The sequence below is a fragment of the Apium graveolens genome, chromosome 11 (assembly GCF_009905375.1).
Source record: "Apium graveolens cultivar Ventura chromosome 11, ASM990537v1, whole genome shotgun sequence".
Lineage (NCBI taxonomy): Eukaryota > Viridiplantae > Streptophyta > Magnoliopsida > Apiales > Apiaceae > Apium > Apium graveolens.
Window position 1 is genome coordinate 3,145,023 of NC_133657.1, and position 72,089 is coordinate 3,217,111.

At 34.8% G+C, this 72,089-nt stretch overlaps 3 protein-coding genes across 4 annotated transcripts; 2 read left to right on the forward strand and 1 right to left on the reverse strand.

Annotated features, from left to right (window-relative positions):
* Positions 1-12,011: 12,011 nt before the first annotated feature.
* LOC141696699 (sodium/calcium exchanger NCL2-like) lies at positions 12,012-16,391 on the forward strand. Of its 2 annotated transcripts, none has more exons than XM_074500815.1 (10): positions 12,012-12,028; positions 12,149-12,561; positions 13,506-13,721; positions 13,891-14,075; positions 14,224-14,369; positions 14,456-14,720; positions 14,831-14,976; positions 15,151-15,403; positions 15,479-15,763; positions 16,026-16,391. In XM_074500815.1, exons 2-10 carry the CDS (start codon positions 12,159-12,161, stop codon positions 16,257-16,259), a joined length of 2,133 nt encoding a protein of 710 aa, XP_074356916.1. In that variant the 5' UTR covers positions 12,012-12,028; positions 12,149-12,158; the 3' UTR covers positions 16,260-16,391. The 2 variants fall into 2 exon arrangements, with proteins under 2 accessions (XP_074356916.1, XP_074356917.1); XM_074500816.1 differs by lacking the exon at positions 12,012-12,028 and having other exon boundaries at positions 12,256-12,364; positions 12,466-12,561.
* Positions 16,392-19,151: 2,760 nt separating this feature from the next.
* LOC141698496 (sodium/calcium exchanger NCL-like) lies at positions 19,152-24,595 on the forward strand. Its single transcript, XM_074503201.1, has 7 exons — positions 19,152-19,718; positions 21,257-21,442; positions 22,115-22,296; positions 22,926-23,071; positions 23,174-23,453; positions 23,637-23,939; positions 24,061-24,595. Exons 1-7 carry the CDS (start codon positions 19,334-19,336, stop codon positions 24,307-24,309), a joined length of 1,731 nt encoding a protein of 576 aa, XP_074359302.1. The 5' UTR covers positions 19,152-19,333; the 3' UTR covers positions 24,310-24,595.
* Positions 24,596-24,983: 388 nt separating this feature from the next.
* Positions 24,984-26,997, reverse strand: LOC141697632 (uncharacterized). The gene is made up of 5 exons (XM_074502119.1): positions 26,470-26,997; positions 26,248-26,364; positions 25,775-25,944; positions 25,515-25,689; positions 24,984-25,400 (listed from the first exon to the last, which is right to left on the reverse strand). The coding sequence occupies exons 1-5, from the start codon at positions 26,995-26,997 to the stop codon at positions 25,242-25,244; spliced, it is 1,149 nt and encodes a 382-aa protein (XP_074358220.1). The 3' UTR covers positions 24,984-25,241.
* Between the last annotated feature and the right edge of the window lie 45,092 nt (positions 26,998-72,089).

The window sequence follows — 72,089 nt, forward strand, 5'->3', positions numbered from 1 at the left end:
CATCTAAAAAAAAGCATTGAACGCCACAGTAATTTTCATTATTCATATGGAGTGTTAGTGTGTGCATTAAGCTAAATATCAGACAAAGAGTAAGGTCTGATTCACTTCAGTACATCTTAGAAATAAGGCATAACTAAAACTGTACTTAAAATATGTCATTATTCTGAAGCCTACTATTGAATGAGTTCATGCATGAGTCCACCTCAACTGTTTTGTGCTTATTTTATGCATCTTTTGAAATTCCATTTTACAGTGACTTCTCAGTGTAAGCGAGTCACGACTGCTTATCAGAATTTATGCTATTAACAGAGTATTTCTCCAGTAATCATAGAGTGTGAAAAGTCACCAAGAAAAATAATTATTTGCTTTTCTGAAAAATAATTATTTGCTTTTCTGATGCATATTACTTAATACCAGCAATGCACTTGGGTCGTCCCTTCCACATTTGTACTCTAGACCTCAAAGGAGTACATGATTTTTATTTCTTTTTCATTTACTTTTTCTTTTGATGAGTGAGGTTTATCAGCACTTAGTACATTCATCAGATTTACTAACATCAGAACTTAACAGATGAGAAGCATTATTCTAGTTTTTGACTTAGTAATAAGATAGACAAAGTAAACGTGACTAAACTCAATATCAGAATTTGCTTGTGTCAATAGATTTCCACATAAATAATTACTGCTAACATGGGATCTCTAGTATGTTAAAGACTACTAGGTCAGCATCTAGCACAGTTATCCTCATAGGATTGAATAGGCACATAAACAGTCATATCACTATTAGAGTTTAGAAATACACATCAGACAACAATCAGTACTTAGGCAATTTTCAATTAAGCACAGAATACACAAAGAGAGTAATTTCTGTAAATACTGATCATAAAGTCTGATGCATCAGAACAAAAACTAAGCAGATTTAGAGAAAGAACCTGAAACCATTCCAAGTTCATTTACCAATCTTGTAAAAGTAGCTTCACACAGTGGTTTTGTGAAGATATGTGCTAGTTGTTGATCTGTTGGAACAAAATGCAATTCCACTGTACCTTCATCCACATGTTCCCTTATGAAGTGGTACCTAATGCTGATGTGCTTTGTCATTGAGTGTTGAACTGGATTACCTGTCATAGCAATAGCACTTTGATTATCACAGTATATAGGGATTTTAAAATATGTTAACCCTTAATCCAGTAACTGATTCTTCATCCAAAGAATTTGTGCACAACAGCTTCCTGCTGCAATGTACTCCGCTTTTGCAGTTGATGTGGAAATTGACTTTTGTTTCTTGCTAAACCAAGAAACCAATCTGCCTCCAAGAAATTGGCAGCTTCCACTTGTGCTTTTCCTGTCAATTTTGCAACCTGCAAAATCTGCATCTGAGTAACCTATTAGTTTAAAATCTGATTCTCGGGAATACCACAATCCCAGATCAGCTGTTCCCTTAAGATATTTGAAAATTCTTTTCACAGCTGTTAAGTGAGGTTCTCTTGGATCTGCTTGAAATCTTGCACAAAGACAGGTAGCATACATAATATCAGGTCTACTAGCAGTTAGATAGAGTAGAGAGCCAATCATACCTCTGTAATCAGTAATATCTACTGATGTACCAGTATCCTTATCTAGTTTTGTTGCAGTGGCCATGGGAGTGGATGCACTTGAACAATCTTGCATTCCAAATTTCTTCAAGTGCCTTCTTCAAATAAAAGTACTTGGTTTGACAAATAAAAGTGCCTTCTTCATTCGGCTTGACTTGAAGGCCCAGAAAATAGCTAAGTTCCCCCATCACACTCATTTGATATCTTGACTGCATCAGTTTGGAAAACTTCTTGCAAAGTCTGTCATTTGTAGAACCAAAAATGATATCATCAACATATATCTGGACCATAAGTAAGTCATTTCCATGGTTGAGGTAAAACAGTGTTTTGTCTATAGTTCCTCTGTTAAATCCACTTTCCAGAAGAAACTGAGCTAAAGTCTCATACCATGCTCTTGGAGCTTGCTTAAGGCCATAAAGTGCTTTATCAAGCCTGTAGACATGATTAGGATATTTGGGATCTACAAAGCCTGGAGGTTGTTCAACATATACTTCCTCCTCCAATTCTCCATTGAGAAAAGCACTTTTCACATCCATTTGAAAGACAGTAAACTTTTTGTGAGCAGCATAAGCCAAAAATATCCTTATGACTTCCAATCTAGCAACTCATGCAAATGTTTCATCATAATCAATTTCCTCCTGTTGAGAATATCCTTTTGCAACCAACCTTGCCTTATTCCTTGTAATTATGCCATCACTATCAGTTTTGTTTCTGAATACCCACTTTGTACCAACAACAAATCTGTTATTTGGCCTTGGCACTAGGGTCCAGACTTTGTTTCTTTCAAATTCATTTAACTCTTCCTGCACTGCTTGCACCCAATCAGCATCTTGAAGAGCTTCTTCCACTTTCTTTGGTCCAGTCTGAGAAAGAAAAGAATTGTAAAGACATTCACTTGAAGTAGTTGTTCTAGTTCTGACACCTGCATCAATATTTCCAATAATTAAGTCAGGTGTATGTGATTTAATCCACTTCCTTGCAGATGGAAGATTTTCTCTAGAACTGGATGCTCCCCCATGATCCATGCTATCTTCATCAACATTTTCTGATGCTCCCCCTGAAACTATGCTCTCTGAGTTGGATTCTTCAGAATTTAAGTTTTTAGAACTATCAGAACTTGACGAATTAGAACTTGAAGAGCCAGATGTATGTTCTGATGCTTCTTGAGATGTGGTTGTATCTTGAGTATGCTTCCCCTGCATAGGTGCATCTTCCTTTGGCGTAGTCACCACAGTTTCAATAACATCAGAGTTTAATCCATCAGAGTTTGCAGTATCAGGATTTAGACTGTCAGGATTTTCAGTATCAGAATTTAAGTCTTCATTTTCAAATCTCAGCTGATCATGATCAATAAAATCTTCAAGTCTAGTAATCTTCTTATCATCAAAAGAGACATTGATAGATTCCTAAGTCATTGATAGATTCCATGACCACTCTTGTTCTCAAGTTATAGACTCTGAAGGCTTTTATGGAAAGTGGATATCCAACAAAGATTCCTTCATCAGCTTTTAGATCAAATTTGGATAGTTGTTCAGGATGAGTCTTAAGAACAAAACACTTGCATCCAAATACGTGAAAATACTTCAGATTTAGCTTTTTTTTCTTTACCATCTCATATGGTGTCTTTCCATGCTTGTTAATTAGTGTTGCATTCTGAGTAAAACAAGCAGTCTGCACAGCTTCAGCCCAGAAATATGTTGGAAGCTCTGCTTCATCAAGCATTGTACGTGCAACTTCAATGAGAGTTATATTCTTTCTTTCAACAACTCCATTTTGCTGTGGAGTTCCAGGAGCAGAAAATTCCTGCTTGATTCCATGGTTTTTACAGAACTCTTCCATTAAATTCTTGAACTCAGTACCATTATCACTTCTTATTATTTTCACAAAATCTTTGACCAATTTATCCAGTTTCCTGACATGATCAATCAAGATAGATGCAGTTTCACTTTTTGTGTGCAAGAAATACACCAATGTGTATCTGGTGAACTCATCCACTATGACCATAGCATATTTCTTCTTTGCAATAGACATGACATTTACTGGACCAAATAGATCAACAAGTAGAAGGTGATAAGGCTCAAGAATTGATGATTCAGTCTTGCTCTTGAATGAGGATTTCCTTTGTTTAGCCTTCTGACAAGAATCACAAAGGCCATCAGGAGCAAATACTGACTTTGGCAGTCCTCTCACAAGATCTTTCTTGACTAGTTCATTTATATTGTTGAAATTTAAATGAGAGAGTTTCTTGTGCCAATTCCAGCTTTCTTCAATTGATGCTCTACTCATCAGACAGATTGCAGAACCATCAGTACTTGTTGAAAGCTTGGCTTCATAAATGTTACCACTCCTGTATCCTTTCAGAACAACTTTGCCTGTAGATTTACTTACAACTTCACAGTGTTCTTCAAAGAAATCCACATGATAACCTCTGTCACAGATTTGACTGACACTCGGCAGATTGTGTTTAAGTCTTGAGACCAGAGCTACTTCTTTAATGATGATATTCCCGAGATTGATATTGCCATATCCCAATATTTTTCCAATGTTGCCATCTTCATAAGAAACACTTGGGTCAGCCTTCTCCACAAAGTCTGATAGCAGGGCTTTATTTCCAGTCATATGTCCTGAACATCCACTGTCCAGAACTAGGATGTTTTTCCTGTTGCCCTTTAACTCAGCAGCTTCAGAACTGCTTTCAACACTTGCCATATCAGCATTTGCCATCAAGGCATAATTTTCCTCACTTTCAGAATCTGAGGTGTATGTCCAGCTTTTGTTCTTTGTGACAAGAGCCTTACCTTTGTCACTATTCACTTTCTTGCAATCAGGAGATATGTGGCCTTTTTTACCACAGTTGTAGCATTTGACATTTGTATAATCTCCTCTGTCAGACTTTCCTCCTCTGCCCTCAGATTTTCTGAAATTCTTCTTATCAGAACTTGCGCCTTTCCTGAAAAACTTCTTTCCCTTCCTGAACTTCCTGTATGCAATTTTTGTGATTCCTTTCACCATAAGAGCACACAGCTTCATCATCTCTTCATCAGCATCCATCTCAGGCAAGCTTTCAGATTTTGAGTCATCATCACTTTCAGAATTTGATGAGTATCAGACTTTGTGAAGAGAGCTTTACCCTTGCCTTTCCTTGAGGTAGCTGCCTTGGGGGATTCTTCTTCAGCCTAAGAGCAACTGTCCTTGACTTTCCTCCTTTCCTCTTGCTTCTTTGTTCCATCTCAAGTTCACGAGTCTTGAGCATCCCATAAATTTCATCAAGACTTGTTTCATCAAGATTATAGTTGTCTCTTATTGTTGTTGCCTTCAAATCCCAGATTTCAGGAAGAGCCAACAGGAATTGAAGGTTTGAATCTTCAAGATCATACTCCTTATCAACCAGTGACAAATCATTCAAGAGTTTGACAAATCTATCATATAAATCAGTCAATGACTCATTAGCCTTTGAGTCAAAGTGTTCATACTCTTGAGTGAGTATTGTCTCCCTGTTCTTCTTAATCGTATCAGTTCCCTGACATCTTGTTTCCAAGGCATCCCATATCTCCTTTGCAGTGTTGCAGTTTATTACCCTGTTTGACATTACATTATCAATGGCACTATGCAGTAAGTGTCGTACCTTAGCATCCTTAGCAATTGATGTGATATCTTCAACAGTGTAGTCACTCTTTTCCTTTGGTACTGACTTTGCTGCTTCACCTGCAACTGCAACTGCGAGCTTGGTTAGTTTGTGAGGCCCTTCCTTGATTCTATCAAGATATTCTGGATCTGTAGCTTCCAGAAACATGGTCATCATCACCTTCCATATGGGATATTCAGATGGTCTCAATATGGGAAATCTAATAGTCTCATATCGGCTTTGGATTTGTGTCTTTGGAGTTTCTTCAGTTTTGGTGGGCTTAGTTGGAGTTTCTACTTTAAACATGATTATTTTTGGATCTTAAACTGTTTGTGTGTTAACAGATAGGCTCTGATACCACTTGTTAGGTCACACACTGTAGAGGGGGTGAATACAGTGTATAGCACAATCAAATCGAACTTTAATAACTCAAGTAACATAAAATAAACTTAATTCAAAACAATAAACTCTGTTACAGTATGGAACTGTCCTCTCTCAGTGATGAATAAATATCACGAGAGCTGCTAGGGTTATAATGAATAATCTTCTCGATAATGATAACACTTATAGTGTAAACCCTATGTCTGTGTTTATATACTACACAGTTACAAGATAATCACTAATTGATATGGAATATAATTCTGCTTCCTAAAATATATCAATCAGATATCTTTTCTTCCAAGTATTCTATTCTTCATAAAATTCCTTCTTCAGGCATATCTCTTCTTATGTTTGTCTCGATATTCTCTTCCTGTAAATCAGCTGCCTTCCTTATCTGAACATTTCCTTTAAGTCCTGATATTAACTTCTGATAAATATCTCCTGATACTTAAGTACTGACGACTTAAGTTCTGACTTCAGTATAAGTGCTGATTTCAGTTAAGTACTGATTTGTCCTGTTTAAGTAAGATATGAAAACTAAACATAAATCATATTAGACATGACATTATCAAATATATCTAACATAGTCTACTTATCCTACTAAACTACAATCACGACTTATCCTATATTAAAAAAAATAAAAGAATAATGTTATATATTTACTGAACTACTAAATTATTAAACTATTATATACTGTATACTTATCCTACTAAACTACGACCACAGGTTATCCTATTATTTTTTATAAATTTATTATTATTATTATATATTTATATAAATAATTTTAAAATTATAATATGACGAGATAAATAAAAAATTTAAATATTAACTTGAACCCGTGCATCGCACGGGTTTTAAACTAGTTATTATTCTATAATAACCGGAATGAGGTTATAATTTGATTCAACAGTTATTCCCTAATTTTGGTTATTAAAAAAATAAATAAATAATGTTATATACGATAAACTACTAAATTATTAAACTACTACTCACATAGTTTACTTATCATACTAAACTACAAACAAACACGGCTTATCATATTATTAAAAAAATAAAAAAAATAGTGTTATATATCCGCTAAACTATTGAATTGTTAAAATATTGGATATAGTATACTTATCCTATTAAATTATGACCACATGTTATCCTACTATTTTTTTTATAAATTTATTATTATTATATATTTAGATAAATAATTTTAAAATTATAATATGACGGGATAAACAAAAAATTTAAATATTAACGTAAACCCGTGCATCGCACGTGATTTAAACTATTATATATAAATTTTGTGTTTTGGTTCAAACTTAAACTGGACCGAAATCGGTGGTTCAAATTTAATTTTCAACCTTTGAATTTCGTTACGTTCAGTTCATTATATCCTTATTATATAATATGCATAAGAGTGATCTTATGTAAATATTTGATAGTTGTGGTCCTGTACCGCCAAATAATTTCAACCGTTGAATCATAAAAGATAACATCTGAGCCGTTAGATTATAAAATTAGATATGAAAATAAAATTGTAAATATATTATGACTCCTAATCCATCACGAATCCTTCTATAATCAACAGTATTCTAAATTGAATAGAATATAAGATTTAAACCAAAAATGAATAGGCATCCTAAATTAAATAAATAATAAAGAATATCTTAATATATTTTACATTATTTTAAATTGAATAGAACATAATATTTAAACCAAAAAGAAGTAGAAATCTTAAACTGAATAGAATAATAATAAAATATCTTAAAAAATAAAATTTCTAAAATCAATTAAAAAAATTCTTAATATAGTCATGAATAGAAAATAATCACATTGTTCTAATATTATTCAAACACGAGAATACGATATAATTTCCAAATATGATTCTAGATAAAATATGATTAAAGGTTCAATCAATTATAAATAAAAAGGATTGTTCTACTAATCCCCAAATACTAAAATATAATGCAATGATATAATCGTAATATAATGCAATGATATAACCGTAATAGCTATATAATATACATGACAAAAAAGTAATTAAATTTAACATTCGTATATCTTTCATATTTGTTAAAACAATATTGCAACAAACTGTAAAAGATAATAACAATATAAATACAAACATCAAGAGTAATAATATAGCTACATTAAAATTTTTTAAAATAAATTTATATAATTTTAAAAAATAAAATAAATAAATTTTAAAAAACCATGCATTACACTGGTTATAAAGTAGTATAAAAAAAATGGTATCTCAAACACAAAACACATGATTTGTCAAAAAGAATAGCAAGTCCAAATGGCTCAAGCTAATCCAATACGGGTTTGATTTTGGAAAAATGAAATTGTTAGCTTAAAAGAAAAAAAGATACTACCTAGCCCACCCAGTTCAGGAGAATAGCATGTCCAACTGGCCCAAGCTAATCCAATCCCAAATGGTGTGTACAAAGCCCAGTGGCCCAAACTATGGACCTGGGACATTTTATAATATATATTCGAATACTATCCAAAATTAGTATAAAACAGAAATTCACATGGATTAATTATTTTTTCTACTTCAACTAACTTTTATATCCATTAATATTTGTATTAATTTTTCTTTAAAAATATAGTTATTGGCAAAAATTATTGTTAGTTGAATGACATTCTAATAAAAAATAGTTTAACTGATTAGTAGTTAATATTTTTGAGACAAAAAAATAATTTATTCTCGTTATTCATAATTTTTAATTTGATTATATTAGTTAAATTTTACATTTATATAATTTTAAATTAAGTTTAATTACGCTATTATGTACATATAGTAAAATTAGAATTGTTTTATATACAATCAAAAGATTGCAAACGCGCTATCAAAACCTTTTAACTTTATATCATCAAATGAAATATGGTGAAAATTAAATAAAGAATTCAGATCGGAAAATTAATTTTAAAAGTATGCCGCTATATTTTAATTAACCTCACCTTTTATACTTGTACATAATGAGATTGCTTTTCACTTGGAAGCAATATTCTTGTGCTTTTTTTTGACAAATATGCGCTTATAGTCTTGTAATACAAATGAGTATCGATTTTAATAAATTTTCGGTCGTGAGCGAGAATCCAACCCATAACTTGAGACGACAAAGGATAAACTCTTAAACAGTTATCTATCCAATTATGCTCAACTTTTACATTTTTTAATTTTGAAAATAGTTACAAATAAAATTTTAAATATTAAATTAAATAGAAACATAAATTTTTTGAAATGTGGCGTTTAAGAAGATAAAACAAGACAATAATTAGCCTTTAGGAAAGCTGATACAAGCAAGAAGTGTCATTTTGTTTAAGTGTTTGTTTAACAAAAACAGGGAAGTTGCACTTTTCAAATTCCTATCAAATATAAAAGTTACACACCAACCTTTCATTGCAAGTCAAAGACTGCACTAAATTGTTTTTCTAAATTACTCCTTCAATCCCTTCCAATTGTTTACATTTCTGGGGAAATGTCCGACACGCATTTTAAGATACATAAAAAGTATAGTTATGTAATTTATTTTTACAATTTTCTTTTTCTGAATAAAAGTTGAATGTTTTAATTTTTATTCAGAAAAATAAAATTATAAAACAAAATTACAGAACTATACTTTATATGCACCTTAAAATGCGTGTCGAACACTCTCTACAAAATGTAAACAATTGAAAGGGACGGAGGAAATATAATTTAAGACATTTTTGACAAATAAATGGTGGAATAATAAAGTAATGTGTTAAAACACTAGCACATACCAAATCCCTCGCATTCCTCGTTTTAAATATTTTACTATGCATGCCTCATATTATTTTTTTCAATAAATTATTTTCCTTTTAATTATAATTCAAATATATTAATATTTAATAATGAGATACAAATATAAAAATGTTGGAGAAAAATTATCTTAAATTACTATGTACCGTCCGTACGCTTTACCTTATTTTGGAGATAACAACTTTAGTTGACATTTGGATCTTATTGTTTAGTTTTGAAGGTCACACAGGTACATTTTAAGTAATCCATTTCTTCCTATGAAGTTGAAAAATGTTTGCAACTGAATAAAAAACAGCCAATACCAATACTACCCCACTTGAGGCGGCTATTACATAGTAACATGATTACATCCTCGTCCTAGTAGTATAATAAAACCAAACAATTAGAGATTAAAGAATGAAAAGCAGGTAAAAATGAACAAGGCAGCTTCAAAGGAAGCAGGTGATGATGAACAAGAAAACTAAATAGCAACTAGGTTGCTTGTTGCTTTGTGTTAGAAGACTGCCTACACAAACTACAAACATACATAATAGAAAGAAGCGTCCCACGTTTCTTTGTAATATTATTTATTAAAAAGGAAGTACCCCAAGCAGTGCGGTCTAATTTTCGATTTATCAAACAATTTTCATAATTTGTGAGATTAAAATTAATATGTTAAATAATTTTATTTACGAGTTTACGTTAACTCATTATTCGGGAATCATCTCGAAAAGGTTTTTGAAAATCTATTGGGGAATCATCTCGAAATGGTTTTTGGAAACCTTGCAATTCTCATATGAAGTAATTTTTTACTTCTAATATTACTCTTCTCATATTTTAATATTTCTAATCAATACTTCCATTAATCTTCTTCGCTCTCTGGTAAAAAAAAAGAATCTTCGCTCAATTGATTAATTTCAACTGAAACTAGATTGCTTAATATTTGATTTTTTGGTTAAATATCAAATTCGTGTGAAGTGAATGTTATATATCATTTCTATTAGTGATCTTTAACGACTATCATTTTGAATATTAATATCATATTAATATGAAATACATACCTTTATGCCGAAAAATTAAATATTATCTTTTGTTGAAATCTACACATTTTATTCAATACTATTACAACCAAATAAAAATTTGTAAATTTTTATATTTTAGATAATATATCTGGATTTTTTTTAAATTATTCAATAATTATTTTAAATTTTATAATTTTTTATCTGATTTAATCTAAAAATAACAAATATTTTTCAAAAAAATCTACATACATATCTAAAAACTATAATGCACAACTTTTATTTTGGTTATAGTAGCGTTGAAAAAAATGTGAAGAATTCAAAAAAAATACCACCTCTGTCCCCCTAATTTCTTTAAAAAAATTTATTACTCGGCACGCGTCTTAAGATGTATATAAACTATAATTCAATAACTTATTTTTAAATTTTGTTTTCTCAATAAAAATTTAAACATAAAATATTTATTCAGAATAATTTTTAATAATTTTTTTTTATGAAACTATACTATATATTTAAAAAATTAAAAGGGACGAAGGCACATATTTAGAAGTATTTATTTAATATTTATATGATTTTAGTGATCAAAATAATTTCTGGTTATACATTGCCTTTGGTGACCTTTGATTTTTACAATCATAATTCAGTTATCCAGGTAATTAGAGCCGGTAATTTCGTACACGACACGGAAAAAATACGAAAATAACGGGTTTGGTTTGACATTTTTGTTACACGAACACCAAAGTACATGGATGAATTTAGTGTCGGTTTTGTGATTACACTTGGGTACACGACACGAAATAAATAAATGTTTAAATAAATTTATCAAAATTATATGAATACATATATCTTATAATAATATTTTACATATAATATGTACATAAAATAGATTTAAATTTAAATTTTATAAGAATTGAATACACTTGAATCTTTATAACTTATTAACTTAAAATTCGACTAATAAAAAATTAATATTTCAATATATATATATATATATTATTTATCTTTATTTTTATTATCAATTTTAAATTACATGAAACACGACACGAAACGTACACGAAATAAAGGTACACCAACACAAAACGAAACGAATCATTAAGAGTTTGGGTTTGGGTTGAGCATTAATGACACGAAACACGAAAGTACACGAAACGAACGATTTGCCAGCTCTACTGGTAATTTTGAAAAACGCTTAAGAGCAAGTCCAACAGCTCTCTTATACGAGCTCTTATAAGGATTTTGACAAAAAATGACATTCTAATAGTATTTTAGTACTTCCTTAAATCACTAAGACATTTACCAATAAAAAATTCATTTCTCTCTTTTCTTTTTACTTTTTTTCTCGCTTATTCTTCCACTTTTTGTTCATATATTTTCAAATTAATTAATATAATAATAATAAAAAATGAAGATAAAGATCATTATTGTAGTTGAAATTTAAAATTATGTCTTAAATCACTAAGAATTAATATTTTATAATATTTACAAGTAACCCACTAAATCGATCAATGTTAAGGACTTTATTTGGACAGACGCATTACACTTATGAAAATGTTTCAACATATGACTTGTAAGCAACCTTTCGACTTGTCTACTTGTATAACATTATGTTAATCCTTTTTATATTTCTGAGTCTCTGACTTGCTTAAAAATTGGTAATTAGACCCCTCTGCATTATCAAACCATTTAAAACTCTTGCCAGCTACTCTTCATATAAGCATTTAGTTTGTTAACATTGTCAATAAACTTCTAATCAACTTCATTTTCTTGATCAGCACAACTAGGATGGGATTACATCTTGCAAACACTGCATGTTTTGTGCTTCTTTTTCTTTCGTCCATAGCTGTGATCAAGGTCACAGCACGGACTTTACGCTATGGCTCTTCTGAATTAGTTTCTGATGGTTTCGATCATCATGCTAATGACAACATCTCATCGCATCTCGTATTCAGAGGAATGGTTGCAGAGTCCACGGAGAATTGTGAGCATATGTATGGCTTCTTGCCATGCGCAGATAGTCTTTTAGGCCATCTGTTTCTCATTGTGGTTTATGAATACCTATTGTTTCATGGTGATTCTTATGTGGCTTCAGGGGGTGAAAGGATTTTTAAAATTCTTGGTCCTGGTGTTTTCGGAGCTAGTGCATTTCAAATTATTTCTGCTCTTCCAGAGTCCTTGATACTTCTCGGCAAGTTCTCTTCTTAACTCTGGCTCTATCTTATCTGTCATTTCTGTTAAGTAACCAGTCACATTAGGTGGTAGAGGAAGTCCCGAACAGGATCTTATACTCTTTAACACTCCCCATCGAGCTCTGATACCATGTTAAGTAATCATTCACACTAAAACCTTAAGGTGGTAGAGGAAGACCCGAACAAGATCTTATACTCTTTAACAATTTCAACTCAATTTTCAATTTTGAATAAGACCGGTCCTGTAGGTTAATATGTGGCCGCATTTTTAACTGTTTTTATGATAGAAATTGATCTTCCTAAGGCACACATTGCAATCTACTCTGTACTACTTCACCATATAGAAGGTGACAGAGATGTTCGAATCTCGTCTCTTAAGCAATTTCTGCAGACAATGTAGCAGTTTAAAGCGATTTTAGAAGGGTTAATGTTAATATGCTAGTTTATTTACCATATGGCTGTCTTGTTTTGTTTTTCCTAATTCATGAGCTGTAGGGATCATATTAGGTGTAGTGGACTTGTCCAGAGAGTTACAAGTTGCAGAAATAATATATATAATACAAATTTTAAGATATAGTTTGTTGACTAGCCAGATGATAAGTCTATCTGCAACCCAAAATTCATGGATTAATTAAGTAATGATGTTGAAACCATTCATTGATCATGAGAACTGTCAAGTAACCATCACCTTATTGAGGTTCAAGAAAGAGTAAACCGTTGTCAGGGACCGGACCCCTTATACAATAGATGTATGTTGCTGCTGTAAACTAATAAGTCTTGGTAAATCTTTTCAATTAGCTGTTATAATTAGTTTGTACTTGGTCTTACAAGCTTTGCAGTACTGCCTAACATTCCAAATGTTCTGCGTGAAACACTGCTTAAATTAATTTAGTGTCTTACTTTCTGCGTCTTCTGAACTGTTAGCTTTGTGTCTACACCACAGCATCTGGACTGTTAAGTGATAATGAGAAAGCGCAAGATTATGCCTCTACTGGGCTCGGATTGCTGGCTGGGACAACTATATTTCTCCTCACCGTAGTTTGGGGAACTTGCATTATCGTAGGCAGTAGTCAGAATAGTTCTAATTTGAACTCTTATTCCTCAACTAGTTCAGCTTCGAGCCAATCTAAAATCAAGACTTTGTTATACAAAACAAACGGTATATTTCCTTTTCTCTTTAGAATTTATGTTATTCTTGATTATAGTAGCAATCAGAAGTGATGGGAACTATATGAATATAATGATTTTTATAAAAAAAGTACTAATTACAAGCTGTAATGTTATGAATGTTCGTTTGACTAAATTGATATCCTTTTACTTGTTTGCAGATTTTTGTGTAACAACTGATGAAGAGACTAGTTACACAGCAAGAATTATGGTTCTTTCAGTTTTACCATTTCTCATCATTTTGATCCCAGAAATGTTCCAGATTTCTTATTCTAGAGAGCATATTATCATTTTCATCGCACTTATAGTTTCCACCATTTTCCTGCTCTCATACTTCTTCTACCAGGTACTCTGCATAGCATCATGTTCGTTCTTACTATGTAGTTCTATTGGTATTTGGAACTTACTGAAAATCATATGCAACTAAGTGAGCTAATAGTTCTAACAAAGTACGACTTCTACTACGTATTTATAATCCCTGTAAAATCATGCAGATGTTTGAGCCATGGATCCAAGACAGGCAGTTAGAGTATGTGAAACATGAGCGTTTGGTAGTAGATATATTAAAGCATGTCCAGAAAAACACGATAGGGAAACTCATCAATGAGGATGGCAGGCCGAATGTCCCTTCTATAAAGAGGTACTGTTTAAGTATATAGAATTTGCTAAGCTTTTCATAAATATACATATAAGTATCAAAAACAATTTGTTTATGTTGCATTGCAGGCTATTTTTGGAGGTGGATCAAGATCACGATAACTTCATATCGTTTGACGAACTGAAGGAACTTCTGCGTGAAATTAGATTTAGAAATTCCAACTGGGACAAGGATAAAAAGATTGCAGAGGTAATGGAAGAATTTGATCTCAATAATGACAAGAACATAACAATGGATGAGTTTGTCAAAGTGTTCTCAAAATGGCTCGATGATACGAAGAGTACCATGGATAAACGCTATCACTCAGTTAATTCAATGAAAGATCTTTACCAGGTAAAAATTTATGAAGGAGACTGTAGTCTCTTCCTGTAACTCATCTATGAATTTGTCAGCAATGTATGAACTGTTTTTTGGTTAAATTCCTAATTATCTTTTCCACGCAGATTCTTCAACCATGGATTCAGAACCGGAAAAAAGAACACGAAATGAAGAAGGAACTTGTAACAGAAATCATAGGACATGTTCAAAGCTCTGCACTAGGAAGCCTTTACACAGAAGATGGAACACCGGACATACATGCTATAAAAAAGTAAGGCCATCATAAGTCTAATCTCGTCTCTGCTTGGGACAACTTAGTAACTAATTTGTTGAAGATTTTAGAATATAGTTGCTTCCTTTAAGGTATCTAAAAAATCACCTGTCATGGTCAGAAATTAGAAATTATCTTCTAATTTGCATTGATTAGTTAGTTGTTCAATTACAGGTTATTTGAAAATATGGATCTCGACAAAGACAACAGTATATCACAAGAGGAGCTAAAAAAATTGATAGTTCAGGTAAATTTCGGTAAGATACCATGGGATGCAGATGAGATAGTGGGGAAAATGATGGAACAATTAGATGTAAATGGAGATCAAGTAATCAACGAGGAGGAATTTATCTCCGGATTCTTGAAATGGCTCAATGGCGATGGATCTCCTAGTCCTTCAAGTTCTGGTCCAGGCAATATATATCAAGTATGTAAGAATGTAATATACCTATTGATACATATATCATCGTTCGGATCATTGGAACAATGTTTATGTTTGCAGATAAAATCAGCAGAAACTACATTGTTAAAGGAGAAAGCTCCGGAGACTTCTCTATGGGAGTGGATCAAGGCTATCGGTCTTCTGGTCCTCGGAATAGTCATGTTAGCACTGCTAGCTGAGCCCCTTATCGAAAGTGTTCACAGCTTATCTACATCAGCCGATATACCACCATTCTTTGTTGCGTTTGTTTTAGTTCCATTGGCTACAAATGCTAGAGTTGCAATCTCAGCTATCAGGTCTGCAAGTAGGAAGATACCGAGAACTACTTCTTTGACATTATCCGAGGTCTGTTCATCCCTTTCTAACTACAAACATGATTACTTATGAAGGACTAGCAATCACAATGACAGTAATTCAGATAAATCTTGATTAATCTTATCATAATTTTTAACTTATAAGTTATCGGTGAGCTAGTGTAGCCAAAAGGACTTATATTCAAAAACAGTATGCAGACGCATTGTGCTAAGTACATTTTATGCTATGAATCTTCAATGCTTAAACTACAAGATCCAAAGGTTGTACTGACAACTTGATATGGTTTACGCAGATTTACGGAGGAGTATTTATGAACAATGTTCTGGGATTTTCAGTTCTTTTGTCTATAGTATATTTTTACAATTTGTCATGGAATTTCTCGGCTCAATTGTTTATCGTTCTCGTGGTGAGTGTGATAACAGGCTTTACAGCAAGTTTCGACTCCACATTTCCAGTCTGGAAATCATTTGTGGCGTACCTGCTCTACCCTCTGTCAATGCTACTTGTTTATGCCTTGCATAAATGATCATCACTTCTTAACTTCATAGAATCTTGTATGTAAAAGGATAGTTGTAGCTGTTAAAAGGACCACAGCTTATTCATTTTTGTTGACTGAATGTAAAGAATGTTCTTGTGTATAAAATTATTTTTCAGCTCATTTTCGCTATATGTTCCTGACATTCTAGAAATCTTTTGACCATTATTTATTACTCTTGACCATTATTTATTACTCTCTCAGTCTCATTTTTTTTGATATCCCACTCAATTATATATATTCCAAATCTTACTCAAAATACTAAAATTTTAAAATATGAAAATTAACCCAATTCACTTACATCCACTCATTTCTTCCACTACAACCACTATATACATTAAATATTGATTGAACCCACCCGTTTACCCGCTATTCTTATTTTCTCACTAAATTACATATTTTTTAAATTCTGTACCCAAATGATTTGTATACAAATGGGATGGAGGGAGTATAATATTTACTTTTTCTTGGCACACTGTTCACGAACCGAGCTGAGCGGAATTTTGATCGAGTCGAACTGAACTTTATTTTTTTTTTCTGACAAATTGAGTCAAGCCGAATTTTCTTATTGAACAAAAACCTAAGTTCGAGCTCAAACTCGTTAAGTAAAGAGCCGAACACGGATTTTTATCAAACAAAAATGAGTCGAGTTGAGCCGGGGTAAAAATTCTGGTCAAATCCCTAATTGATTGTTTCGATAGCAAATCAAATAAATTTATTTATTTTTCTAAAACTCTTGTCATATTACTAATGGTATATATATATACATTGACATCTATACAATTTGATTATTGAGAAATATTTTAAAAAAAAAGTTAAAACACCAATACGGGAATTAACACTAATACGGGAATTAACACTAGTTAGAATAACTAGTCAGGTCACGCTCCAATGAGAACTTTTTACGATGAGAACCGTGAGAACTGATGATTTCTGTAGTTAAAATTGATGATTTTTTGAAAAGTTGATATTTGGAATTCGGTAAATTGGTGATTTTGTTCAAACCAAATTTTTTTATTTAATAAAATCATCAATTTAAATTACGAAAATCACAGGTTCTCATTTTAAAAAGTTATCATTGGAGCGTGACCCTAACTAGTCAAATCACTAATTAGATGAGAAAAAAAGTAATGAAAATTATTTATTTTCGCTTCTCTCCCATTCATCCTAAAAATGGAAGGAAAATTTTAAAAATAAAAATAAAGAAAACTTGTTTCCAATTTTTCGGATTTCTTTTCTTTTTTTTTTCAAAAGATTGTTGAAAGAATTCTTTCCCCTCTAATTTATTTTTGAAACACGGTTTAAGTACTAATATTTGAGATACTATTTTATTCGAGAATAATTTTTTTGACAAATTTGATTTATTTAAACATATTTAAAATAACTACAAGTCATGTATTATATTTTCGAAACAAAAATGCGCATACATACCGAATAATTCATATCAACGGCCCATTAGGTGTATATATAGTTATAAAAGCAAAAGTAAATCAAACTAAATATAAAAAATAATTTCATTTCTAATTAAGAGTATTGGACCAATACAAAACGTAAATAAATTATGGAATGCTAACATTTATGCTCGTTTTATATTTTATTCTTCGTAAAGATTATACTCAAGGTATATATATACGAATCAATTTGACATGGTTAATATATAGAAGGCTACCCTTACAAACGGAGCAGTTCGTGTGAAAAAAATTGAGCTTGGCTGGGTGAAAATTAATTCGGCTCAACTCGAACTCGAACTTAAAGTAAAATATATTTTGTCTCAAGTAAACAAGCTCTGACAAAGTATTATATTTGTGGTTAAAACTCGTATCGAGAGCGTAAGGGTGATGGCCAAAAATACCTTTTTTTTTAGAAAATGTAATAAAAATACCCGTTTTTGAAAGATATGGCCAAAAATACATTTCTAATACGCATTTTAAAAATGGGTAAGGCTATTACGTATTTGATAAATGAGTATTATTTTAAAAAAAAACAAAAAAACAAAAAAAAAAGAAAGTAAAATCATGATACGCATTCCTGACATGCTTATCATGCATTGCAAAGTTATGATACGCATCTCACGAATGCATATCCAATTTTTTTTTTGTAATTTTTTTTACATAAGTTACCCATTTCTAAAATGAGTATTATTAATACCCAATTTTAAAATGTGTAGTAGGTAGGTATTTTTGGCCAAACATTTTAAAAAATGGTACTTTTGACACAAAATTTTAAAAAAGAGGTATTTTTCTCATTTTTTCATAGCGTAAATATACTCGGATCATGTAAATTAAAAAGCGAATCTTGTAAACTAAAAGGCTAGCCCTATATCATATAGTGATATTATTTTAATTTGATAGAAGATAATTTTAACTTTAACGTAAACTTTAAACTATTTTGATCATGTACAAGATCACACTAATTGTTTCAAAAAATTATCTAAAATGTGCCTAAACAAATCTAGAAAATAGAAATGAAACGGATGAATAATAATGTTAAGGAAAAATCTCTAATTAGTTATGATGCAATTGAAAAAAATAAATCCCATCAATTAAAATAATTTAAACTGCCACGTCATTTGAGACCAACACCCGCTCCTCTAATTATAATAAAAAAATTGAGTCTTATTCCTATCAAAGTTATAAAAATCGGCCGATTTTTTAAAAATTGCCGATAAATTGCTCAAAATTTGTCAAAAATATCTGTTTAATTTAAGCGATTTTCAATAAATATTTGATAATTTTTTAAATATTATCCGATAATCATAATTCAATACATCACCGGAATATATAATTTCGATTTCCGAAATACGGGAACATACCCGGAAAAGTGATAAAAACAGCCCACCCAAGTGATGTTAATGGGAGGAGTGAAAAGGGAAACCAAATCGCCAATCTCAAATAAAACCCAAAACAGTGGGCCGTCCTCTACCTTTTCACAATATTACAAAACCCAGAACTCGTCACACTTTAAACTCCAGATTTCATTACATGTACTATACACTCCTACACACTGACACACACACATAACATAACATAACATAACATAACATAATTATTCCCTCGGGATTAACCATGGCTAATAACAAACCCTCTCTCCTCTTAACTCTCTCTCTCCTCCTCCTCGTCTCTATCTCTCTCTCCTCCGCTCGTCTCCTCCCTAACTCCACCTCCTCAGATCTCATCTCCGACGGCGTCTCAGGTCATAATCCGATCCAAACCCCGCTCCGTCTCTACCGTGAATCCCAAATATGCGAACAAACCTACGGCTTCATGCCCTGTACGGACACTGCTTTAGGAAACTTGTTTTTAATACTAGGTTATGGTTATCTCATGTACTTGGCGGCCACGTATCTGTCCTCGGGAAGTGAGCTTTTGTTGGAGATTCTCGGTCCCGGTCTTGTCGGAGGCCTCTTCTTGCCTATTCTTGGCGCTCTTCCCGATGCCATGCTTATTCTAGGTACCTTTTACCCTCTTTTCATTTCTGTATTTTTATTTACATAAAATGATTGGGTGTCGCTATCACATTGCTTTATTTATTTATTTGTTTGTATCCAAATTTAATTATGGTGAGAGTGACAATAATTTGTACTCGCATTTGTTTACATTTGGGTTGAGTACGGACATTAAGAAGTGTTGAAAAGTTGAAAAAATGAATAAAGTGGTGGGACTGATCGATATTTCATATGATCGATGTTATTTTTATTTACTGTTTTTAATATGGTCCTTATTTGCATCTTTTTCTTTTACTCCTACTTTCAAAAATATGGTCCTTAATCGAAGTTTTTGAGCAAAAGAAAGATTGCATTTGCATTTGGTTGATTCCGGTGGGCGTAATATATTTAAATTAATAGTAGTTGCACTCAGTTGATTCTTGTTGCAAACTTTGTATGTGTTGGTTGCATATGTTGGAAAGAAAATTTTAAAAATCTGTCCTCACACTTACACTAAAGGAATAGGTTGTTTCCACTACACATTTTAAATAATGACCTGGTGTTAATGGAGTATGCATTAGTAGACAATCAGCTGTAAGAATACTAGAATATTGTATCTACTGACTATAATATAACTGGATGGCAAGGATTGACTCAGGAAAAAGGTTTATATAAGGTAATTTGGTTTTATTTTAGGTCCTTGTGTATGTAGAAAGCCAGGAAATAACTATTGGTTCGACAAAGGATTTAAACGTTATTTCTGAATTCATATTTTCTGTGGTTAATTTTAAATCATTTTCAAAGTTATATATGGATTTGTTTAATGTCAATAACCAATTTACTTTTGTAAGTTAGTAACTAAATGTATTGCCAAATGGCTTGTGAAAATAAGACATTTACAAAGGAATCTATATATACTTACTTATTATTGATCCCTTTGTCTGCTACTAATGTTGTTGCATCTGTATTCTGTTTGTTGCTGATTAGTGTTGGTCATTTTGATATATGATATTTCTCATAAATATGAAAATTAGTGTGATGATAATGTCATATGCATATCTTGGAATATTTTTTGTCGTGCAGAATGAAATGGCATAACAAAAATTCACCATCAATTTTTTTTATCACTACCTAGGTAGGATGGATCTCAATTAATAAGTTTAGGTGCCTCTCTGGAACACTCCCCTCCCCCCTTTTGCCTTGGTCAATGCAAGAGAACAAAATTACTTTGTACCCTGTATCACCAGTTAAATTAATTTGATTTGAAGGAATTAAAAAGCTTCTACATATCCACCACGTACCTTTTTTTTACTTGTAATTTTAACAAAACTGTATCTGTCAATATTACAAAAGTCAAGACAAATGATAACATTAATTTTATGTAATTCTTATGCCAAGTAATTACAGTACTAAAAATTCTGTAGTCGATTCCAGGAACTACAATTTGGAAGTAAGTTGGAGTATTATTATCTGGTACTCCAGCATCTTCTACTTCATATTTTAATTAATTACATATATTGTTTCTTGGTCATAATTTCTGTCTGCTATATGTTGTGTTTTTCAGTCTCTGGGTTGTCGGGAACCGTGGAAACTGCTCAGGCTCAGGTTTCTGTTGGAATGGGTCTGCTAGCTGGTTCAACTGTTATGCTTCTTACCGTTATATGGGGAACCTGTGTTGTAGTTGGCAAGTGCGATATAGAAGACTCTGTTGCTAGAGATGGGAAAGACACTAAAGGATTTAGCTTAGCGGGTTTGCCCTTTTATCAGGCTAAGTTATATTGCATCAGTAGGAGTAATATAATTAGAATGCTTGCTAGTTTCTATTTCAACTTTTGAATGCTTATTGCCATCGGTAACATAAATAACATACTTTTCATAATTTGTTGTTTTTCTTACATTTTCTGTGCATTCTCCGCAGATTAACCACACATTTGCACACAAATTATAATATGCCGTTGGAGCTGGTTTCTGGAAAATGAGGCCTGATAAAATTATTTAGTTACCCACCCTTGATCTAATAGATATGTCATGAACGTCCTATTTAGATGTAGCATGAGAAGATTCACATTTCACAAAATCGCTACAGTCACATGATTTTGCCTAGTGCAATTAGCATATATCTGAATACATATTTATGTTTTTCAAATTCCTACTCGTGTTTAACAGTATCATTCTTATTGTTGCATTATTTATTTAAAAATTCACTGCATGCCATAAATTTTCTGCATTTAACTTTCTACTGTTAACGCAATGTTCGGTTAGTTTTTATTCCCCATCAAGTTTTGTATGTAAATAAGTAGGATTCTGTTTATCAACTTCATAATCTGTTGCGATGAAAGTATTGCATTATGTGCCTCTTCTGGTTTTGAATATTTCGCGAATTTAAGAGGATCTATAAATTAGAATTACTTTACTATTGCAGGCTCTGGTGTTACTACCGATATCTGGACATGCTATGCTGCAATGATAATGGCTGTATCTGTAATCCCATTTATAGTTGTACAGCTTCCGCAGATGTTGCATTCAACTTCTGGGAGACATTTGGCAGTCTTGATAGCACTTATTATCTCTGTATTGCTACTGATCTCATATTGCGCTTATCAGGTAATATTTGCATGCAAGTATTATTCATGCCAGTTTTGTATGTATGCCATTTTCCTACTGATCTCTGTATTGCTACTCATCTCATATTTACTTCATATATCTGTTGAATGTTGATGGCCTTGAGGCCCTTCACTCTGAATATCCCAGCAATTAGAATTGGATTCCTTGGAAACATTTAAAATTCTGGAGGATGATAATTCAATTTTCAAGTTTCTAACATAGTATACTTTAGTTTCTACTTATTTTTTTTTAAAAAAAAATTATTTAGTTTTTTTTGAGAGCAAGTCCCATACTGAAGATTAATCTGTAATCTCACTTCTCACATAACATGTATCATTTACAAAGCGAGTAAAATATGTCTGCAGGTATTGCCAATATATTTGATTAGTTTCTGATATGACTAGTTGCACTACTATAGTAGTATTGAGCTGCATGCTCTGTATTAAAAGAAACTTGGCAAACTCATTTCTGCTAAAATTTATTTCTGAACATCAGGGATCATAGTTCTAAAAACAGCACAAGCCCATCCAAGTTGTTCGTTACAGTGTGCTTAGCACTTGTTGCTAATTTTGTCATTCGTCAAAACTCTCCTACTTTTGGTTGATTTTCATGTGAAATATTTGATGCAGGTATTTCAGCCTTGGATTCAGCGAAGAAGGATTGATTATGCAAAGCATAGGCATGTAATATCTGGAATTCTAAAACATCTGAAAATGCGCGCAATCGGAAGGCTACTAACTAATCAAGGAGAACCAAATAAAGAAGTGATAGACAAGTTAGTTTTCTGTATCTACCTTTTGCTCTTCCTATCGAACATTCTTATGGTTATCTAGGTCTAACCAAGTGTTTACTGACATTGTCAAGGATTCTGTGACAGGCTTTTTAAGGCAATTGATACGAACCATGATACATATCTTTCAGCTTCTGAATTAAGAGCCCTAATTGTTGGAATTCGGTTTGATGAGATAAATTTGAATGAAGATGATGCAGCTGCAAAATTATTAAAAGATTTTGACACATCGCTTGATGATAAGATCGATTTGGAAGAATTTATTGATGGAATTAAAAAGTGGCTTGACGATGCCATGGGCCTAAATTCTTCTCCTGTGGATGCTGCTGGTCCTGAATCATTCAGGCACATTGATCGCTATCATGAGGTATGTGGCGTTGTGTCATCAAGGTTCTGTTCAGCGGAGTACTAATTGGGGTAAGATATGTACTGCAAAATGTTCTGCAAGATTCTGCAAGCAAAACATATAGTACTCCAATTAGTACATCATTTAAGAGTACTCCAATTGTTCGGTGTTACTTAGCTTTGATGTCTTTCACTGCATTGACAGAAAACAAAGAGAGATCATTTCCTTTTAGGGGATCTAAGTGATGAGGCTGATGAGGGTGTAGAAAGCTCCAAGTGGACGACAATAAAAGCTGTACTACTGTTGTCACTGGGCACTGTTATTGCAGCTGCTTTTGCTGACCCTCTTGTTGATGCTGTTGATAATTTCTCTAGTGCCACAAGCATTCCTTCTTTCTTCATATCCTTCATAGCTCTGCCATTGGCAACTAACTCTAGCGAGGCAGTGTCAGCTATAATATTTGCTAGCCGGAAGAAGTTACGATCTGCATCCCTTACTTTTTCAGAGGTTAGATCAGCGATATATAATTTGAGAGGTTTCTATAATAATCAAACTTCAGTATATCCAGTACAATATATGTTTCTGTTGCCTCAGTGCTAAGAATTTTTGTTTTATGTTTATTATGCAGCTGTATGGAGCCGCAACTATGAACAATGTTCTTTGTCTGTCAGTATTCCTGGCACTAGTTTACGTCAGGGGGTTGGTCTGGGACTTCTCCTCAGAAGTGTTGGTTATCCTAATTGTGTGCATCGTGATGGGTGCACTTGGTAGCATCCGCAGCACCTTCCCTTTGTGGACGACTTCAGTTGCTTTCCTGCTTTACCCGTTTTCTTTGGCACTGGTTTACGTTCTTGATTATAAGTTTGGTTGGTCATAATTTATAATGATATGGATTGTGGTGCTATCCTGTTATCGCATCATGAATGCGTGGTTGAGTGACAGTAGGCACGATAATGATCGAGAAGAATCAGCTATGGTACGTCATGGCAGTTTTTATAGATACAAGAGAGCCATGTATCTGTGTTGAAAACTTCTTATTTTGTAATGAATTAGGTTTCTAAATTGATGCTGATCAGTCTTCTTCGTACTTTTTAATATAAATTGTATTGCATATAGACAAAAATTCATTTTTACACATGGTTGATATATTGTAGTGTTGTATACTTGAACAGAACTTAAAGAGAACAAAAAAGAGTACAGTAAAGCTGATATTTTATTAATCTAAATGCCAGTTATGGTGTTGCATCTACAACTCAGAATTGTGGATAGCATTGTAGATTAGCACTTGCATTGGAGATACTCCTCCGTTCCGTCCGATTGTTTATATTTTTTTGAGAGTGTTCGACACGCATTTAAGGTGCATATAAAGTATAGTTCTGTATTTTTTTTTTTACAATTTTGTTTTTCTGAATAAATTTAAAACATTCAACTTTTATTTAGAAAAAAAAAATTGTAAAAATAAGTTACATAATTATACTTTTTATACACCTTAAAATGCGTGCCGGACACTTACTCAGAAATATAAACGGACTAAGGAGTACAAGCTAATAAAACAACTCAAAATCTGTTTCATCAATCTCAATTAATGGAACCTGAAAGTTGAAGTTCTAAAACCTCTGAATTTTCTCTCCCTGATCTGACTGATGTCATATGACCTGTATTTTTAGGTTTACTCTACAAGAAATTCATGTCTTCTATCCATTCTAGCGTCACTTTTGAAAATTACAAATGAAATTCATAATAAACTGAGTGATTCTCCAGAGATGGGCCAGCCTGCAGGGCTTGACCTGAGATGAGAAAGACTGGTCTTCATAACTTCAAGTTTAGATCAACGCTTCCTACTACGTCGTTGCTGTGGCTTCTGGTGACCATTGATTGACCATTTTGCCGCGATGGCAAGAAACTAAAGAAGGGCTGCTCAACTGGTTGAAATTGTCCTGGCCAGTGAGCTGGATCATCTGATGCTCCCTGAAATATTCTTACATTTAGTGAAGTTCAATCTTTTTGAGATGAAGTAAGTTGACATAATCAGTGCAGCTAAAATTCCAATATAAAGAATGTGTCAATTTGAATTGGTCTTACCTGATAAGGTAAAGCATCAAAATCAGGAAGTTCTGGTATGTAATGGCCAAGGTAAGATGGAGGATCCTTTGGTTTTGGAGGCGCCAGTGTTAGAAAGTCTTCACTGAAACCTCCATTTTCTTTGATAATCTTCTTCTTGTACTTGGGCATTCTACTTGTACCGGATGGGCCTTCTCTGAGAGGTGCAGAGACATAATGTTAAGATGCATAACTGCTGTCGTCTTGCTATTGTAGAATCTACTAATTAAAATCAAGCTCACCTTACAACCGGATTGGCTTGTTTAAGAGGAAATGCACCATCATTGTTGAACGACGCTGGCTCATCTGCTGCAGGAATATGCGATATATATGCAGGAGGAAATCTGCAGTCGAAAGAGGGGACTGGAGCATCATCTACGGAGAAGGGATATGATCTTTTTAAGCCAATCATCTGTACAACATCAAGATTAATGGCCCACTATTGAACAAGGTTCACTTCTTTGAACTCAATTATAAAAAATTTAAACTGAATCTGTGCTGTACACAGTGTAGACATCTAGATAAGTCTCGTGTTTCTTCATATGATGAGGTTATGTAAGATAAAACTATTCATTTCATGGCTTCATATAACATATTCATATGTGTTACCGCTGTTAGGACAAGTGGTAGATTTGATATACGAAGAAGAAGTAAACAAATATATAAACATAGCACAGAACAATTTGGACTAGAAATAAGAGCAAGAGAAGATTACCATCTCTTCATCTGGCCACAATGGCGTGGACTTGTTGCCACGATAGCTTTGGTTTGAAGGGGGCTCTATCTGAAAATTCATGACAGATGATGATGAATTCCCTATTGACACATTCACCTGCAATTTCACACACTTACATCTTCAGTGACAACAAAAGGATCACGAGCTAGAGAAAAAATTGTTTTAAAACAAATGAACAAAATACAATTTGACATAGCTAACCATGGAGGAAGGACAAGCTTCATGAAATGATTGCGATCTTGGCATAACACCAGAAAAAGGCCAAACAGGGTTCTTGGTTTCACAATGCAAATCTTCACTTGAACGTGAAGCATTCAACGCCTGATGATCGGACTTGTGACTGATATCCCCTTCAAGATTGTACACATGATCCCATAAATTAGGCCAACTGCTGCTCCCTGTGCTTGCAATGCCTTGGCACCCCATACCGCATTCATCCTCATTGTTTGATACTAGCTTCGACAAGGAATAAGGTCTAATTATATTATCAGATGAAGGGTGATCAGTTGGAGAGGCCAAACAAGGAGAAGAGTTGCTATGTGAAACAACAACATTAGGTACTTTAAAAACTTTATCTCTCTTTTGTTGCTCTTCTAGTCTAATCTTCTCAAGTTGTGCAACACCAAGCCCTCTTTGTGGCACTTTATTTTGCTTAAACTTTTTTGAAGATCTAGCACTACCACTAGTACTGCTGGTACTGTACTTTTGATTTTGTTCTTGTTGAGCCATTGTTAATAACAGGCATGCATGTAGATCACAGATAAATGAATACAAACTGTTTAAAACATAGTAAGAATGTTACTTGAACAAGTAGTAGTTTGTTAAAGATGTAGAGAGAGATGAGATGAGATCACAAAAACTATTTCAAAATTTAAAAATAGAACAATGCAAATCTAACTCTAATAAGAAGCAACTGTTTGAATGCCTTAATTTTCTCCAACTATTTTATCGCCTAAATCCTAGGTCCACTCCTTTCATTCCTAGACCGACTCTCAAGAATTACACTAGTACTTCTCTCTCTCAGTATTACACAAAACACACAATATATATAATACAATTACATGCATATATTAAGCTTTTCCAAAATCAAATTTACCTTTTAAAATTAGTTAAATGCCAGTAAACCCAATATTTCCTGGACCCTAGTCATTAGTACAGGGTTTGATCATTTTTTATAGTTAATCACAAACGCAGAAGTCGAACTCCTTTTTTTAATAGTTAATCACACACGCGCACACACCAAAAATGAGCATTTTCAATGAGAGAAAACCCTTAATTAAAAATCTATGTGACATGTCATAAATAAAAATATAGACATTGTGTAAAAAAAATTGCACAACAATGGAACAATACGGTTAGCTAAAATTTTATTCAACCTCGTAATGTTGGCTTTATTTGATGAACCTACGAGAGTAACAAAACTTCACATCATTTATTACCATATTAAAATTACACATTCTATTTCTAACAATTTAAAATAATAATAACATAACATTTTTAAAATATAAGAGCATCTCCAATGGTGTTACTATAATTGGTTGACTAAATTGAACCTGTAGGACAATATGTAAAATTTGTTGAACCTGTAAGATATTGTATTTCGATGGTATTGGCTATATTGGTTAACTGCATTTTAAAAATAGTATTTTATTAATATTTATGTTGTTATAAATAGAATATATTACTTCAATATGACAATAAATGATTAATTTTTTTTTACAGATTTCTTACAAAGTGGTTCAACAAATATAAACAACATTAAGAGGTTGGCTATATTTATAAATAAGGGGAATGTACCATTGGAGATGGATTTTTTTTACATAATCTCTATATTTTTTTATTTATAGTATGTATTAATAATTTTTAGTTAAGGATTCTATGTGGTTGAAGATGCTCTAACCAACCATTATAACTAACCCCGTTGAAACACAATCACGTAGAGCATCTTCAATGGGGTTTACTATAATAATTGGCTAAATTGGACCCGTAAGACATTATGTAAAATTTACTGAATCTGTAAAACATTTTAGTATATCACTTTAATACGGTAATATCTAATATGTAATCTTCCTACAATTTTTTTACATTGGATCGACTAATATAGAAATCTATAGAAGGTTGACTATAATTATAGACAAGGGATGAGTATGGTTGCAGGATGACCTTTTGAAGAGATTGACTATATTTTTTTATTTTTGGTATGCCAACTCAGTTTTAAGCTAAGGGCTCTCTTACAGGTTCAAAATTTTTTAGATAATTATTATTTTATTTCATTTTAGCTAACAGATTTATCTAACACCATTGGAGATGCTCTAAGGCTTACATGAGCTAAACACTTTGTTGATCAGGATTTGATCATTTTATAACTATTGTTGCCATATGAAATTTTTTGCAAACATTTTTTTTGGAAAAACTTTTGGTAATTTAAGGTTTCATTTATATGTCAAGGATGTATTTGGTCCTGATTTTAATTTTTCTTTATAGATTCTGAGATTTTAAGTGTATTAAATTTGAATTTTAAAAAACACAATGTATTCGGTCTGTATTCTGAAATTTACATTAAAATTTAGGTGTATTTGTTTTAGATATTTAGAAATTCATTATAATCATTTAATTTGAATTTTCTCGGGAATGATCTCATGCTATAAGGCTGCTAGTTTTGCTCAAGTGTGTGGATCATTGATTCTGGAGCCTCGGATCATATAATTCCACATCTGAATCTTCTCACTAAAGTTGTGCCACAACTACCTCACAAAAGATAAATCTTTCAAATAATGCCACTATGATGATAATCTCTCATACATGTATTACTCACCTGTTCAATCAGTTATCTCTTTCTAATGTGCTATGTGTACCTTATTTCAAACACAACCCATTGTCTATACAGAAGCTCATTAAGGATAACAACTATGAAGTCCGGTTTTTTCCTACACACTGCAACATCCTTGAAACTAGGTCTAAGCAAATTTTAGGTAAAGGTGTTGCCAGAAATGGTCTTTATTACTTAACCTCTGATGTGCCTGCTCTGTTAAACACTAAATCTGTGTTTACATTACCTCACCACTCATGTATACGCAACTCCACTACTGCACTTGATTCAAATCTAGAGATTTGGCACTTAAGACTTGGGCATTACTCCCATGCCCAAGATTAAACTGATTTTTCACTTGCCTACATCCACCAAATCATTTCATAAATTTCCTGTGTTCAAATAATGAATAACCGTGAATCTTAGTGGCAACTTCTTGGTGTGTAACAAATTCCATAACCTGTCATATGACATCTTAGTCTCCAGATGGAACTAAAATGCGACAGCTCTCTTTCTGTTTCGTTGACCAAATATTTTATGAGTAAATAACAGGGGTGTGGCTAACGTTTACACTCATTTTCAAAATATTGGCCGGATTTTCAAATTCTCAAAATGGTGGTTGAATTTCATTTTCGCCTTTCAAAGACGTGCCTACCGTCAAGACCGTGAAGTTTGCACCGTTAACTCAATTAAAAAACGTAAATTACAGGGATATAAAGGTAAAAATACATCAGTGTTTAAGAAATATAAATTAATGAAAATGATACAATAATTCCTGCACTGTTGCCCCGTCCCTGTCCCCAACTTCAACCCCCCAAATCTCCAACTCCAACCTCATTTATAATCTCACCCCCGATCTCTCTCTCTTCCTTTTCCTAATCGTCGCCGCGCTCCCCTACTCTCCATCTCTCGCCGAAGTCAAAACCCTAAACATCGTCAACCATGCCCGACCCATGTCTTTTTTGAGAAATTTAAACATATTAAGTGCATCCATGACTAAACTCTAAACAACAACAATAATTATACACAAACTATACATACACTGAACTGAACGTGATTGGAAATTTGGGAATTTGTGATGAATTTGATCAGAATTTTGGAGGTTTGTGTATGGATTTGATCGGAAATTTGGGAGTTTACGATGTATATGTTAACTGGAGAATTTGGGGGTCTCGGTGGAGGCCACCACCGGCCGCGTGGCAACGGCGGTGGTGGTAGGTGATGGAGACGGAGAAAGGGAGAGGGAAAAGAAGGTGGTGGTAGGTGATGGTTTTTGTTATTTTTGAACTGGGGAGGGTTTGTGGGTTTTAATGATCGGAGACGAAATAGGCAAAAGGATGATGTTGTGTTTATGTTGTATGTGTTGATCGGAAAATGAGTGGGATTGAGAGGCGTGGTATGAGAGATTGCAGACAAGGGTGAGTGTGTTGAGTGGGTGTGTGTGAGTGTTGTGTGTTCGTGGCAGGAAGAAGGAGGGCGAAGGCATCACCGTAGCGGCGATAATGTACACAAATATAATTAAAGAAAAAGATGATTAAAAATTGAAGTGAGGACCGGAAGAAACAAAGGTGAAAAAAAGGATAAAAAAAGTGAAGAAAATGATGATAATTTAATGGATAAAAATATAATTATTATAAATATAAAAATCCGAAAATACCCTTTGCTCCGTTAGAGCTGTTAGACTATATTTGACGGGAGACACATTTTTAAAAGGCGGGAAAAGAATTCAGCCACCATTTTATAAATTTATAAACCTGGCTAATATTTTTAAAATGAGTGTATACGTTAGCCACACCCTTGTAATTTACTCATATTTTTTTGAGTAATTGTCTTGTGATGATGAGACTTGTCTAGTTTTAAACCTTTATCAGTTCTCTTCAAGTTTCAGCCTTTTGGTCTTTCAGAAATTTCTTGTAGAAACAAAATAAAATCCACGCATTTTATTTCACATTCAACATTGTCCAGATTTTTCAAGAGAAGTTATATAAGATTCATTTTCTATATATTTGTGTTATGCCTGAAATTTGGTATAAACCCTATTTGGGTCAAAATCAGTTAGAGTAGTCAAAACTGAGATAAGAATGCCTGGAATTAAGGAAGAGATAAAGTAAGTTTTCTTCCTGAATAGGGAATATGCGCGCCCTCTTGATAAGGGAAGGCGCACCCTATGTTTGTAAAAGATTGATCGGATATATGCATGTAGTGGACGAAGGCGCGCCCTCATTATTTGAGGAAGGCGTCCCTGTTATTGGGAAAAGGCTGACTAATTCTCTAAGACAGCTCATCACCTATGGCAGGTCTTAGGGCGCGCCCTAGGTGAGAAAGATGGTTTAGATGGGACTTCAACATGGACACTTGGATGGGTTCTTAGGAGGATTTAAGAAAGTTGGAGATTATTATTACTAACGTATTTGCTGCAGGTACTCTATTGAAGAACTCCTTCCTGTAATGCAACCACAGGAAGGCGGTGTCCGTGGTCAGAGATCTAAAGGGTATGCCTGGACGGAAGGCCTCCTCCTGTAGTCAATGAGTGTCTTCATTGGGGATGTGGGGTAAAACTGTGGTGAGTGCTTTGGGAGCTCTGTCTCTGTAGTCAGCGGGTGTCCTCGTTAGGAGACTTCGGAGTATCCTGCACTTTGCACCCAAAAGCTTGGGATCACTTGTCCTGTAATCCGGTAGGGGCTCCTTATTCGGGGGACAAGGATGCATCCAACATTTGGGGTGAACCACGGATGTACCTACGTCCACGGACTAGAGAAACAACTGGTAGCGGAGGGTTATCCATGGCCAGGGAGATGCCTTATCTGTGAAGTCTCGAAGCCGTGGACGAGCCTTGGGCCTTTGTGGTTGGACCTCATCGACGGACATTCCTAAAGCTAGTAGAAGACGGTTTCCAGTAGGTTTCCTACTAGGCCTCGGGACAAGAGATCTAAGCCCATTAGGTTTCTTGTTCTCTAAGAACTACGTTGGCTTGATTCCCTATAAATAGGGATACGTAAGCAAATTGTAAAGGGTCATAAGCGAGAGGACAAAGGAGCCACCACTAACCCTAAGCAATCTCAGCCACCAATAATCACAAACACCCAACACTGTTCATACTTTCCGACGATTACCGTTCACGTTTTCCGACGAAGAACCACCGTCGCAGATCTTGTTTCCGGCTACGAACCTCGAATTTCGTTGCTACCAAATACCTCCGTCAACAAATTGGCGCTAGAAGGAGAGGCTAAACAAGGTCTGCATCTAGGAGGAAAGATGTCTCAATATCTTGATGAAAGTTCTTATGATGGAGAAAGTTCCGATGATGGTTTTGAGCAGGGCTATGACAAACCTTATATTTCTACTCTGGTGAATCGTCCCACCCCAAATGTTGGTGGTCAGCCACTAGTCTTGATCAGCAACGTGGATTTGATGGAGCAGCTCTATCGCATGGGCGATGCCTTAAACAATTTCGACTCAAGGTTGAGTATGGTGGAGCGGCGTAAGACAAGGAGAGGCCTTGTTAAGTGGCATTTATGTCCACTTAGAACGTCCTATAAAGGATTGAATTGATGTGTTGTACTCGAGTTGTTTGTACTTTTAATGTGTTTTTGTAGTATTTTTGCATTTCAGGCATAGATAAAGGAATGAGGAGATTTAACATTGCTTTGGTGCTAAGTTGGTGTTAGGAGGGTGTCTAGGAAGTTTGCTCGTGGAACGCCATCTCAAACCAGTCAAGAAAACAAGGTGAAGAAGAAATTCCAGGATGTCAGTGCGCCCGCGCTGTGATAGCGCACGACCGCGCCAGAACTACAGAGAGACAGCGCGCCTGCGCTGGAACAGCGCGCGGCCGCGCCAGGCCATTTTTCAGGAATCCTATTTCAAGTAGAGAACTGATTTTTTGGACTTCTAATCTGTGTGGGATACTATATAATGATAACTTAAGGTCATTTTTCATAAGAAGCACATAACGGAGACTAAGGAGAAGCGGCGAGAAGACCTAGGAGCACAAATACAACAAAGGAGAAGAAAAGCTTGTTTATACTTGTGATTCTTTAATTGAGTCATAATCTTGGATGCTAGTTTTCTTGTTTGTTGAACCTATTATTCTTGTTTAACGTACTTTGGTTTTATATTCAGTTTTATAAAGACTTAGTTTAGTATACCATGATTCATCAGAACCCACGGTGATGATGAGTTCGATTATGGGCTAATCATTATCGTGGGGTTCTAGCGGATTTACTTATGGATTTCAATAGTTAAATTGTTTCGTTACCTTAGTGTGTGGTGATTGTATGATATCCTAGTATTGGTTGTGCTTATTCGTCTTATGAGCGTCGCGAACTTATAAGATAACGTGTTAATCTCTATTGAAGCGAAAGTGAATTTAGAGGTTTAGAACTTGGCATGCTAGCATAGGTTCATGTAATTGTTATGCATGATTCGTAGGTAATTTTAACCATCTTACTTGCCCTATGTAATCACGATAGATAACTTGCACTTAAACCGTTATGTTGTCAAATTCTATAGACATATAGGGTCTCAACATACTTGGTGTCTATTCTGTTAGGTAATGAATCACACACAGAGGGGGGGGGGTGAATGTGTTTTTCTGATTTTAGGCTTTTCTTGAAAGATAATGGTTGAACAAAGTAAATTAAATCTTGTATAGAAAGGTGTTCATGCAGAAATTAAACTTGCATAAGATAAAGAACACATATCTTCAAAACTCATTTAATTTTTGTATTAAAAATTAAGATGCTTTGCTACAAAATTTCTAAGCTCTTTGAACTTAAAGAGCTCAGCTTCTTCTCGAGAGTGTTACAAGAATTTTTGATATAAATTGTTGCTTCTAACTAGAGGAACAATGTTAACTTTATAGCTCGGTTAACTGCTGGTTTACACAGTGGATAATAAACATGCTATTAGTTTTTCTAAACTGTCACTTGTCATTTCTATTTATAGAAAAACAAATCTTCCATTTCTGGCTTAGCATATCTTTAGCATCCCGTGTTTACTTTAATCTTCCTCTGTCAGTTAATCTTTGCCATTGATCTTGTATACTCTTCAAGCTGTTTTTTATAGACTTGTCAATCCAGCTGTTGGATTGTTTGTTGATTGTTTATCTTGGATATTAAACTGATCTGCAATTCTGTACTTTGAGACTATACTTCGAGATCTTTAGTTTGATTCATTTGAACAATTGATATATCGATAAGTATTAAGGCTTATCGAGATCTCTAGTACTCCATAATGAGTTTGGCTTGTAGAGGTCTTCAGCGCATCGAGATCTCTAGTCTTCATAACTTCACTTGACTTGTAGATATCTCGGAGTTCTCGAATGGATATAGACTCTGAGTTCTCTAGTGAAGGAATGACTTGTCGATATCTTTTTGAGTTCTCGAGTAGCTTTCCTGACTTCTCTACTCCCGGTGGATATTGCTTATCCGTTGAGTAGATATTGCTCATCCGTCGAGTAGATGTATAGCTTATCCGTCGAGTAGATATTGCTCATCCGTCGAGTAGATGTTATTCATCCATCGAGTGGATATATAGCTCATCCGTCGTGTAGATGTTATTCATCCATCGAGTGGATATATAGCTCATCCGTCGAGTAGATGTTGCTTATCCGTCGGTACTCTCTGGAGTTTGAATGACTTCTCGATAAGTCATTCTGGAGTTCTCGAATGACTTTTCTATAACATTAAATCTGTGACTGTAGAGATCTTGACTTAGAACATTTTTCTCCAAATAGATTTATTCAACTCCAAGCTTCTTCAAAATTCTTCTGAGGCATGATCTTCTTGATCTTCTTCCAGATAGAATCCTTAGGCTTGATACTATTTTAGGTCAAAGAATCCAGTCTGCTCCTTTGCATTTTTACAGATTTTAAATGTTACAAGTACAGAATACAAATTTAGATAACACAACTTACTTAGGTTTGGCCCCAAGCTTAACTGATTGCTAATGACATTGTCAGCTTCAGTAATCTTTGACATCATCTATTATATATTACAATCTCCCCCAACTTGTTCATTATGAAATTATGCACAAGTTCTGGTTGATGATGTCAAAACTTTATCTAAATGCAGAACTCATCTGATCTTCTTTTGTGAGTTGCATCTAGATTTCTTCTTCCTTCTCCCCGTATCAAGAAAAGAATATTATTATCTGACAACATCCATTAGCTGTTTTGGCATTTAGATATATTCTCCCCCTTTTTGACATTATCTTCAGGAAGAAAGATCTAGCTAGATGCATATTGTTCAAGCTTTTGTCAATGCTCATGTAGAACACTATCAACAGCTTCAAGTTTAGTGAAGTCTGTAGTGATGAGTTTACCAAGTAGATTAGAATAGGAAAAACCTAAGCTCTCTGTTCTTTTGAATAAGTAGTTTCACTACTTCTCACTGCACTAGTCTCATGACTTTTAAGAGTCGGAGTTACCTCATAAGGAGTGCTAAATCCAGACACTCATTCTACCTCTCCTTTTGCCAGGAAGGATCCTGCCTCTCTTATTTTCTATTTTTCTCTCAATCTTTTATCTCATTCTCACATGAAAGGCTCAATTGTTGTTTGTCCTACAGAAATAAGAGCTGGCTGAGAAGAGTTGATCTGTGATCATATGATTAGGGGAAGACCATATAGGGCTAATCATACTCATTTCACCAAAAAGATGAGTGCATAAGCATCTATGACTTGTGTCACAGTTTGTATAACGACTCGTGTATCTCTGTATTATTTAAATACATAATTATTGAATTATTAAATAAATAAAATATGTGTATAGCTTCTGTCAGCTCGGTATTATTTTATTATTATAAATGTGTGAACTATGGTGTACCGGGTTGTTTGTGTAATTAATTATTGAGTTGTACTGAATCGTTTTCACTTTTAAAAGTGAATTTAGTGTAAAATTTATTTGCATAAATATTTAGAATGCCTTTAAAATTGTTTTTATGGTTTCATAATTGCAATAATTATTTTTGGGATTTTATAAAATTTAGAAATTTATATTTCATTAATTATTTAGCCCTGCGTGATTTTCTGAGTGCATTTATTTATAAAATCTGTATTTAATTCTAGAATTCTTCAAAAATTATGAAACTCACATTTATTTAAGTTTGGAATATTCCGAGAATTTTAAAATTATTTTGGGAATTTTTGGGATTAATCTCACCCGCGCGTTGTTTCGTTTATTCGTTAAAAGCGGGTATAAATTGCAATTCAGGAAATATTTTTAAAATTATGAAATTTATATTTTTATTAATTTCAGGATATGTATGATATTTTAAAATTAATTTGGTAAATTTCTAAAATTGTTTAAAATGCGACATGATTCGTTACTTGCGAATTTTGTGTTAAATCGGGCTGCTTTATTTTTGGCTACGTGTCTAAATTATATTAATGATAGTACACGTGTAGTTCAGTTGGGGGGAACTGCAGAAAATTAATAATAATAAAATAAGATAAACACAGACCCAATTGAGCCTGTGTTCATCCCCTACCCTCAATTAATCTCTCTTGCCCTCTCTACACTCTTAATCTCTCACAACCTCCCCTGTTATTGTCTTTTCTCGTTCCTTGCTTCTCCCGTTTGTCTTTTGTTTACTCACCCCGTTTCACATATTTTCGGGTTATTCCGGTAAGAAGAGAATCGTCGCCTTGGTTTTTTAATTTCTAGTCTGTTCCCGGTTGTTACCCACGTCTGGCTTCTTGTTGTCTTTTTCTTCCCGTGTGTATATGTATACCGTATGTATACATGTGTTTATATGTGTAGCAATTGTGTAAGTGTGTGTTTTGTGTGTGTTGGCGGTGATCTGTTGCCGCCCTGCTATTGTTTCCGGTGCCTGAACTTTTGTTTCTGCCGGGCTGCCGCCGGTTTTCCGGTGAGGTGGCCTGTGTAGTGGGTTGCATGACATACACGCGCGTGTGGTGTGTATATTTGTGCAGGGATGTATTGTGTTATTTGCTGTCTGCTGTGATTCTGCTTATTCTGAAATTTAATTTTTATTTTGCAGGATATTGTTTGAATAAATTTCATGATATAAAAGAATAAATAAATATTCCATACCAGGAAATTTATTTAATTGGTAGAAGTTGCGTTGAAAACCCAAAATTTATTTGGGTACCCGCAAGTTTTACCGCCGTTGGCGATGAGCCTCGGCGAGCCGACGGTGGACTATGATGATTAGATCTGAGTCCTACAATTTAAAATACAAAATATGATTAAAAATTATAAAGCACGAGTTAAGACATAAAAATGTGGATAATAACGATTAATAAGTGTATTTGATTGGTGTATATGAATTGCGAATTGACATTGTTGGTTGAATCGGTGGATGGGACTTGGACAATTGGATTTTTTAGTGCTTGTGTTGGGATTGATTTGACGTCGGAACGTTCGACGGGTTAGCCGATAATCAAAGGAGGTGCTGCCCGATTTCCGGAAAATTAAATCACGGAAATACGAGGCCGTACCCAATGACTATCGGAACGTCGATCGGTTATATGTAACTACTTTGTACGAAACCTGATTATGTGTTGTGATGTAGTACTTTGCTAAAACCGATAACCCTAATTTCGTAAAAGGACAGAGATACTATTTTCTGAAAATGAACACCAAATCGATTTTCGAAGACGTGAACCCTAATTGATACGTGTATTATTATATGAAGTATTACGAGTCGGGTTTTGTTAACGTTCAGGTAGGTTGTTAGCGAGGATATGTCAAGCATAATCGAATGTCTAAGTTAGGGTGTTTCGACTTTATAGGTGCTAGTCGGAAAGCCCAAGAGTTGACGTTGGATAGCCTAGTGGACAGTCGACGAGCTCAGTAAGGTTCCAATCGAAGGACTTTAGTGTTGGAGTCGAATCCAGGGTAATCTAGTGGTTAGACGTTAAAGTTTGAGCGTCCGTGTCGACTCAAGGTCAATCGATATTAGTTGTAAAGCTCTGCAAGGCAAGTACCCCTGAACAAATCTTTTACGGTACAGTATATATGAATAATTGTTGATTTAAATTACGTACTGGAACAAAATGATTTAAGTTACGTATCCCCTGGGTTTCAAATTGTTTTGTTAACTTGGGTTTTTGGGGGAAAAGTAACTTCTGAAGATGCCTATCTCTAAAATTTTGAATAAAATGAAAATGTTTTGGAAAATGTGCTATGTTATAAATGTTTTGATAAGAGATAGGTAAGTGATTTAGAAAACTGGATAGAAATGATCAGATAATTGGATGAGTGTGCGCAGAAGGCCCGTAACGGCCTGGAAGTTAGCGTAAGAGGCGAAGTGGTTGCACACCCTGTTATAACCACCAGCCCAGCGTGACAGAGACCTAGCTAGTCTCTGAGTTCCGGAACAAGTTTCATAGGATAGCCTGATCAGCTGTCTCACCAGGGATCATCCAATACTTTTATATCTGAGTAAGTGATTTTGAGGTTCCCGGAGGGGGACAAGTTTTATAGGTCCTGTGATGTGACAAGTTTTATAGGTCCTGTGATGGGACAAGTTTTATAGATCCTGTGATGGGATAAGTTTTATGGTTCCCGTAACGGAACAAATGATTTTGGGTCCTCGTAACGGGACAAATGGTTTTATGGGTCCTGTGATGGGACGGAAGATTTGAGAATGAAAGAAGCATGCTAAAATTGAAATTGATATTTATGCACATCACACAACTAATGATTTGGTTTTACAGAGCATGCTAGTTTTGATATCCAGTTCATACATGTTTTACTTGTTTTCTGGCAAGTTATGATTTCTGTTCCTATAACTGTTTATCATAAACTATTTTTGATTATTATTCATATAGTGGTACTGTTGAGCTATTGATTGCTCACCCTTGCAAAATGTTTTATATATGTATTGCAGATGCCTAGGGGATTCTCCCGTGGCAGTCAGGGCAGAGTTCTAGTTCCTTCCATGTCAGGCTCCTTTGAGGTAGTTGTGTTGGACCCAAGCGGGTCTATTGAGTTGCTGAACAAGGATAGTATTGTTTGGATTGTCTTTAGTAAGTTGGTTTTATGATGATTGTAACCTAAGTCATACTTAAACCTGGAAAAGATCTTGGAAAAAAGGGGTTGTGTTTATATAATAATGTTGAGTTTGATTATATTATGTTATTATTGTTATTATTAATGACGTCAACTCCTGACCCCGGGGTTGAGGCCGTCACAGTTTGACTCACAGATTGCTTTGTGGTTATGATAGAATGTTGTCCTCCACTTGTAGTGGGAACCTCCAATTAAATTGGAGGGGATTTGACTGGGTTACTGCTATGTGCACCAGCCTCAAACCCTTGTGTGTCTTGCAACATACCGGCACTTGAATGTGTTATGCTTGCTTTTCTCATGACATTGTCATAGGCAATTGTTCTTCCAGCTTTGACTGCTAAGGCAGCTTCTGCTAGAGTTATGAGGGGAGTTGTTCCTTCTTGAGGAACCTCCAATTGAATTGGAGAGGATTTAGATAGCTCCCCCTCAGGAGTACTACCCTCAAACCTATCAGTCTGTTAAGACTGTTTTGCACACGAAGGTGCATTAGTGATATTCATGAAAAACTGATAAGTTTCCATGTTTGTGATACCAGTTCCTTTTTTTTCAAATAACAAATAACTGAAAAATAGTCTGGGGATTTTTGTCCTTTTGTAAAACAGGTTCCTTTTGAGAGTTACCTAAGTGGGATTGTGTTTGAGTTTGTGTTTGTGTTGTTGTGCCTGGGTAAACTGCAGTTTGGTTTTGAGATGTTTTAGCTGCAGTTTTAGCACTAATACCTGTGAATTGATTATTTGAATTCCCTGTTGATGTCTTATATTAAACCTGTAATGCATTGAACAAATGTACCTTTCTGGAGTTTCATTAGACAAATACATTGTAAGATATTCTAGTTGCAAGCATTATTGCAGAGAAGGCAAAATTCATTATAGATATAAGCACATAGGAACCAATACACAAACAAAAGAATACTTAGAGAAGAATTTGGATTGTCATTAATAATAGAAACAGAGTATATTAAGACATAGATTTAACAAGTAAACCCTAATCCTAACTACTCTAGTGAGGACTCCTTCTTCTCTGCCTCCAATCTCCTTGCCCTGCGCTTGTAAAACCTGGACATGGAGTTTGCAAGAGAAATGATTCTTTCCTGCAGCTCCAGAGCAGCAAGTCGTTGCTGCTCAGCCACCCTGGCTCGTCTCTCCTGCTTGAGAGAGACTTCCATCTCGAAGAAAAGAACATCAAGTTGATCATCCCATGAGAGTTCATCAAAGATCTCTCGTGGAAGATCAAAAGGGCTGCATACGATCCCCTTGATGCGGATTTGAAGTCCAAAAGGGTCATAATAGACCTTATTGTCAGTCAAGTTTTGAGCTGGAAGATAAACACCGTGGTTAAGTGTGTGAAAAATGGGGGCAGCCATTGGAGCGAAAAAACAATAGGTGAGTTTTGAGGCTAAAATAGTTTATCAGAAAGAGAGTGGTGATGAATGATAAAGAGGGAGGCGTTTTTAATTTATAGAGGGAGTAAAGATAGAAACCAATAGACTCTTGAGTTGCCCGGATAATACGAATAATAACACATACGCATATTTGACAGTTAGAAATGACTAGTTACTATTCCCCATGCAAGTACTCAAGAATATTAGTTACTTTAGAGAGTGACTATTCCCCATGCAAATAAGCACGTACTCCCTACACAAAAAGTGACTCCTCCTATCAGCATTCAGTCAAATAAATTAACCACTATCAGCATACTCAAATCAACACAAATAATGTACTAGTCTACTAACATTGGACTAACCTATTTTCACGTAAACAAGAAATCATATAAGAATGTAAATGTGTCAACAAGTTAGAGAAATTAGAGATAAAGTATGTCAAAAGTATTTTTCTGAACAGAATTTATGAATTAAATTTATTTAGTTTTTCATACTTTTTGCTCCTTTTGATCTGTTATTTATTAAGTTCATATACTGATGATATGAAGTAATAAATATTCAGTTTACTTAGAATTTTGAAAGATTCCAAGTTCAAATTAATCGAGAAGTCTGGGTATTTATAGTGAAAGTAAATGACTTGTCGAGAACTCAAAAATAAATATTTGGAGTTGTCTATCGAGAAGTCATTTAAAGAAGTGAAGTACATGTCGAGAAGTCATTTTAAATTACTCTTATAGAGAACTCAAACTTGACTTATCGAAATGTCAAGTAAATACCCAGTTTGTCCAAAAAGTGGACTGAACTAATTCTAACTATTATTTGAGTAAAGTTAGAATAAATTTTCCAAAAGTATTTTACCAAAATAATTTATCAGTTTAAATTATTTCAGTTCTGAGTTATTGATAAGTCAAGAATTGTACTTGTAGAGAACTCTGTGAATGAACATTATTAGAGAACTCTACAAGGACTTGTCGATAAGTTATTTTAAACCTATCAAGAAGTCACTCGAGAAGTCAGTGAGTTGACTTATCGAGGACTCACTCGAGAAGTCCTAAAATGACTTGTCGAGAAGTCAATTTATACTTATCGAGAACTCAGTTTTCTAGATACTTTTGGTTATTATAATTCTGCCTTGAGTTAATTTTATATATTAAGGATGTAAATTAACACCTAAGCAGTTTACTCAGAATTTTGAAAAATTCCAAGTTAAATGAATTTGAAAGACAAATATACAGAGATTTCTGAAATATTTATAATTTATATCTCAGTTAATTTCCAATTTAATCAAATTAATTTTGATTTACTGGAGATTAATCTGTTGCACAACATTAGCTGAATTCTTGCCTTATGATGAAGAATTGAGCATTCCAATTTCACCTACAAGTCTAGTGAAAGTTGCTTCATCCAAAGGTTTAGTAAAAATGTCAGCTAGTTATTTTTCAGTTGGTACAAAAATAAGCTCAATGGTACCATTAGTAGCATGTTCTCTAATAAAATGGTACCTTACATCAATGTGCTTTGTCCTAGAATGATTAACTGGATTAGCTACTATAGATATAGCACTAATATTGTCTCACATGATAGGAATTTTGTGTAACACTAGGCCATAATCCATTAGCTGATTTCTAATCCAAAGCACTTGAGCACAACAACTCCCTGCAGCTATGTATTCAGCTTCAGCTGTAGAAGTTGATACAGATTGTTGTTTCTTGCTGTACCAGGATACAAGTCTTTGTCCAAGAAATTGACAGCTTCCACTGGTACTCTTTCTGTCAACCCTGCATCCAGCAAAATCTGCATCTGTGTATCCAACAGTTTCAAAACCAGTTCCCTTAGGATACCATAATCCCAAGTTTGGAGTTCTCTTCAAATATCTGAAAATCCTATTTACAGCCATCAAATGTGATTCTTTTGGATTGGCCTGAAATCTTGCACATAGACATGTTGCAAACATGATGTCTGGTCTACTTGCTGTTAAGTAAAGCAATGATCCAATCATCCCTCTGTAGCTTGAAATATCTACACTCTTGCCCTTTTTATCTACATCCAACTTAGTTACAATAGACATAGGTGTAGATGGAGGTGAACAATCAACCATTCCAAACTTCTTCAAAAAATCCTTGACATATTTAGTTTAGCTGATGAAGATACCATCAATTCTTTGGCTGACTTGAAGTCCAAGGAAGTAACTCAGTTCCTGTAACACCCCCAAATCCGGTGTCGGGGATTTGGGTTGTCACGAGTTCCATTTCCCTTATCAATACTTAATCTTAACAGTCAACCAACTAATGAGTACTGTGACCCCACAATATACACACACACACCACAAGTTATAGTCTCAGAGATGAATACCAAAAATAACACAAGTCATTTTATTCCACAATTATAAACCGTTACACCTTAAAAGGGTTTCTGAATAATTTACATATTCCTTTCCATTATTACAATTCATATTATACATAAGTCTGGTTCATCAATTGTTGAAAACCTAGCCTATTGGTAGCTCCTACCTCAGCTACGGCGGCATCAACGCTTCCAGAAAACTGCGGAACGTTTCCTAACCGCTTGCGAATTGGAAGCTTGGTCTTGTTCATCTTTTCTATCTGTTGTTGTGTGATGAAAGAAGAAAGCAAGGGTGAACAACAAGCCCACCAAAATAATATGTATAATAATTAACAATATATGAGCATTCTCATAGTACTCGTGAAAGTCTTGGTCAAGAAGAAATGAACCAAGTTTGATATCTTAACGCGACCAAGTCGCAAAATATTCAGTATATATGTATATATATACTTTTCAAAATCTTGGAAGTCCTCTTCCATGCATAATATACACGGAGTTCCAGTTTATAATTGTATAAAAAAATATCGTTGCAAGGTGATCTCATATATCTAACCTTGTCCCAACGTTTTTGTGAAAATCTTTGTCATGCATAAGATAATCATTGACCAGATATAAGTTGAAAAGATGAAGTTACAAGATACTCCAATATACTTATATCTCTTCCGAATACTACTTGAACTACCACCATTCAAGTTATAATTAGTTTCAAAAGTTCATCACATAGATGAGACTACAAGACAAGATTTGAATAGATTCAATCTTTGAATATCATTATAAATAATGAAGTTACGAGATACTTCATTAAGTCCCGATATATATATATATACACCTATATATATACATTTCATACACTCCTTGAAATCCTCCGTTATGAAAATTATAAACAGAGTTGCAATATCCAATGAATTTGGAAAGGAGAAAACCTTGGCATAAACCTGATATCTTGCTGATCAGGCAAAGATACAAATAAGTAACCTTTTCTACTAGTAGATGGACGAATTCCCCACTGGTCATCACCCTGGCCGCAATAGGACCTTATGCTGGACTGCCACTCAGCCACTTACACATTTGATGGACTCCCACTGAGCCACTTACACTTTCATGGACGCCCACTGAGCCCATGTTGCTTATGCCGACTCAATAGATGGACTTACTTCCCGAACTTTGGGTAAGTAATCAATTCATTTATCAAAACAGCAACCTCGTTGCGAAAATAAAATACATCACAGAGCCGGATCCCTCAGGTTTTGAGCGAATATTTAAATCCCCTTCGAAAGGAAGATCTTAAATACAAAAATGAGTTTTGGGATCCGCTCTAACTTTTAGAAAATCATTTTGAAGACTCGAAAATATTTTTAAGAATGTTTGGAGTAATGTTGATTTAATAAAATAAATCAGTCCCAATATATTTAGAAAATATCTGAATATTATTATTTAAATAATATTCCCATAAAGAATAATCTTTATAAAAATAATTGAAGTAGAAGTCGTAAAACTCATACTTGGAATGGATATTAATAACCCAAGATATACTTATACGAAAGTATGATCTTTATTTGAATAATCGAAAATAAGTTTGATTATCGAAACATTATTCTTTAATAAAATAAAGAATATTATTTAATAAATAAGAGGAGTCATAAGTCCACGAATGAATATTCAAAATAATATTCATAATATAAATGGAGTCATAAGTCCTCGAATGAATATTCAACTAATAATATTCATTAATTAAAATAAACAGAGTCATAAGTCCTCGAATGAATATTCAACTAATATTCATTATTTAAAATAAAGTTATCGAATAAAACTTATTCGATTGATAGTTTTGAAAACTATATCAATATATATATATATATAAATATATATATATATAATATACTCGGAAACATCGACTCCCGGTTTTAGAAAATGTTCACCTTTGGGTCCGCTATACTAAGGGTATACGCAACTACTGCTTATATCTAGCATAGGTATTATGCAACTATAAGCATTTGAATCAACAATTAGATATCAAGATTACGAAATAAGCATGCATATATACCATATCAACATGCTCCAATATATCGCAAGATTTGCTAATAACAATCATGCACTTATCACAAGATAATGCATATACATATATACATCACAATAACAGTATAACGGGTAGAAAACTTGCCTGAGTGCTCCGGGGTAGACTTAAGCTTAGAGTGGGTCCAGTAACCTATGAACAACAACATAAGCCGGAATTAAACCACGGTCGCTTAAGAAACTAGACTTTATCTACTTAGACCCTAACATTCGCTTATACGCTTAACGATTTGCGTTAATCGTTCGCACACCCTCGGCTCCACCAATTTTAATAAATTAATCGTTACGAATTTTAAGGCGAATCTTTCGCGAGTACTTTACCAACTTCCTAATCCACCTTACATAATTCTTTCGTAATCCAATTAGTCTTTTAGGGGATTTAAACAAGGTCTCAAAGTAAAGCGAGGGGTAAAGATTCGTTCGCGAAATGCCGTTACTTAAAATAATCGTTTCTCCTAAACCGTACATCGGAACCAAGCAATCCACATATCAAAACGAAGCTTACGACACGCTCTAGCTAAAATTGGCAATGTTACAGATTGTTTGTTGAGTTTCTTTCCTGAACACTAAGAACAACATTTAAATAAAAATTGGCATTACGACGGCTATGTTTACGCGATTACCAATGTTTAAACTACTCCAATTAACCACCAACCAACTCATAACCATCAATACAACAAAACTTCACCTAAACCATAACACATCAGTCCATAACCTCCAAGTTTTTCAACTCAAACAACCACAATCAAGACTATGAACTATAATCAAGCTTTAATTACCAAAACACTTCCAAATCAAACCAAACTACTAATAATCACAATCCATGCTTCTCATTTCACAAAACCAACCATTAAACTTAATACCAAATAAATTAAAGGTTAGGGTTTGAAGTTTATACCTTCCTTGGGAGGTGTTAAGTTGCTAGGAAGCCTTAGGGAGCCTCCTACAAGCTTGATCTTTCCAAAGAAATCAAGAACACAAAGTTAGGCTTTGAAGTTTCTAAAAGTCCGATTGAAAGAACTGTAAAAATGAGGGTCTTACCTTGCTTATTTGGAAAAGACTTGTGAACAAGAGTTGTAGGACATCTCAATACCTTTCCAACGAGCTATAGAACACAACATTTGAGTGAGAAATGAAGGAGATACGGCAGTTTTAATGTGCCTGCTCTGTTTTGGCCGAGAGCAATGGAAATGGGGGAGGAAATGCTTTTGCTTTCTTGTGTTGGTGGAATAATGTGGTGGATAATGATGGGTTGTCTTGATATTTTGCTAGGTTAATAATAAACAAAGGAGTTAGTGGAAGATGATCTCACCATTTGCCATGTGTTGGTGATTTGTGGTGAGATGAGATCATCCCTAGTTAACTATATAATTAACTAGCCATTCCTTCCTAACTATCACTTGGTTTCTTGTTTGATCAACCATCCACTTGCCTTGCCACTTGCAAAGGTATTTACAAGAGTCGTTATTCATTTCTTTGTCCGGTTATCACTCAATCTCGTTGATCGTTTGGTTAAATACCTTAATGGTTTTATTGATAAAATCTTCTTGGTATTTTTAATACCTAAATTAATTCTCCTTTATAATTCTTGAATTTAAAATCCTTCATCTTAATATCAATTTCTTAAATCCCTTAATGTCTGGTGGAAATCTCGGGGAAAAATAAAAGTGCTCGTTTCCGAAATCCGACGGCTTTTACATACACTTATTTTCTTTATGGAATACTAATACGATCTTAGAATTTCCATAACAGTACTCCTATATATCATGGTCTGATAATTTTTCTTAATCAGCATAATCAGTAAAATCACTATTCATAAGGGTTTCAAAAAAAAATCCAAAAATTGGGATTATTAAAGTCTCCCCTCCTTAAAAGGATTCCGTCCCGGAATCAGATAGAAAATGAATAGGGATACTCTCTTAGCATTGCACTTTCTAACTCTCGAGTAAATTTTCCCACATTGTGGTCCTACCACCAAACTCTGCCTAGCTTGATAACCCTTCTCCTAAGCACTTGTTCCTTTTCAATCTATAACCCTTCCTGGTTGCTCCATATAGGTTACGTCGGGTTGCATGTCTATGCGCTCATATGCCCCTATTTGTCTGGCATCCGAATTATACTTCCTTAATATTGATACGTGGAACACGTTATGAACTTGCTACATGTTCGGGGGTAGGGCTAGCTCATATGCTAACTTCCCAATACGTCTTAATACCTCAAAGGGTCCAACAATTCGAGGGCTTAGCTTTCCTTTCTTTCCGAACATCATCCATCCTTTCCAAGGGAATACCTATAACTGCACTAGGTCCCCTACTTCCTACTCTTTGTACTTTCGTGTCAAATCAACATACTTCTTATGTCCATCTTGGGCTACTACCAGCCGCCCTCTGATTAGATCTATTATATCCCTGGTCCTTTGGACCACTGCTGGTCCAAGCATCTAGCGCTCTGCAACTTCATCCTAACATAAGGGAGATCGACATTGTGTTCCCTCAAGGATCTCATAAGGCGACATCTCGATAATGATATATGATCTATTATCATAAGAAAACTCAATCCGCGTTAAGTGATCATTCCAAATTCTTTCAAGTCTATTTCACAGACTCTCATCATAGCTTCTAGCATTATAGCTTTTGCTTCTCAATACCCATTCTTTTCCAGTTCGTAATCGGTACTATCTTTCGTACAGAATACTATTCTAGATATACCTTTACTCGCTAGAGTTTTATAACCTTTTAATAATCGCGTCAACCTTAGTATCACGAACGCGTTAGAATTGGAATACCATCGTACTTGGTACCACTTCATCTCTAGCTGCCTCCATCTTCGAAAGCTTGGTCCTTCGTATAGAAGTAAAAGAATTTATTGAGAGATCATTATGATCATGAACACTTGTTATATCGCATAGTTAGTACAGAAGGTGGCCAGCCTTTAGTACTTGACAAGCAATTAAACAATATGTGGTATCCTACTAGGCTTCTATCACACAGATAGATAGTCATTCGGCAATACCTCCCCTTCTGGAAGGGTTATTTTCTCAGCTTACATGAAATGAAAAGAAGAGAAAAGAGCGAACTGAAGAGAATTGTATATACGTAAAAACTTTATTGCCATAAATATCTGGCTTGGAATCTACCACTGAACTATAGAGGTTTGTCATAGGAGAACAAAACATATACGTATATATATCAACATCAAGTATTATAGCATCGTATTTCACATGCCTAAATATTTTTTCTATTCCGTCCATCATTCTATGGACCCATGCTCTTCCTCGAGCTTATACACAATCACCTTTGAAACTCCCTCGACATCGAAAATCGAATCTGGGATCTCATTTTAGACATCATCGTTACTAGAATTCTATGCTTGCATCGCAACCTTCTTCGTATAGTCATACGACCCTCTATTGATAAGAAGGAATAAATATTTCAATAGGTAAATAATCTACTTAATTAGTCTATTCAATGATAACTTATACATCACCACGACCCAATTAGTGGTACTCAATCTCAACATTCATTACAATACAACTCTCACAGTTGTCATTATCTCATTATTCATAGACTCATTGGAGCATTACTATGGTCCACCACTGACCTACTGTAGTCATTCCCTTTCCATGAAGTCTTAATAGCTAACCATACGGAGTCCATACATATCGCATCGAATTCTTCTAAGGAGGTAACATGATCACCGTTCATGATTCATTAAGAACACTCCTGATCCTGACGTACATTCATGACATGAAGCAGATAAAATGTAGAAGAGTTTTAATGAAAGCAACGATAGCAGGTTAATACCATTCTTAATCATATGCCTTAAATAGAAGACTTAACTCAAAGGTTCGTCTAGTCCTTTTTGAAACATGGTCCTGGCTTATCTCAAGATAGTACCTTCTGAGATAGATAGCCCCTCATGGCGATTACACGAATTAAACCTTTACCAACTACTATTACGGTTGGGTATTGCACGGTCATCAGAAGGAATGTCAATCTTCCAAACCATAATACAACCTTCACAGCTTTAACCATCATCACTGTATTCCTTTGGCACAAGCGCCTATAATTATCCTCTTACCCTTAAAGTGTCGGCCACCTCTTTGGCCTTTCCTGCTAGTAAAATTTCCTTACGGTCAATGTCATTTAAACCACCTCCAAATAAATTTTTCTACCTCATTTCAATCACTGCTTATGTGAAGATGTTTTCCTTAAAATCTGATGAGTAAAAAAAAATATCACCATTTTTCCATAAGTCATTGCCTTAGTCTTTAGATGTGAACATTGTCACGGCTGACTCTCGATCATACTTAGGACGTCTCTTATCATAGGTCCTTCTTGTTTTCACCAATCTTGACCCTCATTGGGTCGATCTATACTTTCTTATGGTTCAACACGTGCCCCACCTGGCATAATTATAATTACGTCATATTTCCTTTATCAAAATTTCTATTCTTGAGAACTTTGAATATTACCTTTTTCCTTGTAAAACCTCTAAGGTTATCCTTAAATCCTTCATCATGTACACCCTAGGAACATGGCATATCAAAATACCATTTACTAATACTAGAACCATTGCCTATGTACTTCTGAAAAATTTCTTTACTGATCTTTTAAGGTTGTTGCTACCTTGATCCTTTCCAATTCATACTGTCAAAACTCATGCTGTCCCTATTAAGGGTGGAATGCCAACCTTTATGCATTCCCCTAGGATTCATCTCAAGTTATCAAAGTTATATCCTTAATTCCACCTTTAAAAAGGTACTTGCATCCTTCCATGGATAAATCAAGTCATATATCCTTAATAGATTATCTTATCCATCATTCCCACCTCGATAGTCTATACCTAATTTCAAAATAGCATCCTTATTCAAATTGAGGTCAATCCATATGGCCTCCAAAAGATAACAGTGGTTATCCGCTTTTCTTCCTGATTTGGTAATGATAACATGGATGTTCTGGAAGATATTGGTCGTGTTCAACGTGAACATCTTCTTAATAAATCCTCATTTTCTTTTGTTGTTTATCTCAACAGTCATCTTAATGTCGGGATATCTTTCATACCTGGCGTCTCCCATTCTGGGTATCATGCCACCGGTCTTACACTTCACATTCTTGAAGGTCACTTCCTTCATCCTATTTTCCTAATTTCTTACTTCCTTGTCTCCTCAGTCTATCCGCGTCTCATTATTTATCCTTCGAACTATCTCCAGGTTTCCTCGAATCTTCCCAACTTACAGGGGATAAAATATATGTATCTCTTATGCCTTCAACCATCAATTTTAACTCATGGTGAATCACCCTCATCCTGACGATTACATACTTTTCTAATTCTATTGCTACGAGTCTTTAGGGTTTCCTCATACCCAACTTTCTTATCATTCCTCAAACTCTATTGCCTTTATTTTCCTTTCCACTTCAGTTTCTTTTTATTTTCCTTTATCTTATCATTATTTCATGAACCAACATAACATAAGCATTGATTTTAAACATCCCGTCATTCTGGATTCGTGTCCTCAGAACGAATCTTGACAACTTTTACAACTTAGATTCATAATTCATCATACTCGTCTGTCTTTGTTCTAGCTTTAAAGCTTTTACACTATCTCCATACCCTTGAGAAGTACTTTCCTGAAAACAATTGACTGAACTTAAATTAGTTTATTATAATCTCTTGCTCCGTGCCTTCCTTGGCCTTTCACCAGCGGGTGGCCTCTCTCTTAGGAGGGTAAGTGACAAAAATAGTCTTTTGTGATTCGTCAATCATTTAGAATCTCAAATGATTTCTATATTTCCTTTAGCCAGGCTCTTGCCTCGACTGGGTCAACCTGTTCCTTGGAACTCTGAGAGCTTAGCGACTTAAAGGTCATGAAAGAATTTCCTACCGCATTGTTTCCTCAAGGTGGTGGTTGGGAATAAAAGTATAAGTTTTGTTTAGGCAGGTCCATGAATTGCCCCATAGAAGTGCCGTCCTGGTTCTCCCTATCTTGCTCGACTTCTGTTTTCTCAGTATGAAATGTTTTCTCATCCTCCCCATAATCGGGGTCATCCTACATGTTTTAAATCCTCATTTTCCACTTCATTATGTTATGGGTTCCTTCTATCTTGATGGCGTCCTCCCTGACTATCACATTCAGGGTTTGCCCTAAATCTTATTCCTCGAACTATGACTTTCATCTAAGATCCAGTCCTTAAGCTCTTGAACATTTGGAACCCAAATTCTATAGGAATACCTCATTATTCCCTCATCATCTTTCTAGGTATTAATCTCTTCTCTGGTAATTGGTTCTCTACCTCTATTCATCACTTTTTTTTCTTGGCACAATATGATCTTCTCCAATAATTTGGGCTGTATTGCAATCTCAAACAGCTTTTCGGTACCGGCTCCAGTTACCTTCACTTCTATTTCCATTTTCTCAAAATCTCTTATCAACTCTCCCAAAGACATTTTCATCTTGAGTCTCTCTTTTATACTAAGGGCATTAGCCACCATTTTGGCTTTCCCTAGATGATAAAGAATCTCATAATCGTAATCCTTGATTAGCTCTAACCACCTCTTCTGGCGCATGTTGAGCTCTTTCTGCGTGAAAATGCACTAGAGCACTTTTGGCTTGTGTAAATCTCGCACTTCTCTCTATACAAGTAGTGCCTCCAATCTCTAGGGAAAAACTATTGCCACGAGCCCAAGCTCATAGGTGGGGACATCGAATTTTATATTCCCTTAATTTCCTTGATGCGTACGCGATTACCTTGATGTGCTGTATAAGAAGCACCCTAATTCCTTATGCGAAGCATCACTACACATCACAAAATCTCCTTTTTCATCCGGCAACGAATAGGGGCCGTCACCAACCTTCGCTTTAGTTCTTAAAAGCTGTTCTCGCATTTCTCTGTCCATTCGAACCTCTCAGTCTTACAAGTAAGCCGCTTAAAGGGGCTACTATCTTTACAAGCTTGAACGAACCTCCGGTAGTGACCGACCAATCCTACCTCTGGTACTCGACCTAACCATGGTCATCAATTCATCACTGGTCCTTTATTCATTCTTGTCAGGATCCTCCACGGGATCCTCCTCAGCAACTATCCCTTCTAGGACAATATCCTCAACCGCTACATCCTCAATATGAACATCATCTGGTCCCGCATTAGGACGCTCTATCGGATCCATAATCTGATCTCCAATAAGTAATAAAACATCATCGCGTTGTTGCTCCTCAACCTCAGGGTTCGGAGTCCCGCTACCATATACGATAATGAACTACGCTTCAATCACGATATTTATAAGGGTTCCCATAAGGGTTTTAACTGTCAGTACTACGTTAGGTAGTCCGACTATGAACTTGGCAAGAGTTCTTATTATCTTAGTAAACTTATTATTTTAACGTCATATCATCTCTGAGGTTTATAACGGTTAGCTCTGATACCATTCCTGTAACACCCCCAAATCCGGTGTCGGGGATTTGGGTTGTCACGAGTTCCATTTCCCTTATCAATACTTAATCTTAACAGTCAACCAACTACTGAGTACTGTGACCCCACAATATACACACACACACCACAAGTTATAGTCTCAGAGATGAATACCAAAAATAACACAAGTCATTTTATTCCACAATTATAAACCGTTACACCTTAAAAGGGTTTCTGAATAATTTACATATTCCTTGCCATTATTACAATTCATATTATACATAAGTCTGGTTCATCAATTGTTGAAAACCTAGCCTATTGGTAGCTCCTACCTCAGCTACGGCGGCATCAACGCTTCCAGAAAACTGCGGAACGTTTCCTAACCGCTTGCGAATTGGAAGCTTGGTCTTGTTCATCTTTTCTATCTGTTGTTGTGTGATGAAAGAAGAAAGCAAGGGTGAGCAACAAGCCCACCGAAATAATATGTATAATAATTAACAATATATGAGCATTCTCATAGTACTCGTGAAAGTCTTGGTCAAGAAGAAATGAACCAAGTTTGATATCTTAACGCGACCAAGTCGCAAAATATTCAGTATATATGTATATATATACTTTTCAAAATCTTGGAAGTCCTCTTCCATGCATAATATACACGGAGTTCGAGTTTATAATTGTATAAAAAATATCGTTGCAAGGTGATCTCATATATCTAACCTTGTCCCAACGTTTTTGTGAAAATCTTTGTCATGCATAAGATAATCATTGACCAGATATAAGTTGAAAAGATGAAGTTACAAGATACTCCAATATACTTATATCTCTTCCGAATACTACTTGAACTACCACCGTTCAAGTTATAATTAGTTTCAAAAGTTCATCACATAGATGAGACTACAAGACAAGATTTGAATAGATTCAATCTTTGAATATCATTATAAATAATGAAGTTACGAGATACTTCATTAAGTCCCGATATATATATACACCTATATATATACATTTCATACACTCCTTGAAATCCTCCGTTATGAAAATTATAAACAGAGTTGCAATATCCAATGAATTTGGAAAGGAGAAAACCTTGGCATAAACCTGATATCTTGTTGATCAGGCAAAGATACAAATAAGTAACCTTTTCTACTAGTAGATGGACGAATTCCCCACTGGTCATCACCCTGGCCGCAATAGGACCTTATGCTGGACTGCCACTCAGCCACTTACGCATTTGATGGACTCCCACTGAGCCACTTACACTTTCATGGACGCCCACTGAGCCCATGTTGCTTATGCCGACTCAATAGATGGACTTACTTCCCGAACTTTGGGTAAGTAATCAATTCATTTATTAAAACAGCAACCTCGTTGTGAATATAAAATACACCACAGAGCCGGATCCCTCAGGTTTTGAGCGAATATTTAAATCCCCTTCGAAAGGAAGATCTTAAATACAAAAATGAGTTTTGGGATCCGCTCTAACTTTTAGAAAATTATTTTGAAGACTCGAAAATATTTTTAATAATGTTTGGAGTAATGTTGATTTAATAAAATAAATCAGTCCCAATATATTTAGAAAATATCTGAATATTATTATTTAAATAATATTTCCATAAAGAATAATCTTTATAAAAATAATTGAAGTAGAAGTCTTAAAATTCATACTTGGAATGGATATTAATAACCCAAGATATACTTATACGAAAGTATGATCTTTATTTGAATAATCGAAAATAAGTTTGATTATCGAAACATTATTCTTTAATAAAATAAAGAATATTATTTAATAAATAAGAGGAGTCATAAGTCCACGAATGAATATTCAAAATAATATTCATAATATAAACGGAGTCATAAGTCCTCGAATGAATATTCAACTAATAATATTCATTAATTAAAATAAACAGAGTCATAAGTCCTCGAATGAATATTCAACTAATATTCATTATTTAAAATAAAGTTATCGAATAAAACTTATTCGATTGATAGTTTTGAAAACTATAACTATATATATATATATAAATATATATATATATATATATAATATACTCGGGAACATCCACTCCCGGTTTTAGAAAATGTTCACCTTTGGGTCCCCTATACTAAGGGTATACGCAACTACTGCTTATCTCTAGCATAGGTATTATGCAACTATAAGCATTTGAATCAACAATTAGATATCAAGATTACGAAACAAGAATGCATATATACCATATCAACATGCTCCAATATATCGCAAGATTTGCTAATAACAATCATGCACTTATCACAAGATAATGCATATACATATATACATCACAACAACAGTATAACGGGTAGAAAACTTGCCTGAGTGCTCCGGGGTAGACTTAAGCTTAGAGTGGGTCCAGTAACCTATGAACAACAACATAAGCCGGAATTAAACCACGGTCGCTTAAGAAACTAGACTTTATCCACTTAGACCCTAACATTCGCTTATACGCTTAACGATTTGCGTTAATCGTTCGCACACCCTCGGCTCCACCAATTTTAATAAATTAATCGTTACGAATTTTAAGGCGAATATTTCGCGAGTACTTTACCAACTTCCTAATCCACCTTACATAATTGTTTCATAATCCAATTAGTCTTTTAGGGGACTTAAACAAGGTCTCAAAGTAAAGCGAGGGGTAAAGATTCGTTCGCGAAATGCCGTTACTTAAAACAATCGTTTCTCCTAAACCGTACATCGGAACCAAGCAATCCACATATCAAAACGAAGCTTACGACACGCTCTAGCTAAAATTGGCAATGTTACAGATTGTTTGTTGAGTTTGTTTCCTGAACACTAAGAACAACAGTTAAATAAAAATTGGCATTACGACGGCTATGTTTACGCGATTACCAATGTTTAAACTACTCCAATTAACCACCAACCAACTCATAACCATCAATACAACAAAACTTCACCTAAACCATAACACATCAGTCCATAACCTCCAAGTTTTTCAACTCAAACAACCACAATCAAGACTATGAACTATAATCAAGCTTCAATTACCAAAACACTTCCAAATCAAACCAAACTACTAATAATCACAATCCATGCTTCTCATTTCACAAAACCAACCATTAAACTTAATACCAAATAAATTAAAGGCTAGGGTTTGAAGTTTATACTTTTCTTGGGAGGTGTTAAGTTGCTAGGAAGCCTTAGGGAGCCTCCTACAAGCTTGATCTTTCCAAAGAAATCAAGAACACAAAGTTAGGCTTTGAAGTTTCTAAAAGTCCGATTGAAAGAACTGTAAAAATGAGGGTCTTACCTTGCTTATTTGGAAAAGACTTGTGAACAAGAGTTGTAGGCCATCTCAATACCTTTCCAACGAGCTATAGAACACAACATTTGAGTGAGAAATGAAGGAGATACGGTAGTTTTAATGTGCCTGCTCTGTTTTGGCCGAGAGCAATGGAAATGGGGGAGGAAATGCTTTTGCTTTCTTGTGTTGGTGGAATAATGTGGTGGATAATGATGGGTTGTCTTGATATTTTGCTAGGTTAATAATAAACAAAGGAGTTAGTGGAAGATGATCTCACCATTTGCCATGTGTTGGTGATTTGTGGTGAGATGAGATCATCCCTAGTTAACTATATAATTAACTAGCCATTCCTTCCTAACTATCACTTGATTTCTTGTTTGATCAACCATCCACTTGCCTTGCCACTTGCCAAGGTATTTACAAGAGTCGTTATTCATTTCTTTGTCCGGTTATCACTCAATCTCGTTGATCGTTTGGTTAAATACCTTAATGGTTTTATTGATAAAATCTTCTTGGTATTTGTAATACCTAAATTAATTCTCCTTTATAATTCTTGAATTTAAAGTCCTTCATCTTAATATCAATTTCTTAAATCCCTTAATGTCTGGTGGAAATCTCGGGGAAAAATAAAAGTGCTCGTTTCCGAAATTCGACGGCTTTTACATACACTTATTTTCTTTATGGAATACTAATACGATCTTAGAATTTCCATAACAGTACTCCTATATATCATGGTCTGATAATTTTTCTTAATCAGCATAATCAGCAAAATCACTATTCATAAGGGTTTCAAAAAAAATTCCAAAAATTGGGGTTATTACAGTTCCCCCATCATACTCATTTCATTTTCACTCTGCATAAGCTTGGAGAATCTTTGGCACAGCTTCTCATTAGTAGATCCAAAGATGATATCGTCCACATAGATCTGAACTAGTATCATATCTTCACCATATTTCTTGTAGAAGAGTGTCTTGTCTATGGTTCCTCTAGTAAAACCATGCTTTAATAAAAAATCTGACAGTGTGTCATACCAAGCTCTAGGTGCCTGTTTTAGTCCATATAAAGCCTTGAGTAACTTATATACAAAATTTGGAAATTTTGGATCCTTAAAGCCAGGAGGTTGTTGCACATAAACTTCTTCTTCTAACTCACCATTCAGAAAGGCACTTTTGACATCCATTTGATACACTTTAAAATTTGAATGTGCAGCAAATGCTAGAAAAATTCTTATAGCTTCATGTCTTACAACGGGAGCAAAAGTTTCATCATAATCAATTCCTTCTTCTTGTGAGTAGCCTTTTACAACCAACCTTGCTTTGTTTCTGGTAACTATACCATTTTCATCCATTTTGTTCTTGAACACCCATTTTGTTCCAATAATGCTTCTGTTCTTTGGTGTAGGAACTAACTTCCAGACTTTGCTCCTTTTAAACTGATTTAGCTCTTCCTGCATGGCAGATATCCAGTCAGGATCCAGTAGAGCTTCATCAATTTTCTTAGGCTCCACTTGAGATAGAAAACATGCATGTAGGCACTCATTAGCTTTTGCACTCCTAGTCCTCACACCAGCAGTAGGATCACCAATAATTTCTTCTCTGGGGTGACTTCTATCCCACTTTCTTGTGTGAGTGTGTTGACTTGTGCCTTCATCATTTTCTTCATTATTAGTGTGACTGGTAGATCCTTCTTCTCTTTCTCCCCCTGAGTTTGTGCCATCAACTTCAGGTGTTTGAGATGAGCTTCCATTCTCATGATTTTCCTGTTCGGTAGACTCTTCATTCATCATTTATTGTGCAATACCTTCATCTTCTTCATCAGAATCACTATCAATGTTGAGGTTTTCAAATGCAAGGGCTTCAGCTTCATTGTCATCAAGGAATTCCAAGCCTGGACACTTGTCATCATCAAAGGTCACATCTATGCTTTCCATGATCTTCTTTTGATCAATCACATAGACCTTGTAGGCTATTCTTTCCAGTGAATATCCAAGAAAAATTGCTTCAAAGACCTTTGAGTCAAATTTTCCCACATATTCAGAATTGTCTTTCAAAATGTAACACTTGCTTCCAAACACATGAAAATGCTTTACAGTAGGCTTACTCTTGGACATGATTGAGTAGGGTGACTTGCCATGTGCCTTGTTAATGAGATATATGTTCTATGTATAACATGCAGTGTTGACAGCCTCTTCCCAGAAACTTGTTGGCAACTTGGCATCTTGCAGCATTGTTCTAGCAGCTTCAACCAATGTCCTGTTCTTTCTTTCAACTACTCCATTTTGTTGAGGTGTCCTGGCAGCTGAGAATTCTTGAACAATGTCTTTGCCTTTGCAGAATTCACTTAATATAGCATTTCTGAATTCTGTTCCATTGTCACTTCTCAGTCTTTTCACACAATTAAAATCTTCAGCCTGCTTTTCTATCTTCTTGATGTGCTCAATTATGATATGTGGAGTTTGATCTTTAGAGTTCATGAACTCTACCCAAGTGTATCTTGAGAAATCATCCACCATCACAAGTACATATCTGTTCCTTGAAATAGATAAGACATTTACTGGTCCAAACAAGTCCATGTGAATTAGTTGCAAGGGTGCACTAATAGAATCCACAGTTTTTAACTTGTGACTAGATCTTTTCATCTTTCCTTTCTGACAAGCTTCACAGACTTCAACTTGAGCAAATTCCAGCTTGGGCATGTCTCTCACTAACTCCTTTTTGACTAAGTTGTTAATTGCCTTGAAATTCAAGTGAGACAGCTTCTTATGCCATAGCTTGTGTTAGATGTATTTATGATGTCATGTCTAATAGTAATTTGTGTTTAGTTTTCAGATCTTGACTAACAGGACAAATCAGGACTTAACTGAAAATCAGTACTTATACTGAAGTCAAAACTTAAGATATCAGAACTTAAGTTATCAGAACTTAAGATATCAGAAGATATTTATCAGGAGATAATATCAGGACTTAAGAAGACTTTCTGATAAGGAAGGCGGCTGATTGAAAGGAAAGAAGATCAAGACTAAAACAAGAAGAGATATGCATGGAGAAGAATTCTATGAAGAATAGAAGACTTGGAAGAAAAGATAACTAGTTGATATATTTTAGGATACAGAATCATATTCGATATCAATTAGAAGATTATCTTGTAACTGTGTAGTATATAAACACAGCATAGGGTTTACACTATAAGTGTTATCTTAATCGAGAATATTATTCATTGTAACCCTAGTAGCTCTCATGATATTGTTCATCACTGAGAGAGAACGGTTCCATTGCAATACTATTTTATTAATAAGATTATTTTGTGTTTCATACTTGTGTTCTTAATTTGATTTGATTGTAGTGTACACTGTATTCAACCCCCTTCTACAGTGTGTGTGACCTAACAAGTGGTATCAGAGCCTATCTGTTAACACATATACAGTTTAAGATCCAAATACAATCATGTCTGAAGAAGCAGAAAATCCAATCAAGCCCGCCAAACTGAAGAAACTCCAAAGACTCAAATCCATAGTCGATATGAGACTATTAGGGTTCCCATACTGAGACCTTCTGAGTATCCCATATGGAAAGTGAGGATGACTATGTTTCTGGAAGCCACAGATCTAGAATACCTTGACAGAATTAATGAAGGACCACATAAGCCAACCAAGCTCTCTGTTGTAGTTGCAGATCAGCCAGCTAAGGTCGTAGGAGAAAAGTGAGTATACAACTGAAGATATCTCATCTATTGCCAAGGATGCAAAGGTAAGGCATTTGCTGCATAGTGCCATTGATAATGTCATGTCAAACAGGGTAATCAACTGCAAGACTGCAAAGGAGGTATGGGATGCCTTGGAGACAAGATGCCAGGGAATTGATGCAATTAAGAAGAACAGGAAGACTATACTCACTCAAGAGTATGAGTACTTTGACTCAAAACCTGATGAGTCATTAACTGGCTTATATGACAGATTCGTCAAACTCTTGAATGATTCATCACTGGTGGATAAGGAATATGATCTTGAAGATACTAATCTTAAATTCCTTTTAGCTCTTCCTGAAAGTTGGGATTTGAAGGCAACTACTATAAGAGACAACTATGCTCTTGATGAAACTACTCTTGATGAAATTTATGGTATGCTCAAGACTCATGAACTTGAGATGGATCAAAGAAGCAAGAGATATGGGAGAAATTCAAGGACAATTGCTCTTAAAGCATAGGAGGAATCCCCCAAAATGGTTGTCTCAAAGAAAGGCAAAGGAAAGGCTCTGATCACAAAGTCTGATACTGAGTCATCAAGTTCTGATGATGATGAGTATTCAGAAACTGAAAGTCTATCTGAGATGGATGCTGATGAAAAGATGATGAAATTGTGTGCTCTTATGGTGAAGGGTATCACAAAGATAGCCTACAGGAAATTTAGAAGGAGAAAGAAGTTTTCAAGGAAAAGTTGAAGTTCTGATAAGAAGGGCTTCAGAAAATCTGAAGACAAAGGAGTAAAGTCTGATAGAGGAGATTACTCAAATGTCACATGCTACAACTGTGGTGAGAAAGGCCACATATCTCCTGATTGCAAGAAAGGAAAAGTGACAAAGGCAAGACACTTGTCACAAAGAAGAAAAGCTGGACAGACACTTCAGATTCTGAAGATGAGGGAACTATGCCTTGATGGCAAATGCTGATAGAAGTTCTGATGCTGCTGAGTTAAAGGTACCTAAAACAACTTATGCTTTTCATACTGATAATATTGCTGAGTTGAGATCTTATCTTAAAACCATGTTCATTAGCTATAGAGATCAGACTTTAATATGTGATAGGTTAACTTCTGAAAATCTGGCTTTTAAGAAAAGGAATGATTATTTAGAAAATGAGTTAGTTATGTTCCATCAAACTCAGAAGGATAGAGATGATGCTTTATATGTTAGAGATGAAGTGTTAAAATTGAATCAATCTCTAAAAACTGAGTTAGAAAAGGAAAGAGAGATTATCAGGACTTGGACTAACTCTGGTAGAGCAACTCAGGATATACTAAGTAGTGGAAACTGGAAAGAGGGCTTAGGTTATGGAGATTACAAAAGTGAAAAAGGAACTGAACAAATTAAGCCAACTGTTGTTAAGCAAACTGTTAAGCCATAGGTAAATCCTGTTAAGTTTGTAGCTAAAACTGTAAAGTCTGATTCTGAAAAGATGAAAAATACCGAGGCAGAAGTTAAGGCAGATTTAACTTCTGACAAATTGAAACAGGATAAGCAAATTGAAGTTAACATAGGCTTAATGACGAAGAAGCAGCTTAAGTATAAGCTGAAAGAGATTAAGAATGTAAACAAGGTAAAGCCACCTAGGAAAAATAGGAATGGAAAGGAAGATGTGAATAAAGGCAATAATTTTATGTCTGTTCCTAATGCTCCTAGAAAGAAATGCTATAACTGTGGAAATTCTAACCATGTGGCTTCTTTTTGCAGGAAGAATAAGAATATAAACTCCTTACCTTCTAAGTCAGGAGTTAAGAGTCAGTCTGTTAGGTTTAAGCCACAAAATCCTTGTTTTCATTGTGGTAGTTTATGGCATTTCATTAATACTTGTAAGGAATATCATAGTTTGTACTATGATTATTATCAAATAAAACCTTCTTTGAAGAAAGTTGCTTTAATTCCTTCTAGTGTAAGTTCTGATGCAAAGTCTGATACTATAAATTCTGATAAGAAAAATGTTAACATAAACTCTGATGTAAAATCCGCTGCAAATGTTAACAAACTTAATAAGGCCAAAGGATCCAAGCAAGTCTGGGTCCTTAAAACTAATCATTAGTGGTCTTTGTGATTGCAGGGCAACAGAAAAAACATCCTAGTTCTGGATAGTGGATGTTCAGGATATATGACTGGAAATAAAGCCCTGCTATCAGACTTTGTGGAGAAAGTTGGCCCAGGAGTTTCTAATGGAGATGACAACATGGGAAAAACTCTGGGATATAGCAATATCAATCTTGGGAATATCATCATTGAAGAAGTAGCTCTAGTCTCAGGACTTAAACACAATCTGCTTAGTGTGAGTCAAATCTGTGACAGAGGTTATCATGTGGATTTTTTTGAAGAACACTGTGAAGTTGTAAGCAAATCTACAGGAAAAGTTGTTCTGAAATGATACAGGCATGGTAACATTTATGAAGCCAAACTTTCAACAAATTCTGATGGTTCTGCAATCTGTCTGTTAAGCAGAGCATCAATTGAAGAAAGCTGGGATTGGCACAAAAACTCTCTCATTTTAATTTTAACAATATAAATGAACTAGTCAAGAAAGATCTTGTGAGAGGACTGCCAAAATCAATATTTGCTCCTGATGGCCTTTGTGATTCATGTCAAAAGGCAAAATAAAGAAAATCTTCATTCAAGAGCAAGACTGAATCTTCAATTCTTGAGCCTTATCACCTACTACATGTTGATCTATTTGGTCCAGTGAATGTCATGTCTATTGCAAAGAAGAAATATGCTATGGTCATAGTAGATGAGTTTACCAGATACACACGGGTGTATTTCTTGCACACAAAAAGTGAAACTGCATCTATCTTGATTGATCATGTCAAACAACTGGATAAATTGGTCAAAGACTCTGTGAAAATTATAAGAAGTGATAATGGCACTAAGTTCAAGAATTTGATCATGGAAGAGTTCTGCAAAGACCATGGAATAAAACAGGAATTCTCTGCTCCTGGAACTCCACAGCTAAATGGAGTTGTTGAAAGAAAGAATAGAACTCTTATTGAAGCTGCACGAACTATGCTTGACGAAGCAAAGTTACCAACCTACTTTTGGGCTGAAACTGTGTAGAGTGCTTGTTTTACTCAGAATGCAACACTTATCAACAAGCATGAAAAGACACCATATGAGATAGTGAAGAAAAAGAAGCCAAATCTGAAGTATTTTCATGTATTTGGATGCAAGTGTTTTGTTCTTAAGACTCATCCTGAATAGCTATCCAAATTTGATCTAAAAGCTGATGAAGGAATTTTTGTTGGAAATCCACTTTCCACAAAAGCTTTCAGAGTCTATAATTTAAGAACAAGAGTTGTCATGGAATCTATCAATGTCTCTTTTGATGATAAGAAGATTACTGGACTTGAAGATTTTAATGATCATGATCAGCTGAGATTTGAGAATGAAGTTTTAATTCTGATTCTGTAAATTCTGATAGTCTAAATCCTGATACTGCAAATTCTGATGGGTTAAACTCTGATGTTATTGAAACTGTGGTGACTAAGCCAAAGGAAAATGCACACGTGCAGGGGTGAAGATCCAACCACATCTCAAGAAGCATCAGAATCTAGAACAGGCTCTTCAAGTTCTGATTCATCAAGTTCTGATGGGCCAAGTTCTGATAATTCTGGAAACTCAAATTCTGAAGGATCCAACTCAGAGAGCATAATTTCAGGGGGAGCATCAGAAGATGTTGATGGAGATAACATGGATCATGGGGGAGCATCCAGTTCTAGAGATCATCTTCCATCTGCAAGGAAGTGGACTAAAGTACATACACCTGACTTGATTATTGGAAATCCTGAAGCAGGTGTTAGAACTAGAACAGTAATATCAAATGAATGTCTCTATCATTCTTTTCTTTCTCAGACTAAACCAAAGAAAGTGGAAGAAGCTCTTCAAGATACTGATTGGGTCCAAGCAATGCAGGAAGAGTTAAACGAATTTGAAAAAAATAAAGTCTGGACCCTAGTGCCAAGACCAAAGAACAGATCAGTTGTTGGTACAAAATGGGTGTTCAGAAACAAAACTGATAGTGATGACATAATTACAAGGAATAAAATAAGGCTAGTTGTAAAAGGATATTTTTAACATGAGGGAATTGATTATGATGAAACATTTGCACCAGTTTCAAGATTGGAAGCCATAAGGATATTTTTGGCTTATGCTGCTCACAAAAAGTTTACAGTCTTTCAAATGGATGTAAAAAGTGCTTTTTTTAATGGAGAATTGGAAGAAGAATTATATGTTGAACAACCTCCAGGTTTTGTAGATTCAAAATTTCCTAATCATGTCTACAGACTTGATAAAGAACTTTATGGCCTTAAGCAAGCTCCAAGAGTATGGTATGAGACATTAGCTCAGTTTCTTCTGGAAAGTGGATTTAACAGAGGAACTATTGACAAAACTTTATTCTATCTCAACCATGGAAAGGACTTACTTTTGGTGCAGATATATGTTGATGATATCATTTTTGGTTCTACAAATGACAGACTTTGTAAAAGGTTTGCCAAGCTAATGCAGTCAAGATATCAAATGAGTATGATGGGAGAACTTAGCTATTTTCTGGGCCTTCAAGTCAAGCAGAATGAAGAAGGAACTTTTATTTTTCAATCTATGTACACCAAAAATTTGTTAAAGAAATTTGGAATGCAAGACTATTCAAGTGCATCCACTCCCGTGGCCACTGCAATAAAATTGGATAAGGATACTGGTGCATTAGTAGATATTACTGATTACAGAGGTTTCAGGTTCTTTCTCTAAATCTGCTTAGTTTATGTTCTGATACATCAGACTTTATGATCAGTATTTACAGATATTACTTTCTTTATGTAATCTGTGTTTAAATTGAAATTTACTTAAGTGTTGCTTGTTGTCTGATGCGTAATTCTAAACTCTGATAGTGATATGAATATTTATGTGACAATTCCATCCAATGAGGATAACTGTGCTAGATGCTGACCTAGTAGTCTCTAATATACTAAAGATCCCATGTTTGAAGTAATTGTTTATGTGGAAATCTTTTAACACAAGCAAATTCTGATATTGAGCTTGGTTAGGTTTACTTTGTGTATCTTATTACTAAGTCAAAAACTAGAATAATGTTTTTTTCTGTTAAGTTCTGATGTTGGTAAATCTTATGGATGTATTAAGTGCTGATAAACCTCACTTATCAAAAGAAAAAGAAAAGAAATAAATATCAGGTACTCCTTTAAGATCTAGAGAAAAATGTATGTGGAAGGGAAAACCCAAGTGCATTGCTTGTATTAAGCAATATGCATTAGAAAAGCAAAATAAAATTTTTTTGGTGAGTTTTCACATTCTCTGATTACTGGAGAAATACTCTGATAATAGCATAAATTCTGATAGCAGTTGTGACTCACTTACACTGAGAAGCTACTGTGAAAAAGAATGTTAAAAGATGCATAAAATGAGCACAAAACAGTTGAGGTGGACTCATGCATGAACTCATTCTATAGTAGACTTCAGACTAATGACAAATTTTAAGCAAAATTCTTAGTTATGCCTTATTTCTAAGATGTACTAAAGTGAATCAGACTTTACTCTTTATCTGATATTTAGCTTATAGCACACACTTACACTCCATATGAATGATGAAAATTCCTGTGGTGATAAATGTTGTTTTAGATGAACAGTTTAAGTGTCAGTTGCATAAATTCTGAGGACAAGTTCTGATGGAAGTTCTGATGATTAAGTTCTGAGGAAACCATATCAGTATTTGTGTGAAGAATTACAGAAATAAACGTTCACTTTTTGAGTTAAGAAGCCATATTCTGATGACTTTTAAATTCTGATAATAATCAAGTTCTGATGCTGACGTGGCAGTATTTATTTCCTTGATTTATTTTTAAGTCAATACTTGAACAGTTACATTTTATCAACACTCAATCACTCATGCCAAGGTGAACAAAATTCAAGAAACTCTGATTTAGCAAGACATGAATGTCAAATTGGAAAAGAACAGGTTTTTCAAACCAGCCTTTGATAGAATTGAGTCTATTGAGAAAGCACAGGAGAAACAACAATCTCAGATTGCTGAAGTAATAAAGAATCAAGCTTCTCAACAAGTTCAACTAAATGAGATTCAATCTTCAGTGGAACTACTTCTCTCTTTTCTACTACCTGATGATGCCAAAAAGGGGAGAAGGTAGTTAAGTCTAAATGCTCTACTGATTTAGCACTGAAGAAAAAGGATGGTGGAAATGATGACCAGGGAAACTTTGAAAAAGGTAGAGGTCATGGTCAAGGCAAAGGTTCTTCATCCAGGAAAGCAGGAACTTCTACACAGAAATCAAGTTCTGATGCTGATAGAAGAAAAAGCTCTGATAAGCAAGTTCTGACTAAGTCTGATGTTCTGATATAGGGTGAGAGTCAAGAATTACACAAGTTTATGCAGACATTGAAGCTTAAGGGGAAGGAAACAACAGTTTACTATCAAGACCCCAAGATACAGAAGCTGGATGAAGAAATTTCAAAAAGATTATTTCTCAAAGACAATCCAGGAATGGATTTTAAAAGTCTAAAGGTAGAAGAAGCCAGACTTAAAGCAAAAAATATCAAATCCAAGTCTAAAGCTTCTATTACTGCAAAGAAACCTCCAAAGCCTAAGGGCATTGTGATTAAAGAGAAGACAAACTCTGAGGCAACCAAATCTGAATTCAAAGCCAAATCACAAATGGAGATAGATCCAAGGTTCAAGGGCAAAGCTAAAGTTGATGATTCTGTAAAAATCTATCTGCCAACCATGGATGAAGAAATGATTGTTGATGAAGATACTAGTCTGATTTTGAAGAAGAAGAAGAATATTCAAACAACCTCTAACAGAGCTCATGTTGTTCAAGATCAGGACTTAGTAAATTCTGATTTGACAAGGAAGCAAGCAACCTCTGACATAGCTCAAGTTGGCTTGACATCAGAAGATGAAATGAAGGGTACAATAACCTCTGACAGTGCTCATGTTAAACCCACTACTTCTCTACTACCAGGGTTCATTAAAGCTCAACAATCTACTCAATTTTTGAAGACTACATCAAGTGGTTTTGAAGCAAGAGTTGTTCTAGGAAAGGAAGCTAGAGACAAATCAGGATTGGGTAGTTCTAATGAAAGAAGGATACACAATACTACCAATGATCCAACTTCCTTAAGTGATCCAGGAGTAGGAACAACTCCTGAAAGATTGAATCAACTGGAGTCTGTACAAATGGTCTACCACTCTGTATTGAAATAAGATATCATGCTATATTTCATGACAGATGGAAGGGTATTCCAGATTAGAAAGGATACTATTCGTTTGAAGTACTTTGAAGAATTGCAACATGTGCTATTTCTACTTCAAGTGAAAAACAGATCAACAAATGGTGTTGCCAGATACATAAGGTCTAATGTTGAAAGACAGAAGAAATTATACTCTGTAAAGTCTGACATGGCATACTGTCCTAAGTACAGAGCTCACAATGGTGATATTGTTGAGATGAAGCCTAATACTGCTAAAATCAATACATATCTTGGTATTAAGGGACTTGAATTCAATCTAGAGTCTGATAAAGCCTATGTCATCAGATTGGATTAGAATATAAGGAAAGCAAAAATAAATGATCTCAGGGCTGCTATCTTTCAGACAGGTGAAGATATAGCTGAACTCAAAGATGCAAAAAAGAGGATGTAAAATGAACTTGAATATGCTGAGAGAACTCTGTTGAAGAACTATCTCAGAACAACTCCTGACATTAAAGAGATCATGCACTGAAGCCAAGTCAAGAACTACAGCTGTTAAATTCTGAAGGATATACAGACTAAAGCTGATATCAAACTTTAAGGATGGTAAAAGCTTAAATGGCTGTAAGTTATAGTTATCTAGTCAAATTCTCATATGCATTTGTATTTAATGTTTTTGACATCATCAAATATCTATTGAACTTGTATATTATGCTAATTTACAAGTTGGGGGAGATTGTTAGATATATTTATGATGTCATGTCTAATAGTGATTTATGTTTAGTTTTCAGATCTTGACTAATAGGACAAATCAGGACTTAACTGGAAATCAGTACTTATACTGAAGTCAGAACTTAAGATATCAGAACTTAAGTTATCAGAACTTAAGATATCAAAAGATATTTATCAGGAGATAATATCAGGACTTAAGAAGACTTTCTGATAAGAAAGCCGGCTGATTGAAAGGAAAGAAGATCAAGACTAAAACAAGAAGAAATATGCATGGAGAAGAATTATATGAAGAATAGAAGACTTGGAAGAAAAGATAACTAGTTGATATATTTTAGGATACGGAATCATATTCGATATCAATTAGAAGATTATCTTGTAGCTGTGTAGTATATAAACACAACATAGGGTTTACACTATAAGTGTTATCTTAATCGAGAATATTATTCATTGTAACCCTAGCAGCTCTCGTGATATTGTTCATCACTGAGAGAGAACGGTTCCATTGCAATACTGTTTTATTAATAAGATTATTCTGTGTTTCATACCTGTGTTCTTAATTTGATTTGATTGTAGTGTACACTGTATTCAACCCCCTTCTATAGTGTGTGTGACCTAACAGCTTGCTTTGTTCTTCTGATGCCTTGGTGTAGAAGCAACAAATACCATCCTTATTTGTTAAGTCTAAGTCTGTAACAAACAAGCTTCCTTTCCTTGCTCCTTTCAGAGTAATTTCACCAATTTTCTTGCTGATAAAGGTGCATTCTTCTTTGTTGAACAAAACTTCAAAGCCTTTGTCTGCAAACTGGCTAACACTGAGAAGATTCACCTCAAGACCAGCTACTAGTGCTACATCATCAATGACAACATTTTCAGAAACAATCTTGCCATATCCCATTGTGAATCCTTTGTTGTTGTCTCCAAAGGTCACCAATGGGCCAACTTTCTCCTCGAACTATGATAGCAGGGCCTTATCACCTGTCATATGTCTGGAACATCCACTGTCAATGATCCATATGACTTTCTTCACTTTGCCCTGCACACAATGAGATTCAGGTGTGTTTAGTAACCCAAGCAGTGTTGGGTACTTTCTTCTTGTTAACTGATTTAGCAAAAGTAGAGTGATTTGTTTCAGATAAAATAGAGTTCAATGATTGTTGTGCATTTTCCCTTTCTGATGTAGACTCAATTTGTGTTTCTTTTAGGTCTACTCTCAGTTTGTGACAACTTTTCATCACTTTCAAGTTGCAAGGGATGCAATCAAACTTATCACAGAATGAGTAGGGATCATCTAAATATGCTTCATTGTATTTGCAAGTTCCTTCAGTTGGCTTACTAACACCCTTTTTACAAAGATGAGTTAGATTATTTGTAGAACTACATATTCCACACTTCTTGCCAGGAATATCTGCAATATAGTTCAGATTATTGCTTTTGTTTTTCCCCATTCTTCCACTTCTATTTTTCTTCTTCTTTCTTGCATCTTCAATCTTGGTTTCTTTGACAAGAGTCTTGGTACTTTGGTTGTCCATAAGATTTTCTTCAGCCTTGGAAGATTGAATTGAATCTGCATTCTTCTTTTCATTATCCTCATCTGCAATTTCTTGCTTGATAATCAATTCTTCTTCACTGAAGTTTACTTCACAAGTCTTAAATACTGATGACCCAACATTTTTCAGCATTGCTGGAACATTTTCAATCTTTGTTGCTTTTCCTCTGTCACCGATGTTTTTCTTCTTGCTGTTTAAGGTATCATAATCAAGACCAATGGCAATGTTTGCACATGGTTTATTTTTCTCATGGTACTGACCAACCAATTCAGATGCATTCTTGAAGGACTTCAACTTTACTTCACTTTTCTCCAGTTTTTCTCTTAGCACGGCTTCAATCTCATTTGCACACTTGAGCTTGTTTTTCAGATTGCCATTTTCTTGTTTCAAGACTTCAAGCTCCACTATCAATAATTCAGCTTCTTGTTTTTCACTTTCAAGCTTCTCATTTAACTTTGTTAATATGCTAACTTCTTCATTAGCAGCAACCATGCTTGTATGGATGTGAAACATTTATGTGCTCATCTTTTCAATAGTTTCCTTATATTGATTCACATTTAAATCAGTGGAGGTAGGAGTTGGTACCTGTGATTTAGATGATGATGATTCTCCTTGCTCCAAGGCCATGAGTGCATAGTTTCCAAGTTCTTCATCTTCATCATTTTCAGAATCATCCCAACTTTTACCTTCTGTAATATAAGCTTTGCTTTGCTGTTTCTTCAGAAGAGCTTCATACTTTGCTTCCAATTCAAGATAAGCCTTATCTTTCTTTGCCTTCTTGGTTTTCCTGTATTCTGTAGAAAAGTGGCCTAGTTCATCACAGTTGAAGTACCTTATATTAGATCTGTCAACAGATCCAGTTTTGTAACCACTTTTTCTATCAGAATTGTACTTCCCTTTCTCTTTCTAGCTGCTGTCTTTGTTAAAAGACTGTCCTTTACTTTTAAAGTATCTTGGCTTCCTTACTCTAATGTTAGAGAATTTTCTAGCCAGATAGGCCATTGAATGATCTAGCTCATCCAGTTCTTCAAGAGTGTAGAACTCATCCTTTTCCAATTCTAGTATGACTTGCTCCTGTGAATCAATTGTTCTCTGCTCACTTGTTGAGGCAACTGAGATATGAGATCTTGGTTCATCATTGGATGTTTGGCTTTCATTAATAATTAGAGCAGTTGAGCCATCCACAACATGTCCTTGACCAGATCTCAGCGATTGCCTTTGAATCATCTCTAGTTCATAGGTTTTAAGAATTCCATATAGAACTTCCAGAGTTATCCTGCTCAAGTCTCTCCCTTCCCTGATTGCTGAGATTTTCTGTTCCAAATGATCAGGAAGAGTAAGCAAGAACTTTAGATTCACTTCTTCAGCTTCATAGTACTTGTCATGAAGTTGCAAGTCATTTATCAGCTTATTAAATCTTTCAAACACTTCAGTAATGCTTTCCTTGGGCTTAGCCATGAAACCCTCATACTGTGAAATCAGTATCCTTCTTTGATTAAATCTAACTTCTTCAGTTCCTTCATAGAGTATTTCAATCTTCTCCCATATTTGCTTAGCAGTATCACAGTTAACAATGTTATTGTACATCAAATTGTCAAGTAACTCAATCAATATCAATTGTAAACTGTTATCCAGGGAAACCTTCTCCTTTTCAGGATCAGTAAACTCAGCAGGATCTTTTGGAGCATAATGAGCTGATATGACAATGTCTCCATCTGTAGATTCCTCAACCCTTAGCACAGGAATGAAAGGTCCATTTTTGAGGATCTGAGTGTAGAGTGGATTGGCCATCTTGATAAACAACATCATAATCTTTTTCCAAAGAGTGTAGTTAGTTTTGTCAAAGGTGGGAATTTTGATGCTACTAATTTTCTGTGTATTCATTCTTCCAAGATCTTGAATCTGTTTTCTTTCAGATTTTGCTCTGATACCACTTGTTAGGTAATGAATCACACACACAGGGGGGGGGGGTGAATGTGTTTTTCTGATTTTAGGCTTTTCTTGAAAGATAATGGTTGAACAAAGTAAATTAAATCTTGTATAGAAAGGTGTTCATGCAGAAATTAAACTTGCATAAGATAAAGAACACAGATCTTCAAAACTCACTTAATTTTTGTATTAAAAATTAAGATGCTTTGCTACAAAATTTCTAAGCTCTTTGAAGTTAAAGAGCTCAGCTTCTTCTCGAGAGTGTTACAAGAATTTTTGATCTAAATTGTTGCTTCTAACTAGAGGACAAGTGTTAACTTTATAGCTCGGTTAACTGCTGGTTTACACAGTTGATAATAAACATGCTATTAGCTTTTCTAAACTGTCACTTGTCATTTCTATTTATAGAAAAACAAATCTTCCATTTCTGGCTTAGCATATCTTTAGCATCCCGTATTTACTTTAATCTTCCTCTGCCAGTTAATCTTTGCCATTGATCTTGCACACTCTTTAAGCTGCTTTTTGTAGACTTGTCAATCCAGTTGTTGGATTGTTTGTTGATTGTTTATCTTGGATATTAAACTGATCTGCAATTCTGTACTTTGAGACTGTACTTCGAGATCTCCAGTTTGATTCATTTGAACACTTGATATCTCGATAAGTATTAAGGCTTATCGAGATCTCTAGTACTCCATAATGAGTTTGGCTTGTAGAGGTCTTCAGCGCATCGAGATCTCTAGTCTTCATAACTTCACTTGACTTGTAGATATCTCTGAGTTCTCGAATGGATATAGACTCTGAGTTCTCTAGTGAAGGAATGACTTGTCGATATCTTTTTGAGTTCTCGAGTAGCTTTTCTGACTTCTCTACTCCTGGTGGATATTGCTTATCCGTTGAGTAGATATTGCTCATCCGTCGAGTAAATGTATAGCTTATCCGTCGAGTAGATATTTCTCATCCGTCGAGTAGATGTTATTCATCCATCGAGTGGATATATAGCTCATCCGTCGTGTAGATGTTATTCATCCATCGAGTGGATATATAGCTCATCCGTCGAGTAGATGTTGCTTATCCGTCGGTACTCTCTGGAGTTTGAATGACTTCTCGATAAGTCATTCTGGAGTTCTCGAATGACTTTTCTATAACATTAAATATGTGACTATAGAGATCTTGACTTAGAACATTTTTCTCCAAACAGATTTATTCAACTCCAAGCTTCTTCAAAATTCTTCTGAGGCATGATCTTCTTGATCTTCTTCCAGATAAAATCCTTAGGCTTGATACTGTTTTAGGAAAAAGACTCCAGTCTGCTCCTTTGCATTC

Coding starts and splice junctions, on each gene's coding strand:
- LOC141696699 (XM_074500815.1), top strand. CDS start 12,159: ATGGGATTACATCTTGCAAACACTGCATGTTTTGTGCTTCTTTTTCTT. Junction 13,722..13,890: donor TTTGTTATACAAAACAAACG/GTATATTTCCTT, acceptor ACTTGTTTGCAG/ATTTTTGTGTAACAACTGAT. Junction 14,370..14,455: donor AATGTCCCTTCTATAAAGAG/GTACTGTTTAAG, acceptor GTTGCATTGCAG/GCTATTTTTGGAGGTGGATC.
- LOC141698496 (XM_074503201.1), top strand. CDS start 19,334: ATGGCTAATAACAAACCCTCTCTCCTCTTAACTCTCTCTCTCCTCCTC. Junction 21,443..22,114: donor TAAAGGATTTAGCTTAGCGG/GTTTGCCCTTTT, acceptor TTACTATTGCAG/GCTCTGGTGTTACTACCGAT. Junction 22,297..22,925: donor TCTCATATTGCGCTTATCAG/GTAATATTTGCA, acceptor TATTTGATGCAG/GTATTTCAGCCTTGGATTCA.
- LOC141697632 (XM_074502119.1), bottom strand. CDS start 26,997: ATGGCTCAACAAGAACAAAATCAAAAGTACAGTACCAGCAGTACTAGT. Junction 25,945..26,247: donor TGTGGCCAGATGAAGAGATG/GTAATCTTCTCT, acceptor GATGTTGTACAG/ATGATTGGCTTAAAAAGATC. Junction 25,401..25,514: donor TTGATGCTTTACCTTATCAG/GTAAGACCAATT, acceptor AGAATATTTCAG/GGAGCATCAGATGATCCAGC.